This window comes from Babylonia areolata, chromosome 6 (genome assembly GCF_041734735.1).
Source record: "Babylonia areolata isolate BAREFJ2019XMU chromosome 6, ASM4173473v1, whole genome shotgun sequence".
In the NCBI taxonomy this organism is placed as follows: Eukaryota; Metazoa; Mollusca; class Gastropoda; order Neogastropoda; family Buccinidae; genus Babylonia; species Babylonia areolata.
Window position 1 is genome coordinate 48,460,320 of NC_134881.1, and position 72,089 is coordinate 48,532,408.

General features: G+C 40.7%; 2 protein-coding genes across 2 annotated transcripts in view; both read right to left on the reverse strand.

The window, feature by feature from the left end:
* Window positions 1–8,941: 8,941 nt before the first annotated feature.
* Window positions 8,942–48,584, reverse strand: LOC143283110 (splicing factor YJU2-like). The gene is made up of 7 exons (XM_076589222.1): window positions 48,453–48,584; window positions 45,613–45,713; window positions 35,091–35,235; window positions 27,967–28,098; window positions 25,889–26,070; window positions 18,286–18,421; window positions 8,942–9,807 (listed from the first exon to the last, which is right to left on the reverse strand). The coding sequence occupies exons 1-7, from the start codon at window positions 48,474–48,476 to the stop codon at window positions 9,409–9,411; spliced, it is 1,119 nt and encodes a 372-aa protein (XP_076445337.1). The 5' UTR covers window positions 48,477–48,584; the 3' UTR covers window positions 8,942–9,408.
* A 7,646-nt stretch (window positions 48,585–56,230) lies between these two features.
* LOC143283547 (uncharacterized) overlaps window positions 56,231–72,089 on the reverse strand; it is a 150,337-nt gene continuing 134,478 nt past the window's right edge. Inside the window, exons 20-21 of the mRNA XM_076589791.1 lie at window positions 71,443–71,503; window positions 56,231–69,863 (exon numbers count right to left, since the gene is read on the reverse strand). Of these exons, the coding sequence (XP_076445906.1) occupies window positions 69,819–69,863; window positions 71,443–71,503 (106 nt within the window). The 3' untranslated portion in view covers window positions 56,231–69,818. The remainder of the gene's footprint in view (window positions 69,864–71,442; window positions 71,504–72,089) is intronic.

Here is a 72,089-nt window from a genome sequence, read left to right on the forward strand (position 1 = left end):
TAATACAATGCAATTCTGTTTTTAGTGTACTTGATAATCAATGTCAGTGTGTGTGTGTGGGGGGGGGGGGGGGGACGTTTTCTTCAGTTCAACGTCTATTCGCTGTAAGTGTTATTAGACGGAAAGGAGAAAAGTAGTGGATAAAGGAAAGGGAATACATGTGTATATTAGTGTAAGAAAATGTTCATCTTATGTAGCAGAGAAAAAGTACATAATAAGAAATTAAAGGCAAAAGAGATTGTGGTGTGTAATGAATGAGGTGTCATAGGAAGGAGAATATATGTATGCATATCAATAAGTGTTAACTTACAACAATGTAAATATAAATAGCGACATTAATTAGAATACATCAAAGGAGGATACCAACTGGACTGGAGTTTTAAATTTCCGAAAACATTCTAAGCAATGAATAATCATTCAAAATCTTTTTCAGTGGCTGATGAAATATTGGTAAACAAGTCATCAACTACATCTTTTGGAATTAACTGTCTTATGCTAGGACAGTGAATGAGTAGATGGTTTACAGTTATTTGCTTACCGCACATACATGTTATATTTTTAGAAAATTTTGTACGAAAGGCATTCAAACGAATTCTATACATTAGACTTGTGATTTGTCTTTAATGTGCTCTTGGTGTCAAATTTAGAAAATGTTTGGGATTAGCTGCATTCTTTGTGTTTACACAATACTGGTAATATTGATTATTTGAATCGATAAGCAATTTTAAAAATCGATTTCTAGATATATTTCCTATACTACTAAAGCATGCATGTAGATCTAACTGGATGTCATGTTTTATTGCTCCTTCGAAATTACGCGCTGCCCTTCTGGCTGCTTGGTCTACCCACTCATTAGAAGATATTCCACAGTGCGAAGGTACCCGACAGAAAGTTATATTAATACCCTGTTTTGTCAATTGATGAATAATATGGTTTATTTCCATTGTCATCTCAATTCGCTTCTTTGAATTTGGAGATTCTATAGTTTGTAACACTGACTTCGAGTCTACACATAATAAAATCTCACATACAGTTTTTGGAATGTCTGAAATATAATTTAAGGCCATAAGTATGGCTATAAGTTCAGCTGTAAAAATGGAATATTGTCTACCAATATAGTATAATTTTTATATTCTAAATGAAGGAATTACAAAAGCCGCTCCTGAATTACCATCTTCCAGAACAGATCCATCAGTATATTTTTAGATAACTTGATTGATTTTCTATGTCATTTATGGGAGAGTACTTCAGGTTTTAACAGAAATGGTGACTGGTTCTTGGATAAATCTGTATAATCTATGTCAAAGGTAGCTTTACACTGCTCCCATTCAGGAACTGGTGAAAAAGTAGGTATTTTTGCAATTTTCTTGTCTTTTGTTTCCTTGGCACTAATGATATCTGATGCAAATGTATTAATGGATGTCATAGACTGTATCGTCTGAGCTCTTTTAGCAAAATCTTTTTGTGAACTCTTCTTCTTCTGCGTTCACTCGTATGCACACGAGTTGGCTTTTACGTGTATGACCGTTTTTACCCCGCCATGTAGGCAGCCATACTCCGTTTTCGGGGGTGTGCATGCTGGGTATGTTCTTGTTTCCATAACCCACCGAACGCTGACATGGATTACAGGATCTTTAACGTGCGTATTTGATCTTCTGCTTGCATATACACACGAAGGGGGTTCAGACACTAGCAGGTCTGCACATGTGTTGACCTGGGAGATCGTAAAAATTTCCACCCTTTACCCCCCAGGTGCCGTCACCGTGATTCGAACCCGGGACCCTCAGATCGAAAGTCCAACGCTTTAACCATTCGGCTATGGCGCCCGTCTTTTTGTGAACTCAAATTAGCTTCTTTAGAAAAGGTTTCATATGCGGAAGATTTGATAACCAATTTCGCGGCTGAAGCTTTCCTTTGTTCATCAAGAGATAAAACACCTGCTTCTCTGTAAGTTCCTAAATTTGATGAAAGAATGGGCACACCAAGAGCGAGTTTATACGCCTTACAACCAATGCTTTGCTGCTTCTTTAACAAATGCAGTGGAGCACTGAAAATTACTTCTTGAGCGTATGTCAAGCGTGAATGTACGAGGGAGGTAGCGAGAGATATTAACGCTTTGGTATCTTGCTCCCAGTACTGTTTACAAATTAGTTTAAGAAAATTTAGACCTTTCCTTGCCTTATTTAATATATAGTCAATATGGTAATTCCACGAAAGTTTTGAAGAAAGATAGACTCCCAAAATTTAGCGGACTGTGTATACCTAATGATAATACCATTTATTGTCAATACAAGGAGCTTTTCTGGGTCTGATCCTGTATTAAATAGCATTATATTTGTTTTTTTTCTAAGGACAATGGTAAGCCATTTTCTGTCATAATGTTGCTGATTTTATCAAGTTCCCGCTGGTATATTTTCTTTGTGTAATTCGGTGTCCTAGTAGGCGTTTTATTTTTCATTGTTACCTTCATCCATAAACAAATATCATCAGCAAATTGAGGGACGTGTGTGTGTGTGTGTGTGTGTTCTATGAAATGCATTTTGTTTTATCTAAGTCTTATTTACTTGACAGCTTTTATCATCTGATTAATCTCTGAATGTGTTTTTTGATTTATATGAACACACTGGAAGTTTTTCGTTGGCAAAGAGCTGTTGAAATGTTGTTGTTGTTTTTTTAGGCATGTTTACATTCAACTGGATGATGAAAGGCGCTTTGAGTAGCACAGATACTGGATATTGCGCCATAGAAAAATTATGTTTTATTATTGTCCTCTGGTGAAATATAGAAGAAATCCACTCTGACATGTATACAAATATAATTATATGCATGCACTCAATTACAAAACACGTTGGGTTATGCTGCTGGTCAAGCATCTGCCTGGCTGATGTGGTGTAGCACATATGGATTTTTCTGAAAGAAGTGATGCCTCCTGGAGAAACTGAAATTGAAACTCTTTCATGTTCTCAAATATTCCCTTAAACCATGTCGGCTCGAAGAAGGCAATCGGCCTATTTGTAGAAGCTCCATTTGTAACATTTATGTGAAAAAAAGCACATTTTCATAAAGTCACAGGAGGTATTATAATGCGTGATGCAAAAACAACATAAAAAAACACAAACTAACTGAATGTGTTTCAGAATTTACACACCCAATGGAGATAGCAGAATTCTATATGGTTTCATCTCTAAGTGCAAAGAATACACACATTGCAATTTTCCTTGTTAAAGACTGCACAAACTATTATTGTTGTGACTAACTGAGGCTGTTTACGCTTGAAGATTTTTCTGGGTTAAGCTTGGATTTGGTTCGGGACTGCACATTTACACTTCAGTGCCGGACCCGCTTATGCACTCACTGGTTCAGTGTTTCTCTATGCTTGCAAAACGTGGATTCTAACTGCCGACCTCCAGAAGAAGATTCAAATCATGGAAATGAAATGCTTCCGAAACCTACTAGGCATCTCCCATGCTGAGCACGTCACGAACACAGGTCCGACAGAACATCACCCGAACAATTTCAGAGCGCAGTGAACTCAACAAATCTCAAATAAGAAGCAATAACGTTTAAAGCACACACACACACACACACACACACACACAAACGGGTTTGTTGCAAGTACAAGTCCCGCATGCACTTACAGTTATTTTGTTTGAAAACAGAATTAGTTTCGGGGTTACTGGTCTAAAATCCAATGCACTTTTGTTCATTTTTTCCTTTATGTATCGGGACAGTTATGTTTTGTTTTTGCTTGTGTTTTGTATTTCATCTTCTGAACATTCAGTTACTGCTCTGCTTTGACCAAAGGGTATTTTAATTTTGTTCAAAATTGCCTGTAAATTAGAATTGTTAAATTAAACCATCATTTCCTGGAGAGAGTGCGTGTGTGTGTGTGTGCGCGCACATTCGTGCGTGCGTGCTTGTGCGTGTGTGTGTGCGGTGTAATATTGATGTACCTCTTTTTTTCTTTTTCTTCAGTTGTTTCTTTTCTTGCTCTTTGACTTTTTAGTGGAGACCTCTGCCTCAACACCATCGTGTTCTTTCTCGTTCGTCTCGATCCTTTCTTTCTTTTCCTTTCCTTACAATTTTACATAACCTATAAAATCATTCAAGTTTTATTTATCCTTTCACTCATATTAGAGCATGAAGGACCACTATCAAGTGATAATTCCACGCCCAAAATAAGACATTCAAATACGCAATGCTATAACTACCACTAATCAAATGATAATTCCACGCCCAGAATAAGACATTCAAATACCCAATGCTATAACTACCAATAATCAAATGATAATTCCACGCCCAGAATAAGACATTCAAATACCCAATGCTATAACTACCACTAATCAAATGATAATTCCACGCCCAGAATAAGACATTCAAATACTCAATGCTATAACTGATGGAGCCTCCCGTCGGACCGACGGATGAGTAAGCAGGCAGGTGTGTGTCCTCATATGGGAAAAGAGGCCGATTCTGGATGCGCAACACTTCCCACAGTTGTTGCAAGGGAAAACGTCTCCAGAAGTTGGGCCCTGCTTCCTTCGCTCACGCTTCTCCTTAATGGCCAGCGTTTTCTTGTTTTCAAACGTCTTTATGTCACTAGAGCACAGCATCCTCCAGCGAGAGCGGTCAAGGGCATCAGTTTCCCAGGAAGCGATATCTATGTCACAGGCTTTGAAGTTTGTCTTCAAGGTGTCCTTCAAGCGCTTGCAGGGTCTTCTAAGTTCACGGTGGCTTTCCTTCAGCTGGCTATACAAAAGCATCTTCGGGATCCTGCGGTCTGTCATGCGGACAACGTGTCCTGTCCAGCGTAACTGGCACTGGATCAGCAGGCTTTCGATGCTGGGCAGGCCGCTCCTCTCTAGGACCTGGAGGTTGGAGATCCTGTCTTGCCACTTTATGCCGAGGATCTTTCGTAGGCATCTCTGGCGAAACTGCTCAAGTTGTTGAATGTGACGGCGATACGTCGTCCATGTTTCACAGCAGTACAACAAGGTGGTCAGCACAACACCTCTGTAGGTTTTGATTTTAGTGCTGAGTCTGATGCCTTTGTTGTTCCACAGCCTGTTGTTAAGTCTGCCAAAGGCAGAGCTGGCCTTGGCGACGCGCAGCGTCACTTCTGCATCAAGGGCTGCGTTGCTGCATAGGGTGCTGCCCAGGAGGCAAAACTTGTCGACTGACTTGATCTCTGTGTCATCGATCTTGATTGCAGGTGGGGGGGAGGCACTGGCGTTCTGTGAGCTAGCTGGTTGGTACATGGACTCGGTCTTGCTGAGGCTGATGGCGAGTCCAAAGCGCCTGCAGGAGGTTGAGAACCTGTCCATAATGAACTGCATGTCCTCATGGGTGTGTGCAGCAAGTGCGCAGTCATCAGCGAAAAGGAATTCTCTCAACAGTGCCTCAAACACCCTGGACCTGGCATGGAGTCACCATGGAGTTTGCCATCTGTGTGAAGCTGAATGTAGATTCCCCAGTCACAGTCTTGGAAGGCGTCAATCAGCATGGCAGAGAAGAGAATGGAGAACAGTGTGGGTGCCAGGACGCAGCCCTGCTTCACTCCATTTACCACGGAACGGATCCGACATGTCAGTATTTTCCTGTACTCTCGCTTGCATGCCATCGTGGAATGACGCAATCAGCTGGATTAGGCTCTCTGGGCAGCCGAACTTTTAAGAGGATCTTCCACAGACCACGGCGGTTCACCGTGTCGAAGGCCTTAATCAGATCTATAAAGACCATGTGGAGCTCCTTGTTCTGCTCACGGCTCTTCTCTTGCATCTGGCGTACAGCAAACACCATGTCACATGTTCCCCTGCCTGAGCGGAAGCTGCACTGTGCTTCAGGGATGACTGTGTTGGAGACATGGTCAACCAGTCTGTTCAGTATGATGCGGGCGAAGATCTTGCCGGCGATGCAGAGGAGAGAGATTCCACGGTGGTTATCGCAGGATGTTTTGTCTCCCTTCCGTTTGTAAATGTGGACAATTGAAGCATCCTTGAAATCCTGGGGGACCTCCCCTCTCTCCCAGATAGACTGGAACAGGGCGGTCAGCTTGTCTGTCAGCACCTCGCCTCCATACTTGTAGATGTCAGCCTGGATTCCATCCGCTCCTGGAGCTTTTCCTGACGTTGTCACCTTCAGGGCCTTCCAGGTCTCGGCCTTCGTTCCGACATTAGCCTGGTTGCCTGACCAGCACAGGTAATTTTTTTTTTTTTTTTTTTTTTTTTTAGTGAGGAGTTGTGCAGTCCCTTCCCCACTCTCTCGCCTACCGACGCTCACAGGTGCAGATACTGCCACGTGTATGACGGCCTCGGCAGGTGCAGGCTTTTTTTCTTCGGAGCTCCGTCTCCTAGAAGGACTTCCAGCCAAGGATAAGAGCTCCCCCTGCCCTTTGGTCATCCTCTTCCGCCTTCACAGCCGTTGGGAAAGGTTTCTTCCTCCACCTGGTCCGTCATTGGGAGACTTCACATGCGGCAGGTAGTACTGGGTTACATGGTACCAGTAGCAAGAGCTAAGCCAGCCTGACCTGACCCACCATAACTCACTATAACTACCACTGATCAAATGATAATTCCACACCCAGAATAAGACATTCAAATACTCAATGCTATAACTACCACTATGAAATAATTCCATGCCCAGAATAAGACATTCAAATACTGAATGCCATAACTGAACAGTAAGAAAGCACAAATATGTTCCAAACTACAATTAATATTTAAATAAATAACTTTTGCAAATTAAATAAACTTACTTATAGCTAACAAAGCTTTCCTGCTTCCTTTGAACACCCAAAAGAAGACCTTCAAATTCTCAGTACCATTACTAAACATCAAGAAAGCACGAATATGTTCCAAACTACAATCAATGTTTAAATTAACAACTTTTGCAAATAACCATATATATATATATATATATATATATTTTTTTTTTGCTGCCACGTCATTGCTCCTACGCCACTCATTCCGAGTCCCCCAAACACAGCTACACCCGGGTTCGTCTGTCACACTCCCAACGTCGGCAGTCCGCAGGTAACCATCAATGTTAGGTCGCCAGGAGGCCACACACGAGAGGAGACCCGGCACTGCTGTTGAGTCACTTAAGTGGTGTCCAGTGGTGCCTGTTCTGATTTAACGTACTTTGGACACCACCTACTTAGCCCCCTACTGACAAAAATAATGGCCGAGTCGCAGATCCAGACTGAGTGAGCATCCCTCCCAGAGTGGAGACCGCCTCCACGTCCCTCCAACAACAGCCCCTCATGAATCTTCCTACACTGAAGGCATTGACAGGACTCATCCCAAGCACGGAAGTGGAGGGGTATTGAAACTGAGGTCACAATGACAGCAGGGCATGAAAGGCCACAGACCTCCGGGACATTTAAAAAAAAATTTATATTGGTAATGATGGAGGAGGAGGATGACGATGATTATGACAATGTTGCTATGGAGGTCCATATTGGTTTGGGACTTCGTGACAAGGCTGCACTCTACGCTTCCTTTCATAATGATATCCCGGCGTCAACCAGGTCCGAGAGATACAACCACTTGCAGTGTTGGTCAGGTAATTAGAGCAATACACCCAAAGACGCATCCGTGAAGTGGATGACACTCGACTGTGTGGTCCCAGTCTCCCCACTTAAGCCCATTGCACACTCAATTCTGGGTAGAAGCCGGCCTCAGGCCGAAAAACCCACCTCCACTGGGATTCGAACCCGCGTCCTCCAAGCCGTCAGTCCGTGACACTAACCACTTCGCCACAGCAGCTGGTCAAAATATAATAAATTTACTTATAGCTAACAAAGCTTTTCTGCTTCCTTTGAACAAATTTAAAAAAATAAAAGAAAACTGACTTTGGAGATAAAAAGACATTTTCACTTTTAGGCACATACATTGTTTTATCATTTTCCCCGATTTTGAATAAAAGCCCGTTGTAGGGTAAATGTTGTGTCAAAAACCTAGTTGTAAATCTTGGCAATATTCACACCCTTCATATATCAATGCATTTGATTTTCTGAGAAAAAATGTGGGCGGGAATAAAATGGCCCTGAGGATATAAACTGGTCTCGGCCAAACTGTACCTTGGGTATAAAGTGGCCTAGGCTAGTTAAGCCCGGGGTATATTCTGGCCCTGGCCAGTTTATATAGAGGCATATTCTGGACTAGGCCAGTTTATACAGGGGTATACTCTGGAAAGGGAAGAGTCTGGCCTGTTACACAACGATGCAACTGAGCTGTGCTTGCCTCTCCTCCTTTGGTGATCCGAGCACCGCCCTATCTGCATTCCAGAATTTCCTGCCCTTGCCATGATCATGTTTATAAACTAACGTCTCAGTGGCACTGCATATGTCATGCCCTTACCGTCCTTCCTTTTCTTCTTGCGCGAAGCTCCACATGGTTAGAGAAAATGAGTGCAGAAAATATTCCATGTTGACTGTAGACCACAGAAGAAACAATTCTTTTGATCCAAGTTTGGTTTAAGACCACATTCGAGAAAGATTAAACAAAGAAATATTCTGTCTTTGCCCGTGTGTATATATGCATATGTGTCTACATGTAGCATGTGTGTGTGTGTGTGTGTGTGTGTGTATGCATGCATGCATGCATGCATGCTTGACTGTTTTGTGTTTTGTGTGAGAGAGACAGAGTGAGATATTTCTGTAATATTCATTCCATTTTATGAAACATTGACAGCCTTTTAGTTTTCCATGATTAACTGAAGAAAAATATGATTTTGTTCTGCGTATAGGTTGCCTTTTCTGGATTCAAGAAATAAAGAAATCTCAAAGTTCAATATCTTCCACTGTCGCTGCGTAACATATAGTCACACACACACAGAGACACACACACACACACACACACACATCCTCATTCGCAATGGCATACATACGTCATGTATGCAGACACATAAAGCATCACTCAGCGGATTTACACCACACAGGTTTAGACCATCAAATAGATTTTAATAGAAACTGATAACAACTGGGTCATGAATGGAGAAAATTTCTAAGAAAGATTTTAACCTTGCCATCATTCCTTTGAAATTTTATAGAAGTCAGTCTGTGGCTTTTGTCCATTTGAAAAAAACAACAAAACAAACAAAATATCAGGGATTTTATTTTTTGGTAGATATTTATAATCACAGGAAAAACCTTTCTTTATACCTTCATGAAAGAGTTCACAATTCTTTTTGCCAAACAGAATCAAGTCTTTTTAAAATCTACAAAAGCGCAAAATTTGTTTTCTTTTTCATACATTTGATGAGAAACTTTAAATTGAACATATATGATCCAAAGTAAACTGTGACAAAATCATGCCTTTAGTTCTGATAGTAAGTCATCTGATTCAAGATAATCATGGAACACACATACACACACACACACACACAGGTCAAACACAGTGTTTCAATCTAGTTTGAGTCATCACTGCTAGAGTAATCCTCTAATAGACCAAGAGCAGAACTGTGTGTACCAATGGAGCCACTAGCTGCCGAGGATACAACAGAGAAATCGGTTTCACTGCTTGTTTTCTTCTGTTCATCCTTCAGTCCACTGACTAAAGAAGTCTTGCCATGAAGCAGATCTGAAGAGCTATGGCCATATTCCTCTGTCAAACTAACAGATGCTGAAGGTGTGGCAGGCAATGAAGTTCCATTTGATGAGGAACTTACTGAACATGTTTTGCTGGCAGGTTTCTTCTTTACAAGGCTGGCTAAACTCTTCTTGAAAGACAGTGTTCCCACACTCTTCTGCCAGGGTTCTAAATCTGTCTGCTCTTTCTTGCTGTTCTGGGCTGCATCTTCTACACCCTGTAAAACAGAACAAAATTAACAATAAAACTACCAAGTACAGAATAAAAAATACATCACACCATGCATCCCCCACCCCCCCCCCCCCACCCTGCCCCCCATCCCCAATAATAGAATGGAGAATGCAGTCCAATCCAACAATCACTGGATCATAATTTTGCTAAAAGAACTGGACTTGTCTGTGGTGATTATATTACGTCACAGTTTTATAAACAGAACGGACCGAACGAATGGCCATGCAGCTATGGCCAAGTGGCCACCATGTCTGTTCTTCCATGCTGTGTGTGCTGACAGTACAGCAAATGTATGCGTGTGTGCGTGCACGTGTGTGTCAGTGTGTGTGTGTTTGTGTGTGTGTATTGTTCCTGTGGAGGTGCACAGGTGAACTCAACAAAGGGTTGTCCACCACATAACAGGCTGAAGATATTTTTAACCATGGCGGCATTGAAACCTCTGTGCATGTGCGTGCATGTATGTAAACGCGCGCGCATGTTTGTATGTCTTTGTATATGTGTGTGATAATGCGGCGTGTGTGAATGTCTGTGCGCATGCGTGCATGTGCATGTCTGTGCGCATGTGGGCGTGTGTGTGTGTGTGTGTGTGTGTGTGTGTGTGTGTGTGTGTTCTTCCTGCAGACGTGCAGAGGTGAAGTTTAAAACAAAGGGCTGTCCACCACAGAACAGCTGAGGCCAAAGATGTTTCAGTGACTTCCCTTATCTCAGTTTTTGACCAAGGCAGTGCTAAAGCCTCTGTGTGCATGTGTACGTGTGCATGCGTGTGTGCGTGTGTGTGTGCAGATGCAGATGTGAAGGGCTGTCCACCACATAACAGACTGAAAGTGTTTTCAGTGTCTCTTTGACAATGAAACTTTGTCTCTTCCCAGAGCAACTGGAGGTCTTACAAACAGATCACTCCCATCATCAAGGACTGAGATAAGGAACAGTCATAAGACCATCAACCAGCAGCCTAACTGCACCATCTTTGAAGAACACAGGATTTATTGTGGTGTTGTTCATGCAGTTATCCTTGCGAACAACTGCATATTACCCAAGACTGAAACACATTCAATGAATGTACCACTAGTAAAGCAATAAATAACAAGAGAGGCAAGGCCTTCAAGACTCGCTTGTGATACACTTTAAAAAAAATCTAATCGTTAAAATATGTTTTGTATTTGTTATTATAAAGCTTCGCGTTAAAAAAAGAAAAAAGAAAAAAGTCCTAACCAGATTCGAATTAAGTCCCCTAGCATTAATTGCAGAGTAATTTCCCTTTTTTACTATCTGCACCAAAACGTTTGCAAAATAAATAAAACTTCCATGCTTAGCAAAAGAAGTTCCTGTTTGCACAAAAAATGATATTAATGACTGCTCTTGTTGTTGGGTCAGAATATCAGATCAAAGTGCCAAGTTTAGAGAATACAAAAAAACATAAATATAACAGTAAATGCAGTTTGCATATAATTAGGCTTCATTTTTTATTTTTTTATGCCCATCCCAGAGGTGCAATATTGTTTTAAACAAGATGACTGGAAAGAACTGAATTTTTTCTATTTTTATGCCTAATTTGGTGTCAACTGACAAAGTATTTGCAGAGAAAATGTCAATGTTAAAGTTTACCATGGACACACAAACACACAGACACAGACACACACACACACAGACAACCGAACACCGGGTTAAAACATAGACTCATTTTGTTTACACAAGTGAGTCAAAAATCAAACAATGAAAGCAAGGGGGCATGAGGGATGGATGGGAGGGGCTTCAGACAATTACATAATTACATGAAATCAGCTAAAAGACATAAACATATCAAAACTTGAAAGCACACACAAATATTTCCCAATATGACAACCTATAAAGTATAATACAACATTCATATATTAAACAGTAACTCTCTTTGTCCCTTGCCTCTTCCCCTTAACTAATAGATGTTTTTTGGGGTTTTTTTTTTGCTGTCCCATCATCTGCACCGTTTCAGTGGCATTACTCCCACGCCACTCATACACAGCCACACCTAGGCTCATTTGCTACAGTTTCAGTGCTGGCAGTCCACAGGGAACCATCGATGTTAGGTCGCCAGGAGGCCACACACCAGAAGAGACCCTGCACTACTTCTGAGTCGCTTCAGTGCTTGTTCAGATTTAACATACCCACTAAACCCCCTACTGACGACAATAATGGCTTAGTCCCAGAGCCAGACTCAATGAGCATCTCCCCCAGAGTAGAGACCACCACCACGTCCCTTCAACGACAGTCCCCAATGAATTCACCGACACTGAAGACGCCAACACTGAAGACCCCAACAAGACTCACCCCAAGCGCGTAAGTGGAGGGGTATTGAAATTGAGGTCACCATGAGAGTTGGGCATGAAAGGCCACATAATTTGGGGCTTATTTTTATATTTCATATAGATGATGAAGGAGGAGGATGAAGATGACAGTGTTGCTATGGAGGTCCATTTAGGTCTGGGACTACATGACAAGGCTGTACTCTGTGCTTCCTGTCATAATATCACTGCGTCAACCAGGTCCAAGAGATACCGACACTTGCAGTGTTGGTCAGGAAATTAGAGTAACACACCCAAAGACGCATCCGTGAAGTGGATGAAACTCCACTGTGTGGTCCCAGTCTTCCCGCTCAAGCCCATAGTGCACTCAGCTCTGGGTAGAAGCCCGACGTAGGCCAAAAAACCCACCTTCACTGGGATTCAAATCTGTGTTCTCCCAGCAGTCAGTCCATGACGCAAACCACTTCACCACAGCAGCTGGTAAATCGTGTGTTTTTTGTGGCTATCATTTACATATGTCATGTTCCCCTGCTTCAGAATACAATAAATACCGATTTCAAGAATTTTTGTTGAAAAAAAAACTTACCACTTTGCAAAGGTGGCTGCATAACTAATAAATGTTAAGAAAAAAAAAAGCACTACAAAAAGCTTTTCTTTTTGTTTGTATTTCAGTCGTTGGAAACAGACATTATAAAATTTGATGCAGCAAACACACATTGAAATTTCCCAAAGTAGACAGCACCTGCAGGGCTTGTTTACCCTGACTGGAGATGAATAACTGCTGTGAAAACGTCACTTCCGCCAAAATTCTCACAAAATAATTCTTCAAAAAAAAAGCTTGGTTGTGTGATTGGGGGCAGCAGATGAGAGTGGTGGCTTGCAAAAATGGACTTTTTTCCTTTTCAGATGCGGAAAATGCAATACATCTGCACTTAAAATGCAACGACATACTCAAAATTGTTACGTGAGTTAATTCGAGGACAGAACTAGATCACCTAAACATGGTGTTTCAGCATATTCATGATAGGCTTGGTAGGAAGAATTAATGGCAGATACAGGTTTGAATTATGTGGCAATCAACTTTTTAATTATTATCAACTTGGTGCTCCAAACTGATTTTTCAAATTTCAGATACATATGAACTGTTTACATCAGTTCTAGACCTTTTCATCCTGAATCCATTGGTGTAAATTTTATCAATATATGTTAAATGGTTCCGGAGATATGAATTTTTAAACATTTTATTTTGGGGCGAAAATTGGCGCCATGAGTATAGCATGAGTAATTAACCCGTTTTTTTTTTTTTTTTTTTTTTTTTTTTTTTTTTTTTTTTTACAGATTCAGAAATGAACATATAATGGCTGGCTCACATGGTTGAAATAAAAAAAGTCTTCAATTTCTAACTTTCACACATGTTACAATTATAAACATCATTTCAGATAATTTGACAGCGTTTTCAAAACTTGAAATCTCAGCTTCATTTAAACTACAGAAGTGGTTTTGGTGTCATTGGAATCAGAACAAGGAGATCTATTGTTTGATTTAGCTATCTATGTGCATTTCTCTGAAAATAAAATGTTGAACAATTTATAGCCTTTTTTTGAAAGTTACGCTTCAACCCTAAACAATCATAACAGCAAAGGTTTTGAAAGCTCTTGCAAAATGCTGTAGATTAAGTAAACCTTTTTTTGTGTGTAAACTGTTAACAATATGAAATGTTAATCCTGACATTAAGGTTCTGATAAGAACTGGATAGTAACTTTTTAGTTTTCAGTGTCTTCTTCCTTTGCACATCGCAATATCATGTCAACTTGCAAAATCAAAAGAAAAATGTAGCCTCAAATTCCTGTTTGGAGGTGTTGAGCTTGCTGTGCAGGAGGGTTATTGTTGAGTCTCTTCTGAAGGAAGAGGGCTGGTCTGCAGGACATGGGCAAGGGTCTGGTCCTTCACGCTATGGGGACAGGTTGGTGAAGGGCATCAGCTTCAACATCTTGAGGACAGTCCCAGTTTCTTGAGGGCAGATATTTTCTGAGTGCAGGACAATGGAAGTGGGAAGGCAACAACAGCACAGTTGATGACTGATTTCATTCCAAGGCTGCTACAGATAAAGTCATTCAGTAAAAATTCATGTCAGTTTGTGCTCAGCGTTTGATTGCTTCATTGGCATTTAATTGCACCATACTGCTCTTGAATATCATCAACTGAAGGCACAACTTCAAATCCCACTAGAAGGAAAAAAAAGCTTCAATATCCGCAACATTGTTCACAGCTGGGAACTTGAAATAATCTTTTCTGGCATTAGATTGTGACAGATACTGTACACATGCTAAGTGGGTATCCAATACATCAGTGACCTGGCCGATATAAATGTCTCATTAAAAAAAGACTGCAATCCACTGTCCTTGGGCAGTAAAACTGAAGGTTTGATCTTCACTGCTCTGCTCCTGGTCTCCATTTCCATCAGCAGTGTTTTGTCGTCTCCTTCATTTGGGTTGTGAGTCTTGTGGCTCATCTGAATCAGAGCTCGCAGACTGTAGAGCTCACACTTCTGCAGATCTTGAGCCTTCTTCATCAATCTCCACTACACTGCTCAGTCAAATGGAGTTATAGCTCACATCAGGGAAAAGGGTATGAAACCAAGTTGCCACCTGGAAAAATAAATTTGCACTGATATTAGCATGCGTGCATCTGGATAAAGAAATCTGCACTAATATTAGCATGCGTCAGTCTGTGTGTGTGTATGTGTATGTGTGTGTGTGTGTGTGTGTGTGTGTGTGTGCGTGTGTGTGTGTGTGAGTGGTGTGTGTGTATGTAGGCATGTGCATGTGTGTGTGTGTGTGTGAGTGGTGTGTGTGTATGTAGGCATGTGCATGTGTGTGTGTGTGTGTGTGTGTGTGTGACTGTGAGAGAGAAAGAGAGAGTGAGAATGAATTTTTAATTCTCCAGTATGCCCAATTTCAGACAATGACACAGAGAGAGAGAGAGAGAGAGAGCATGTTTTCTGTGTGTTTTTCCATGCATGTAAAAAAATGTTAACCAGTAAAGAATTTAACATCATATCAACATGTAATGAAAATAGTCCATCTTATTGCTAAATATACTGAATTACTCTGGATATAAATTCAACCAAATACTCTGGAAAACATCAGCTGAAACTAAAAACTGGCAAAAAGAAAGCTGAACCCTCACCCCCCATCCTCCTCACACACCCCCATCCCCCTCCCCCCCGCCAAAAAAAAACAAAACAAAAATGACACAACCCCCCCCCCCCCCCTCCCCTCCCCACAGTAAACTCAAAACTAAATATATTTTCTTTCTAAATTGTGTGGAAAGCAGTGTTTCTTTCAACAAAAGATTGCTGCACATTCTGATGACAACTGCCATGAACTTAGGACAATTCACACCCATACTCCTAAAATCTCTCCATATGATAATTTTTTTGGTGGGGGAAAAATCGGTTGGGTTTTTCTCCTTACTTCTTCCTTGCAGCTATTACCAGAACAAAAAAAAAATTTTGTTTTTAAGTCATGTGTGTGTGTGTGCGCGTGTGCATGTGCGTGTGTGTGTGTGTGTGTGTGTGTGTGTGTGTGTGTGTGTGTGTGTGTGTGTGTGTGTGTGTGTGACCATTATTTCATACTGTTATACATTTGAACATTCTATCATTTAATAAACTACAATTAAAATTGAGAGCCAAAGGAATTAGACAAATTTAAAGGATTTTTTTTTTTTATCAGTTCATTTTTTCTTCTTTTTTTTTCTTTTTTTCTTTTTTAACTGAAGTGTTTGTGTGTGTGTGAGTGTGTGTGTGCCTGCATGCTTGTGACCCTTATTCTACACTGTGATTCATTTAGATTTTTTTTTTTATTGTATACAAAAACAGAAAATTAAGAACCAACTTGGCTACTTTAACTCACTAGGGACGACAAGTTTCCTCCCTTGCTTTTCCCCACAGACGGCCCATTTGTAAGGGTTTGGAAAAAAATTACAAAAAATACAAAATACTGTGTAAAAAAATGAAACTTTCAGAACTGGTTTATTACGTGTTGAGCTATTACATATAAAAAAAAATCAAATTTCTCATCTTATTTTTACAGTTTTGCCATATGTAGAAAATACTGCCAATTTTTCACCCAGAATCACCATACCCATGCTCGCTTTCTGCATTAAATTCGCTTTCTTCTTCGTCATCATCCACCTCTCTTCAGTTTGTAGCATTTCAAGTACTTCGGCAACCCTAAAACATTGCCGTCACTGCCTTGTTCGCTTCACAACATTCTGAGAAGAGGCCGCTTTGCTAACAGGCTGGCACGCGAGCAGACGACCGGTCAGTGACTTTGTCAGCGTGTGTATGAGACAGGCCACACATCCCAGACTAACCAATCATACTATTCGATTGTGGAGTGACCCAGAACAGCGCACTCTGCTTGGCTAATCACAAAATCACGTGTACGGCGCATGATGGAATTTTACTTTCGGAGAATGCTATTCCATTCCTTCGTCCGAAACCGAATACGTTTTGTGTAGGAATGCGTGAGCATTCCTTCGTCCGGAAAGAGTTAATGGGCTTATTCATTCACTCAATTGTTTCTTTATTTGTTATTCTGTCTATTGATCTATCTGTTTATTTACTGATGAATAACTGAACAACAACTGAACATGCTGAGTGTGAGAGCTAAGCATGTAACTGCCAACTGAAAGAACGAAAGTAGAAAATTCACAGGTCACATGATTATAAAAACGTTGAAAATTCACAGGTCTGTGACTGTAAAATGCTGAAATTTAGTCTGAAATATTAAATCAACATGTATGAAACTTCACATACTTTTCTTTTGGTCATTTCTGAAGTGGTAACTGGGATCAAAACCATCTGTCTACGCTCAATAAAATTCAATAAATTTTTTCCACCCTTCTCTAAAGCTGCCCATAGTAACACTTCTGTTTTGTTTATTGTTTAACACATCGGTGTTGTCTTTGAACAATTTTTGAAGTATTATCGGTTTTACAGCAAAAAAAAAAAAAATTCATAAATAACCATTAATGAATATACTTACCAACAAGTGGAATCAATGACACTGATGATGAGTCTGAAGTTGTGAAAACATCAACACTTTCACTCGCCGAACTACGTTGTGCAGCGTCGGCGTCAGCCATTTTACTCCAGTACTAGTCGAAGTCGCGGCGCCACCGACTCAACTCTAACGGTTTTCACTTTGCGTCCTGAGGCTTATAATTGTAGTGATTTTGTTACTAAAGGATCGATCTACAAACTGACTGGTTGCACGCTTGATACGTTAAACCGAAGAGGTTTAAAATCATCTTCAACCATTTCACTTGATCTTTACACATAGTAAAAATAGCACGACCACAGGCAAATAGGTGTCAAAACGAGGCTAATTTTGTCTTCTTTCATCTCATTGGATAATATTTTGGGAAATGACCACCCACGATAAGCAACAGAGCAATATATCAAGCTGGTGTGATGCAGACGACATGAAGGAGATGGCATGACATTATGCGATCACGGCTCTGGTGGAGTAGTTCACAATAAAATGATCAAAGTAATTCGGTAAAACAGATGAAAATTAACTAACTGATCAAACAACAGAAAGTCAAACTTTATTCCATAGTTGTTTTTATTTCATTCTAGTTCATGTGATGTAAGATATTGGCAAATAAAAAATTTCATAATTCAGTCACGGTCGCCGATTTTCTAGCTTTTGACTTCAGTTTGGAGTACCTATATCAACTAAAACCATTGTAATAATGAACTTTGTATTTGCACCCTATAAGACATCGGAATTTTAAAGTCAATGTGAATGATACTGACTGTGCGATCTTTTTTTTATTTTTTATTTTTGTCCCTGTGTGCAAACTGTGACCAGCAGGAAATGAGAATGAAGTCCCTTCTTTGGAAAATCTTACAACTGCAAACACAAATCTAAAATGAATCGAAGTTCAAAAATCAAAGTTGTTCAAAATATGTTCATTGTACCTTTCTTGTATAAACTTTCACTGTATAGAAAATAAATATTAAATCTCTAGAACTGTGCATGCAGCATAGCTTCAAATCTCAAATTTGTCTCAGAAGTGGAATTCTGTGAAACCTGCCATAAGACTCTTTTTGACAATACACACGAGACAAAAAAAACACAACATTAGCCAAGTGACATCTGACTAAAGCATACCATCAGATGATCAGAAGCCACCTTCACAGATCCTGGAGTAGATCTTTTTGTCTTGGGTTTTCCATCATCAGATTCTTCGCTGTCAGAGTCAGCCAGTCGCTTGATTATCTGTCTCTGTTTAGTGCCAAATATAGACCTGAAAATACATGCATCAACCTGTTTATACTGTTTACAGAGAGCGTGTGTAAGTGTAGGTGTAAGTATGTGTGTGTGTGTGTGTGTGTGCGCGCGCATGTGTTATTTCAGCTTCTAAAAGCAAGAAATGTCTTTGAGCATGAATATCCCTTACAAATCGTGTCCTCAAAGATTGTCTTCAAGGACCTAAATATTAATCTCAGTTTGGACAAATTTTATGAGGACATGGAAAACCTTAACTCACAACTTGGTGTCATAACATTAACCCTTTTGCTGCCAGGAAAATAAGATTTAAGTGAAATCTATTTGCCAGGTTGTTGTTTTTTTCACCACAAAAAACGGGTATATATTTTCAAAAAAAATCTGTGTTCTTTGTTATTGGAAAAAGATCCATAAAAGTATATGTTTTCTGAAAGATAAATGAATAAAGAATACGAAACACACAATGTTTTCCCATTTTATATATTTTCAGTGACATGCTGTTGATTTGAAATCAGTGTTTTGTTTTTTTGTCACATTTTCAACTTGTTCATTACAAACATTAGTCAGGTAATTTGCACTAAAATATTATATATTTCTGGACAAATAGATAATACCTGCACACACAAATTATACTAGAACAACCACAATGAAAAAAAAAATTATACTAGAACAACCACAATAAAAAAAAAATTAAAGAGAGAGAGAGAGATAACGATAACGATTTTTTATTCAGATAAAGACCAAAGCCCCTTACTGAAGGGGGTGACATTAAAGAAAGATAAATAAGATTTTACATGACACACTATGCATCTTCAACACAAACCAACCAAAAAATATCTAACACAGATTTTCAACAACATTCACGTTGTAACTATTCTCAATCTCTTCAATGCCTCATATATATAAATGGCCAAGTTACACAGAGTAGACTCATGTCTTGACGACGAGCAAATTAAATCTAAAGTTTGATGGATCTTTATAATACTTTGGTTGGATAAGTTTTTGTCTGAGGTCACTCAAGGCAGGGCAACATAACACAAAATGTAGCTCGTCTTCCTTACCCAGATTACATAAACGACAAGTAAACACCGATTCCCTTAAATTTCCGTATCTAAAACAATGAGTAGCAATATCAGAAACACCAAATCTAAATTTTGTCAATGCACATTTTATAAATCTGTTCAATACCAACGCCATGCAATGTCTCGAAGAGTTTAAACTGTGCAAATCTATCACTGTTTTGTATATGATCATGCCAGTCTTGCCACCTGCAATCAATAATTCGTTGCCTAAAGCACTTTAAACAAGAGAGGCAAGGCCTTCAAGACTCACTTGTGATACACTGAAAAAAAAAATCCAAGCTTTTTATGCATTGTGTATAATTTCAAAATGTAATGTTTAAGATGAGAAAGATCAGTTTAAAGTGAATTAAATCCCCTAGCATTAATTACAGAGTAATTTCCCTTTTTTACTATCTGCACCAAAACGTTTGCAAAATAAATAAAACTTCCATGCTTAGCAAAAGAATTTCCTGTTTGAACAAAAAATGATAATAATGACTGCTCTTGTTGTTGGGTCAGAATATCAGATCAAAGTGCCAAGTTTAGAGAATACAAAAAATATAAATATAACAGTAAATGCAGTTTGCATATAATTAGGCTTCTTTTTTCTTTCTTTTTTTTTTGTGTGTGTGTGTGTGCCCATCCCAGAGGTGCAATATTGTTTTAAACAAGATGACTGGAAAGAACTGAATTTTCCCTATTTTTATGCCTAATTTGGTGTCAACTGACAAAGTATTTGCAGAGAAAATGTCAATGTTAAAGTTTACCACGGACACACACACACACAGACACACACACAGACAACCGAACACCGGGTTAAAACATAGACTCACTTTGTTTACACAAGTGAGTCAAAAACCGGCAATATCTTCAACCCCCTGATTGTCCCACACAAATGCAAAACCATAAGAATTCAAACACTGTCTAACACTCGTTGCCCACGTCTTTTTGCCATTATTATCTAAAGAATATAACATATTATAAGCTTTAAATGGAAATCTGTTTTCATCCATTCTAGTCAATTTCAGCCAATATTTGATACATTTAATATATGAATTCAAATAAATCGGACATCTCCCCAGCTTACCATAAACAAGATCATTTGGAGTTCGACTGTCTACATTGAGAAACCGTTTCATTGCAAATAAATGCATTTTTTCTGTTGCTACATTATTTTCCAGTCTCCAAATTTCTGCTCCATACTGCAATATTGGCTGAACTTGAGAATCAAACAACCTACCAAATACACTAAATGAGCTACAATCTATTTTATACAAAATATGAAGTATTACAATAACTGCTTTCTTTGCTTTGTTAGCTATAACCTGACATGCGAAATTGAAACTGCGTCTAGTTGAAAAATAAATTCCAAGACACTTATATGCATTGACAACATCAATTCTTTCATTACCATATGACCATCTTTCATTTCTTGCCAAATACCCTCCCTTGCGAAAAACAACAATACTCGTTTTGTCCATGTTTACTTTTAAGTGCAAATTACTGGCAGCAGTATATAAATTGTTCAATTGTCGCTGTAAACCAACTGTTGTTATAGATAACAAAATCATATCGTCAGCAAACAGTAAAACAAACAATTCAATCAAATCAAAAGTAACGCTGTGCTGACCATTCTGCATAATTTCTAAAGCAAGTTCGTTGATAAAAAGTGAAAACAAAACAGGGCTACAAACATCCCCTTGTTTAACCCCACGAATGCAGTGGACACACTCCGATAGTTTTGCCCCTGATCTCACTCTTGCTTTCACTTCTTCATACATACTTTTCACACGACACAACTTTCCACTAATACCATTTTTCAACATAACAGGCCATAAAAGTTTTCTAGAGACAGAATCAAAAGCTTTTTCAAAATCCACAAAAGCAACATATAATTTTCTGTTATTTGCAAATTATTTCTGTACTGCTGCCATTAAAGTAAATATATGGTCAATTGTTGAATAGCCTTTTTTAAATCCTGCTTGATATTCTCCAATTATATCATTCTGAGTTATCCATTCTTGCAACCTGTTATTAATGATGGAACTGTATAATTTGCTACTTACATCACATAAAGAAATGCCTCTATAATTATTTACATTATTAATGTCACCTTTCTTAAATAATGGCAGGATTATAGATTCTGTCCAATTGTTTGGATAAATACCACTATCAAACAAAAAATTAAACATTTTCACCAGAAAATCAACAGTCACTTCTACTGAATGTTTAAAAAATTCACCAATCAGTCCATCTGGACCAGCTGATTTGCCATTTTTCAATTTTCTAATAGCAAGCAGTACTTCTTCTTGAGATATAGGCCTATCTTGTGTAAAGTTATCATTGTCATTATCTACACACATGTCTGCAGCTACTTCCTCCTCATCACAGTCATTTTCATACACATCTTTAAAATGTTGGAACCACTCTTGGGTAGAAATATCACTTACAGGTTGTACTTTCTTTTTTGTTATCTTGTGTACTGTGTCCCAAAATTCCTTTTGACTTTTAACAGAATGCAGAAGATCATTTACTAATGAGTTATTATAATCTTTCTTTTTTCTCTTATTTAAGTTTTTATATTCACGTCTAGCGATACAAAACAAAACACGGTCGTCTTTATCTAATGTTTTTCTATATTTCCTCAATAATCTACGTACCCTGCATTTCTCTATTTTACATTCATGATCAAACCATTTATTTTCTGCTATTTGTTTGTTACAAAATACCTGTTTTTTCATATGTTCTGCTTGTTCTTTAATAGTCTGATTAAACATATCTAAAGCTCTATTGACATCAACATGAATAAGATCTTCTGCTACTTTGAACTTTACTTGTACTTCTTGTGCCTTCATAGACAAAGAGAAACGTTCAGCATAAATATCATTCCAACAGTACTTAATAATGGGCTGATTCACAATAAGATTAGAATTTTTATCACACTGCCTTACAAAGTGTTCTTTAATATATAATGCAAGGGGTAAGTGGTCAGATTCAATTCTCTCTACTATCTGCAATGATACCCTCTGATATACAGATTCAAAAAAATTTACAGATGCTATAAAGTAATCATTAACACTTGATCCTTGATCAGAAATGTATGTGAAACGACCTGCAAGGTCACACGAGAGAGAGACAGAGACAGAGACAGAGACACAATGCATTATGACTTTTCCAAGTGATAATATGGATGTGAGGCCACGCCCCCTCGGTCTCCACCCCTCTCCTTTTCACCCCTCTCACACAGTCACTTCATCCAGTTTTCATCAGACCGCGTTGGCTAAGTGCCAAGAAAATCGCTCACGCTGTGTCCTGCTAACAATTCAGTCACTTTCTGTCAACTGCTACAGTTGTACAGTCAGCATCACTCACTGATAGACATATCTTGACCAGTGTCTTCATTGCTCCCTTTATTTTCTATCAAATTGACCAATAAAAGTTCATCACTGTCACCTCCTTCGAATTTATGCTTCAATTCTTTCGGAGCATCAACTAAAGAAAGTAATCTTGGTTGATTTAGTGCACTACAATCGCATGTCTTGAGCACGGTGTCTGACAGTTTGTTGAGTGAGCAAGAAGAGGAGCCAGGCAAACACTGCGGCCAGTAACCCATCCAAAACATTCACATAAAGGACTGCCTCATGACGTAGATGGGGTTTCTAGCTATGAATTGAATCTAGAAAGATTCCCCAATCTAAAGTTACCTGTATTTTTTGTCAACGAACTCAATGCAAACCAGGGAAAAGTCAGAATGTTTCGATAACAAGTTATCTTGTCATTGTGGCAGCGAAGCGTACATGCTTGCACTGACGAGTTATCTTGTCATATAGACAGCCTAAGGGTTAAGATTAAGCAGTCTCATTTTGAAAACTGCAGATCTTGCAATCGCAAAGATGAAACCCTTCCATTGCCTATAAGACATCAGCTGACGTCCTTCTCAAAGTGTTGGTAAAGTGCCTATAAGACATCCACTGATGTCCTGCATCTATTTTGATTTTCCTTTCATCAGTTTGGCACAATTAACATAAACAGACTCTGAATGGTTAGTTTGATGTGTCTGGATTATAAACATACTATCTAAATAAAAAAATTTTGGTGGAAGGCCCCTTTCTTCTCAATAATGATTTGCTGACTAGACCACTTTTAGCACGAGAGGAAAGAGGGTTTCCCACACATGCCAAAAAGGATGTTGGACACTTTGTCAAGTCAAGACAATGGTCCCACTCAGCAAATTTACATAACTTTGCAAGCTCAGCAGATGATTATGTATGCGGGGGATGCTCTTATGAATAAGAAAAGCTTGACAGCTCACTTTCTGAGAACATGACTGACTTTTCATCTTGACTAAACCAGTGTTTGTCATTACTTGGACAGTTATTCACTTGCAGGACAACAAGAATTGTGATTATTGTCATAAACTTATAAGCCATTTCATTTTCTTCTACAAATATTATCTGACAATGAGCATGCTATTTCCAACAGTATCTTCACGATTTTATTTTTCTTTCTGGGTGTCATTCTGGAGGTAGAAATAGACTTTTTTTTAATGCATAAATATTATTATCTTCACTCTGAAATTCCTGAATAATTATCTATATTCAAAATAAGTTGGACAAAAGTCTGGATTTAGAATCCTAATTTAACTTCCTCCAAAAAAAATGCTTTTACCTACTTCCGGGAGGTTATCAGCCGTAGCTGCTTCTGTTTTCTCCGCATAGGCGGATAGTAGTTTGCACAGGACAGGAATGTCAGACCCCTGCCGGAGTCTGCACTAGTGGGTCACTTTTAAGTATGTGTAATTAAATGCTTACTTTCCTTTTGGATCTCCTTCAGTTTTTGTGCTAGAATTTTTTAAAGTTTATTACCCCTGAATGCTCAAAATTCCTTGGCAAGGGGAGAGCACCTCTTTATATACAAAATTCTCTGGCGCTGAATAGGTTAAAGTTTACCATGGACACACACACATACACACACACTGATGCACAGACAACTGAAACACAGGGTTATTACATAGACTCACATTGTGTGCAAACACACATATGAAACAAAAATGGGAATGCATACACATCTGTATACACATGCACACCAAAGACACATGGCGCATAAATTCATACAGTTCCACCCTCCACACACACACAAACAACAACATGCACATTATGTGCACCCACAGACACAACAGACCTCACTCAACGAACTTGCACACACAAAAATATTATGCAAATCGCACATACAAATAGAAAACTTGCATATACTGGTGCAGCACACTCTGACCAAGGTCCCACCCACCCACACCAATTTTGTCAACGTTAACACAAATGCATCCACCCATCACCTGTTGGTCACGAGCACATCCAGCATGTTTTTTTCAGTCTATTGTTTTGGGGAAGACCCAGAGTCTCCTCCAATTTGAAGTCAGCACACAGGTGGTTTTGGATATAATGCCAAATATTTGATTGATTAATGATGGCTATTTACTTCCTTTCAAGTTAAAATTATTTTTATTTCCTGCTGCTTCATCTCTTCATTCTTTTTGACTCACTTGTGCAAACAAAGTGAGTCCATGTTATAACCCGGTGTTCGGTTGTCTGTGTGCACGTGTATGTGTGTCTGTGGTAAACTTTAACATTACCGTTTTCTCTGGAAATACTTTGTCTGCTGACAACAAATCTGGCTTAAACATTGTAGGAAAAAAATCTTCAGTCATACCAGTAACAGGTTGTAAATCTCTTGAATTAAGCTGTATTTCCTGATCATTAATGGTTAATTCTGTCCAGCTTATTCCGGAATCCCAGAACACCATATTACCGCTTGTAATACAAATTCTGGACAGAACAAATACAGTGACACTAATACACCACTGCCGTGCTTACTGCATATGAATATTCTAATGTGGACACTGAATTAACTAGAATGAACATAAAAGCAAAATTGAATCAACCGTTTCCCTGAGTTTGGGTCAGCCTTGTCCAGGCTGGTCTGTGCAGATCTTGTTTTTGTTTGTTCGCAATTAAAAGAAAAGAAATACAAATTCTGGACAGAACTCATACAGTGACACTAACTACATCATCACATGTTTACTGCATGAGAATACTTTAAAGTGGATAGCGATACTGATGTAACTTGAAAGTACATAAAAACCAAACTGAATGGACCATGTCGTAGTTTCTGAGCGTAAGCCTGTTGAACACGGATCTCTGCAGATCTAAAGAAAACGGCTACATGTTGCTTTGTGCTTGTGGCAATGGCAACGTCCTTTTCAGCAGACTTTAAAAAAAGAATTTCTTATATGACCGATATATACCGAAATAACATGATTTAAACGGCATTATCACCTTGAATACTGTAACCGATTTATCATGCTAAAAAACAACAAATTGCAGTTAAAGGTGATCTGATTAACACCTACACAACTGTTAAATACTTACTCAACAATTTGATCCTCCTCTTCTTGTTGCAGTCGTTGCAAATGTTCTTCATAAAGTTTTTCTTTTTCTAGTAGTGTACTGGTATCCACTAAGGCATGTCTGGCATTGATTTCTCGCAGTTCTTCCAGTTCATCAATCTGGGCCATTTCTTTGTGGCTGGCTTTGGTACGGTTTTCCAAAACCTGAAAAAAAACCCAACATATTTTGGACATTATTTGGTATCATTTGAAATGAGAGGGGATATGCCTTTAACAGTCACATGTGATAACCACTTTAATCCAAAACAACAACTAAAGAATATAATTAGAAAATGAAAAGGACTGTACCCTGCAAGCAGATTATCTTCAACAGGACAATAATCTTACAGTGTTTTGACCTTGATCTTTGACCTCAAAAGTTGACTTTTCAAAGGGCTAATGTTTGGGCCATAACCAACCATTGTACCAGGTTTGATACCCTCCCCCTCCTGATCATGCCATGTTGTGTCCCTAAACCACTGACTTTTGATTTTCAATAGTTTTATTGTTCTAAGATCACACACTATGCTAAGCTTGATGAAGATTGAATGCAAAATCATATCTCTCTGGCAACTACAAACATTTACTATCATTGTATCAATATACCATTCTGAGACCTTGACCTTGAATTTCAATACTTTTACAATCAATATGCTATGTTGTGACTTTGACCTTGTATTTCAATAGTTTTTGCTATCAATTTGATGACTCCCTTTGTTGTGAGTTGACACTAATAAGTGCCATCTTAACCCATACATAGGAATATAATGCAGTGTATCAGAACACAATAATACTTTTCTTATAAACCAAACATTATGGTACAATATTTGTATTCCTCCTATCTTGCTGTACCTTCACTTCTCTTATGCACAGGCAAAGGACTCTTCTCTTATGCACAGGCAAAGGACCCTGTGCATTGGATCAGGCTTGCTGTCAATTTCATCCATATGAAAATCTTCTAAAGCATACTGAGCATTCAGTGGAGTAGTGTTCTACCCACTGTTCCATCTGCTTAGCTGGTCCTTCATCATCCTTCCAGTGGCTGACTTCAGAGGGACTACCTTATTCTGGCCTGTTTGACACCTTCGTACATGCCCTTGATATTACTAGTGTCTGCAGATATTTGGATATGTGAGCAGAGGCAAGACCTATAGCCTGGCCAACTTTTGAACTCAAATTCAGGCAGTCAGAAGTGACAGCATCCCTTGTATGCAGCCTGAACATCTGACTTCTCTTCTATGATGAAAAGTATTTTTTGATATAGAGCTGTGTGGCAACAGAGTGTGAGCAGATAATGCTCATTCCCAGTTTCTCATCCACTCCAAACCGAATCAGTAACTATAGCCTTGAACTTGCTGAAGTAACCAGGAATGAACAATGACTCTAATTTAAACCTGTTGGTGGACTTCACTGAAAACACTGCCGATTTCACCATAAAACTTGGTTTTGTTTCTGGTGAGGCAGTCAGTGTTGATGTGTATGTTCCTATGAGGCTGACCAATCCTGCCAATGTCTGCAATTGTATTTGGAGAATTCTTTCAGTTCCCTCTGACAATGGAGCCAAGTAAGTTGTTCCTGACAATGAAACCCACACCATGTTTTCTGGTCTCTTCAGTCACACACACACACAGACACACACACACACACAGACAGACAGGCAAGAGAGAGAGATCGAAAACAGTGTACATACATATAATGATATATTGATAGAAAATATCAAAAGACCTTCTGAAAACAGAAAAATTAACCTGAGGATCAAAGCAAAGTACAACTCTTACTTTTATTGAAACTGAGTTTTATTTTAAACTTTAATTAAGTCGAACTTGTTCAGTAAAATTTCACAACTGACAGAATGGAAGTTTGTTGAAATGTCAATGAAACTCCACAGACTTCACTTTAGTGCATTAAAGTGGATTAAAAAAAAACATCTTCAGTTCTGTTCATAAACAGCTAACTGAAGGAAAGCATTAAAAACTAAAATCCACACATTTATTATCCAATCAGCTCATGATTTACATCTAGTCTTTAGTACACAGAAAAGTGTCACAGGAATTTACTCACTTTCATGGGATTTAGTTCCTCAGCCTCTTTTTCCAGGCGTTCTTGTTCGGCCATTTGCTGGGCCAACTTTTCTGCTTCGAACAGCCGTGTTGCCCCTGCTTCCAGAGTGTAGTCTGTGTTCTTTAAGTCAGTCTATAAAAAGACACAATTCAACAGTATTTTAACATTTTAAGATGGTTTAATGATGGTTTATATCTCATCTACATATGACTGAAGGTCAAGTAATGTACATGCAACTGATTCAAATATGGGTTGCTCTCTAGAAATGAATCCAAACATGGGTCAAGCATTTTAATAAATCAAAACACCAATGTCTTCCATACCTGAGTTCCCATTTTGTGCAGGTTTTTTTTCTTGGAAATATAGAAATACAAGAGAGAAAGACTCTGTGGCTCACATGTGATTTCTGTTAAAAACTGCTTTTTAAACCACCACCACCACCACCAAAAAATTGTGGAGTAATAAGAGGTTTGGAGGTGTTTGTTTGTCAAACCATACATTGTGTGCTTGTAATGGAAATATTCCACCTTAAAGAGCAGCATGCATCAATCAGCATCTTGCTGTTTTACATGAATATTTTCCTTATCATCAGTCAAACTTTCCCGTCTTTATCACAATTTTCCAGTGCAACAGTTTGAACAAATCATAAAAAAATCAAATGCAGTAATCTCATAGTTTCAAGGTTGCTGAGGCAGACAACAGTTTTGCATAATGTAATCAAACAACAGTGGATTATCAACTGAAATGGTTCAGCTGAGGTTGTTACATGGAGTTTTTCCCACAAACAACATTTTTGTTAAGAAGAATAGTGGATTCTGCTGAGTGTGATATGTCATAACAGTGAACAGACAATAAATCACTTGATGTGGAAATGTGCACATGTAACTATTTTGGGGGGAGACTAGAGGAATTAAAAAATAAAACAAATGCACACGCACCACAAATGTAAACTTTTCATATGAGCTGGTTTTGTTTGATCAATTGATGTCAAAGAAGAAACACACTCAGACATATAGGTTGGCTACATAATACTATCAGCTAAATGCAATGTATACACATGCAAATCGAATAATGTGATACCAATGGTCCAAGTGTTTCAAAAATACTTAAAGATCTAATCTGAAAAAACAACAACAAAAAAACATAGTATTTTAACTAAATATGTACAATCTTTTGAAAGTCTGTGGTATCATTATCTTGAATTGACAAATTAACCATTTTGCATAATACTGAGTGATAACATCATGTCATCAGAAGTTGGCATTGTGAATTTGAGAGAGAGAGAGAGAGAGAGAGAGAGAGAGAAACGTGTGTGTGTGTAAATTTAATGATATGGTGAACTCTGTGGTTCCTCCCCCATCTTCTCTTCCTTCTTTCCATCCTCACTCTCCCCCTTTTTGACTCACTTGTGTAAACAAAGTGAGTCTATGTTTTAACCCGGTGTTCGGTTGTTTGTGTGTGTGTGTGTGTGTGTGTGTGTGTGTGTCCGTGGTAAACTTTAACATTGACATTTTCTCTGCAAATACTTTGTCAGTTGACACCAAATTAGGCGTAAAAATAGGAAAAATTCAGTTCTTTCCAGTCATCTTGTTTAAAACAATACTGCACCTCTGGGATGGGCACACACAAAAAAATAATGAAGCCTAATTATATGCAAACTGCATTTACTGTTATATTTATGTTTTTTGTATTCTCTAAACTTTGCACTTTGATCTGGTATTCTGACACAACAACAAGAGCAGTCATTATTATCATTTTTTGTTCAAACAGGAACTTCTTTTGCTAAGCATGGAAGTTTTATTTATTTTGCAAACGTTTTGGTGCAGATAGTAAAGAAGGGAAATTACTCTGTAATTATGCTAGGGGACTTAATTTGCTTTAAACTGATCTTTCTCACCTTAAACATTACATTTTGAAACTATACTCAATACATAAAAAGCTTGTGTGTTTTACTCTCAGTCACAAGTAAGTCTTGAAGGCCTTGCCTCTCTTGTTCTTGTATGTCTCTCTCACTGTGTGTGTGCACGTTTGTGAGTGTGAACTGTGATCGTTAAATGTTAAAAGATGAACCTGTCTGTCTCTCTCATTGTGTTTGTGTGCAGTGGTCAGTGGGATTGTTGAATGTTAAAAGATGAACCTGTCTGTCTCTCTCGTTGCATTTGTGTACAATGGCAAGCAGGACTGTTAAATGTTTTAAAAGACGAACCTGTCTTTCTCATTGTGTAAGTGTGCATTGGCAAGACAAGAGAGATTGTTAAATGTTATATAACAAACAGGAGGAGTTTGTATTATACTCCATGTTTGGTGTTAAATATACTTACCATGTCAAACTCATGCGAACTAGGCCTATTGGTTTGCTCTGCTTGGCCAAATTTCGCGCGGCTAACAGTGAAAAGACGGGCCCACCCGCTCTCAGCCAATCAAACGCCTCTAAAAACTATAAGCGCTTAATCATTCCGTGGCCATGAAAAAAATGCCCCATGAGAACCACGGCGGAGACGCGGGGACGGACGGGCGGGCATTCGAGTTTGACATGGTAAGTATATTTAACACCAAACATGGAGTATAATACAAACTCCTCCTTTTGGTGTCATATACTGTACCATGTCAAACTGATGCAGAATTTAAAGCAAATGGAGGAGGGCAACGCCTACTGGTTCATATGGGGAGCCCTTGTAACTGAGACGGCAGTATTAGCCGCGACAAAGGAAATCCCCTTGGAACCGTCAGCCCTGGTCATACGGAAATTCCTGAGGTAGAAGTTGATGAAGGGATTCTCAGACCGCCAGAAGGCTGCCTCCAAGACATGCTGCGTTGGCACTGAGTGCTGGAAAGCAGCCGAAGTAGCTATGGCCCGCACTTCGTGTGCCCTGGGATGAAGACAGCTGATATCCCTGTGTGCATGAGAGTAGGCTCTACGAATGACTTGGGAAACCTGGCGGGAAATGGTGCCTGCAGCGATGTCTTTCTTGTAATTCTCATTGAGGGAGATGAGCAGACACCTCTGAGAAGAACGCCTATGGCGAGACCTATCCCAATAATATTTGAGACACCGAACAGGACAGGTGCCTATCCTCATCATCTTGGGCAAGAATATCAGACAAAGGTCTGACCCTCGGAGAGGGGGAAGGAACCTCAGGGTCTTGGTTCTTAGCCAGAAACTCTGGAAGGAAACGAATAGTGATGGAACCATCCCTGTGGAAGGCCAGATCTTGTGGCATTCCACTAAGCCCCTGCAGCTCACTTCTACGACTGCCTGTGGCCAGCCACTGAAGGAAAGTGGTCTTGAGGGTGAGGATGTCAAAAGGAATAGTCCCCAATGGTAGGAAGGGCTGTTTTCGAATGAAATCCAGCACCAGGAACAAGTCCCAGAGGGGCACTCTTCTGGGGTCTCTAGCTTCCTTCAGAGGGGCACCCCTAGCCACCTCTCTGAGCAGGCAATCCGCTTTAAAGGCGGAACCACCTAGCTGTTTGCATTGTGGTACAGAAGGCAGACCTGTACCCTCGCACAGAACTAGCAGACAGGATGAACCAAGGAGCAGAGAGCCAGAAAGTTGGCCAGCTGCATGCTCGTAAGGTTCGTAGGGGTAATGCCCTGAGCTGTACACCACCACAACCATTTCTTCCAGCGAAAGTCATACAAAGTCTCCGTTCCCTGCCTCCTTGCTCTGGTGACTATGGAGAGGAGGTCAGAGGAGGCACACCCCTGGGTCAGCAGAGCCGACACAGAGGCCGACCGAGGGGTCGAGGACTTCAATGGTGATGCTGACAGTTCCGACCGCCCAGCAGCCATGCGTGCTGGTGGAGCAGTTGAGGATTGGAATGCGGAGTGCCCGAGCGAGGCTGCCTCAGCAGATGAGATTTGGTTTCAAGTTCCAGGGGTGGGAACATGTGTCAGGGACTGAAGGTCCGGAAACCAGGTCTGGGCTGGCCATTTCGGCGCAATGAGGATCGGCTGCGGGTGTTCCAATCTGTCTTTCCGTATCACCTTGGACAGAATTGGAAAGGGAGGAAACGCGGAGGCAATCAGACTGCTCCAATCTAGAGAGAGAGCATCCACTGCCCACGCTTCTGGGTCGGCAACCGAAGAGACGGAAGTGGGAAGTCTCTTGTTGAACAAGGTCCACCATCGGCCGAAACCACTGTTCCCACACCCCCTGAAGGCTGTCCTTGTCCAGGGTGCACTCTGTGCATATGACACTCTTGGACGTGCTAAGAGCATCTGCCAAGAAGTTGGTTTTTCCTGCTCAGTGTCTCGCTGAAAGTGCAATGCCCTTGCTGTGGCACCAACGGAGGAGAGCCTCAGTCCACAAGGAGAGGTCTGCCGAGTGCGCTCCCCCCATTTATTCACATAACATGCGACCGTCGTCTTGTCCGTGAACAAGCGGATGGTCTTGCCAGTGGCCTCCCCCATGAAGTGCAGGAGAGTCCTGCGAACTGCCTCCAGTTCCAGAACATTGATGTGGCATAGGCGCTCCTCCGGGGACCAAGTCCCTGCTGCATAGAGTGAGTCCATGTGGGCTCCCCAGCCCAGGGAGGAGGCGTCTGTGAAGAGTGCCACCTGAAGGGTAGGTGGGGCTAAGGGCACCCCCTGTGTCCGAAGGGGGGTGATTAACCACTCTGATGTCACCTCGAGGAACCACTCGCCCAGACATATCTGGGTATCCCATGGCTGAGTGCTCTGGGACCGGCGTAACCTCAGTGCCCTCTGGAGAGGGCGCTTGAGAACCCTGTCCAGGGGAATGAGAGGTGCCGTGGACTCCATCATGCCCAAGAGGGAAGAAAGTGTCTGCGCTGTATCTTGGGAGGAGTGGCGCCAGTGGCTGAGGAGGCCTGCCAGACGGTCCCAGTGATCTGGCGCCAGAGAGACTATCATAGACCGCGTGTCGAATCTCATCCCTAAGAAGTCGAAGGACTGACGTGGGGACAGATCGCATATCTGCTGGTCCATGAGGAAGCCCAGAAGCCTAGAAGTCTGGCCGTATGACTCAGGCACAGGGCCTGCGACTGGGCCAGGATAAGCAAGTCGTCCAGGTACACACAGAGACAAATGGATTCCGAGCAGACGATGGACACCAATTCCCGCCCCACCTTGGTAGACAGGAAAGGGGCAAGGGACAGACCAAATGGGAGGGCCGGGAACTGGAACTCCTTGTCCCTCCACACGAACCTCAGGTACCGACGGGATGCCGAATGGATGAGTATATGAAAATAAGCATCTTCCAGATCGATAGAGGTAGGCCAATCACCTTGTTGGATGGTCTCCCGAATCTGTGCCTGTGTGTCCATCTTGAATTTGATTTTGGGAGGAATTTGTTGAGGGGGGACAAGTCCAAAACTGGTCTCCACCCTCCCGAGACCTTTGGAATCACCAACAACCAGCCATAAAAACCGGGGCCCGGGTCCGAGAGTTGAGATATAGCCCCATGAGGAGTGGGTGCGATATCTCTTTTTCTAGGACGCTCTCCTGCTCCGTCGAGCTGGGCACCTAAGGAGGAGGAGTGGATCTTAGAGGGGGGAGGTCCTCCACCCAAGACAGCATGTACCCCGACTCTAGCACCGACATAATCCCGTCGTTGAGTCCCAGAGCACACCACTGATGTGCTTGCCGGGACAAGTTTCCTACTTGGAGGGGCTGAACGACTGGCGGTGCTGAATCGGGGCCCAGTCATTGGGGGTGCTGCCTTCTGGCCTTGGGCATGGCCGGTCGGCTTGGACGGACATAAGGTGGTTTATTCCTCTGCCACTGATTCAGCACACGCTGCCTTGACAGGCGGCGTGGTATATGGAGGGGCCCTGGTGGCCAGTCTCTTCAATGGCATAGAACCCTGGAGCCCATGAGAGGTGTGGGCCAAATATGAGGCCACCTCCCTGTTTGTCTCTGCCCTGTGGCTGACCAAATGGGGCGGGAACTGGCCGAAGAGGGAGTGCTGCTGTGCTGGGATGGACCGCAGGGCAGCCCTCTCCTCCACAGGAATGTTAGAGAGGCTGAAAATGGCATCACGCCGCGCTAGCACAGTATTGAAGTGAAGGCTGGTAGCTGTGTCTGCAGCTGCCGTGAGACCAGATGCTACCCTATTGCCAAAAGCGTGTAACCTCTGGTCGGTGAAGAGGCCCGGCGGGACAGAGGAAGGAGACCCCTTGTCCTGATTAACTGAACACTGTTCCCACAGCTCATTGGCCCTGTGAAGGAACGTGTCAAAGGTGTACGCCGTGGAAACCTCGAGGGGGCAGCGGCGGGCCAATTTGTCCCACTCTGCTAACGCAGATTTTCAACAGCAGAGTTGTCAGAATATATCTTATGACAGGAGTTTCCTCCGTGCCTCTGCAGTCATTCATGTACAGTGTAAACAGGACTGGGGACAGCAATGTGCCTTGAGGCGCGCCAATAGAAGAAAAGTTTTGAGAAGAATGGACAGACTGAAACCAAACGGACTGGTATCTATTGAGAAGAAAGCTTACTATCCAAAGAATGAGCTTAGGTTCAACACCTAAGCCCAACAGTTTGAGGGCAAGGAGATGAGGTTGTATTGTGTTATAAGCAGACGAGAAGTCAACAAAAAGAACACAAACAAAGGATCCTGTGTTATTTAAATGAAGGAAAGCACTGTGAAGGAGAGTTCTTCTTCTTCTTCTTCTGTGTTCGTGGGCTGCAACTCCCACGTTCACTCGCATGTACACGAGTGGGCTTTTACGGTGAAGGAGAGTTAAAATGGCATCGTCAATACTTCTGTTTGGTTTGTACGCAAACTGAAGAGGGTCAAGGTTTTGGGTAGTGAAAGATAATAGATGATGGAGAACAATTAAAAAAAAAAAAATTTCATGACTACTGAAGTAAGTCACAACTATCTTTTGATATCTAGTTCATTGTTCAGTTCGCAGGCAGTTTAGGTAACTGAGTGAAAAAGGTCAAAATCAGCAAACTGAGCCATGCGTTGCATGTTTCCAGTACCTATAAACATGTGTATCTATATATTCTAACTGTATCTTTGTGTATGTCTTTTTCAATTTGTCTGCAATTTCTGAATCCCTACTGTCTTTATTGTCTTGATTGTATATGATTTTCTTTTTTTGTGTGACCCCAGTACACTAAGTAATAAAGACATATTCAGTTCTATTCATACCTTAAATGCGATTTCAGCCACACATTTTGGACAGCGAATGTAGAAACGGAAAATTCTCAGTCCAAGGTAATCCTCATCATCAACATTTTCTTTGCGGGAGTTGAACTTTTTCCCCTTGTAAATGTATTCTCCACAAACATTGCATCTGCACAAAAATCATAAATAATGTATTTAAGTATTTAAGTTAGCAAAGAAAACAAACAAACAACAACAACAACACAAAAAAACAGCCGCCTTGGCATGTGGTTAGCATCACAAACTGATGACTGGGTTCAAGCTCCATCAGAGGCAAGATTTTTCAACCTGTGGCCTGCTCCAATCCAAAATTTAGTGTGTTATGGATTCAAAAGGGAAGACTGGTACCATAAAATCAAGGGTCATCTACTTCACAGATCTGTCTTTGGGAGTTTTGCTCAAACTTCCTGACCAAAGGCGTCTGTATCTCTCAGGCCTGGTTTACACCAGAATATAGTAAGAAAGGAAACATTGAGTACAGTCTTGCCATGCAGTTCCAAAACCAAATGGGCCTCCGAATCAGCACTGTAATCATTATTCATCAAAATATAAAATCCCCCCCCCCCTTCCCCCAAAATAGATAATGTGGCTTTTCATGCCCTTTCTCATGGTGGGCTCTGTTTTGATTTCTCCTCCACTTCCATGCTTGTGCTCAGTTCCTGTCAAAGTGTTCACTGTTGGCATGGAGTCTTTCATTTGAGAGACTTAGTGGAGGTTTCCCATTAAAAAGATGCTTACTTCGTCTGACTCCACCCCGTTTTTTTCAATGGTAGATGTGGTGTAGCATATGGATCAGTCAGCACACTTTGACACCACCTTGAAACTAAAACTAAAAAAACTAAACTACTCATAACTTAAAAAGAGTTACATCAACAAGTTTATTTTGTTCACATATGTGACCCTCTACCACTAAATGAGTCACTTTGCATCAGTGCTCGATTTTTAGTTATTGATATAAATCTGCATTAAAAGGGCTTTCTAGCAACAACAACAACAAAAATGTAAATCGGATGATTTTGTGAGAAGTTACTGTGATTTGAAGTTCTGAAGTTGTGAAAGTCACAAACTGACAAATCAAGGCCGAAAAATTTTGGAACATGTCCAAAGCAACCACATACTTCTAATTAAGATATGTTCATGAAATCTGGCACACACATACTTTTTGGCAATATTCACAATCAATTGCACGAAGTTTGAAAGAAAAATACCGAGTGTGCTTCATTTTATTCAAACAAGAATTTTATTTCTTTTTTTGAAAAGAATTGCAACTGAGGGGTGAATACATTTACTTTTTAATCAACTCAACATGAGTAAAAATGGACCAATTTGGAGATTAGTTTTGTTGTGGTGGTGTTTGTGATCCAACTGCTATGAAACTTTAGTACTGTTTAGTATGTATACTAAAATCTATACCAGATGAAAGGGTAAAAACGCTAAATCATGATGCTGAATTATGTAACTGTTGTAATTAAATGTGCTCACTGGGTTACTGTGCTTGTGATATTAACATAATCCAGACAACAAGTACAACACAATAACAAAAAGATCCATACAACAAAAACAAGTTGCTCACACAAAAGGTATAAGTTTAAAAGGAGGAGTTTGTATTATACTCCATGTTTGGTGATACATATACTTACCATGTCAAAATGATGCAAACTAGGCCTATCGGTTTGCTCTGCTTGGCCAAATTTCGCACGGCTAACAGTGAAAAGATGACCCGTCTTGCCCGGTCCACTCTTAGCCAATCAAACACCTCTAAAAGCTATAAGCGCTGAATCATTCTGTGGCCATCGAGAAAAATGCCCCATGAGAACCACAGCAGAGACGCGGGGACGGACGGGCGGGCATTCGAGTTTGACATGGTAAGTATATGTATCACCAAACATGGAGTATAATACAAACTCCTCCTTTTGGTGTCATATACTGTACCATGTCAAACTGATGCAGAATTTAAAGCAAATAGAGGAGGGCAACGCCTACTGGTTTGTATGAGGAGCCCTTGTAACCGAGACGGCAGTGTTAGCCGCAACAAAGGAAATCCGCTTGGAACCGTCAGCCCTAGTCATACGGAAATCCCTGAGGTAGAAGTTGATGAAGGGATTCTCAGACCGCCAGAAGGCTGCCTCCAAGACATGCTGCAGTGGCACTGAGTGCTGGAAAGCAGCCGAAGTGGCTATGGTCTGCACTTCGTGAGCTCTGGGATTAAGACAGCTGATATCCCTGTGAGAATGAGCGTAGGCTCTACGAATGACTTGGGAAACCTGGCGGGAAATGGTGCCTGCAGCGATGTCTTTCTTGTAATTCTCATTGAGGGAGATGAGAAGACGCCTCTGAGAAGAACACCTATGGCGAGACCTATCCCAACAGTATTTGAGACACCGAACAGGGCAGAGATGCCTATCCTCATCATCTTGGGCAAGAATATCAGACAAAGGTCTGACCCTCAGAGAGGGGGAAGGGACCTCAGGGTCTTGGTTCTTAGCCAGAAACTCTGGAAGGAAACGAAGAGTGATGGAACCATCTCTGTGGAAGGCCAGATCTTGTGGCATTCCATTAAGACCATGAATCTCGCTTCTACGACGGCCTGTGGCCAGCAACAGAAGGAAAGTGGTCTTGAGGGTGAGTAAGTTGAAAGGAATAGTCCCCAGTGGCTCGAAGGGTTGTTTTCGAATGAAATCCAGCACCAGGAACAAGTCCCAGAGGGGCACTCTTCTGGGGTTTCTAGCTTCCTTCAGAGAGGCACCCCTAGCCACCTCTCTGAGCAGGAAATCCACCTCAAAGGCGGGACCACCTAGCTGTTTGATTGTGGAACAGATGGCAGACCTGTACCCTCGCACAGAACTAGCAGACAGGTTGAGAACCAAGGAGTAGTGAGCCAGAAAATTGGCCAGCTGCATGGTCGTAGGGTTAGTAGGGGGAACGTCCTGAGCCATACACCACCGCAACCATTTCTTCCAGGGAAGTCATACGAAGTCTCAGTTCCCTCCCTCCTTGCTTTGGTGACTATGGAGAGGAGGTCAGAGGAGGCACCCCCCTGGGTCAGCGCAGCCGACACAGAGGCCGACCGAGGGGTCGAAGACTTCAATGGTGATGCTGACAGTTCCGAACGCACAGCAGCCACGCCTGCAGGTGGAGCAGTTGAGGATTGGAATGAGGAATGCCCGAACAAGGCTGCCTCAGCAGATGAGGTTTGGTTTCGAGTTTCAGGGGTGGAACATGTGTCAGGGAATGAAGGTCCGGAAACCAGTGCTAGGCTGGCCATTTCGGCGCAATGAGAATCAGCTGCGGGCCTTGCAATCCGGCTTTCTGTATCACCTTGGACAGAATTGGAAAGGGAGGAAACGCATAGGCAATCAGACTGCTCCAGTCTAAAGAGAGAGCATCCACTGCCTACGCTTCCGAGTCGGCGACCGGAGAGACATAAGTGGGAAGTCTCTTGTTGAACTTTGTGGCAAAGAGATCCACCATCGGCCGAAACCACAGTTCCCACACCTCCTGAAGGGTGTCCTTGTCCAGGGTCCACTCTGTGTGGATGACACTCTTGGACCTGCTGAGAGCATCTGCTAAAATGTTGACTTTGCCTGCTATGTGTCTCGCTGAAAGTGCAATGCCCTTGCTGTGGCACCAATGGAGGAGAGCCTCGGTCCACAGGGAGAGGTCTGCCGAGTATGCACCCCCCCCACCCCCCCTTTGTTCACGTAACATGCGACCGTCGTATTGTCTGTGAACAAGTGGATGGTCTTGCCAGTGGCCTCCCCCATGAAGTGCAGGAGAGCCCTGTGAACTGCCTCCAGTTCCAGAACATTGATGTGGCATAGGCGCTCCTCCGGGGACCAAGTCACTGCTGCATGGAGTGAGCCCATGTGGGCTCCCCAGCCCAGGGAGGAGGCATCTGTGAAGAGTGCCACCTGAAGAGTAGGTGGGGCTATGGGCACCCCCTATGTCCGAAGATGGGTGGTTAGCCACTCTGATGTCACCTCCAGGAACCACTCGCCCAGACATATCTGGGTATCCCATGGCTGAGTGCTCTTGGACCACCGTAGCCTCAGTGCCCTCTGAAGAGGGCGCTTGAGAACCCTGCCCAGGGGAATGAGAGGTGCCATGGACTCCATCATGCCCAGGAGGGAAGAAAGTGTCCGCGCTGTTGCTTGGGAGGAATGGCGCAAGTGGCTGAGGAGGCCTGCCAGACAGTCCCAGCGATCTGGCGTCAGACTATCATGGACTGCGTGTCGAATCTCATCCCTTAAGAAGTCAAAGGACTGACTTGGGGACAGATCGCATTTCTCCTGGTTCGTGTGGAAGCCCAGTTGGGAGCAAAGGTCTAGAAGTCTGGCCGTATGACTCTGGCACAGGGCCTGCGACTGGGCCAGGATAAGCCAGCCGTCCAGTTACACACAGAGACGAATGGATTCTGACCGACGATGGACACCAATTCCCGCACCACCTTGGTAAACAGGAAAGGGGCAAGGGACAGACCAAATGGGAGGGCCGAGAACTGGAACACCTTGTCCCTCCACACGAACCTCAGGTACCGACGGGATGCTGGATGGATGAGGATATGAAAATAAGCATCTTTCAGATCGATAGAGGTAGCCCAATCACCCTGTTGAATGGTCTCCCGAATCTGTGCCTGTGTGTCCATCTTGAATTTGATTTTGGGGAGGAATTTGTTGAGGGGGGACAAGTCCAAGACTGGTCTCCACCTTCCTGAGACCTTTGGAATCACAAACAACCAGCCGCAAAAACCGGGACCCGGGTCCGAGGGTTGAGATATCGCCCCTATGAGGAGTAGGTGCGATATCTCTTTCTCTAAGACGCTCTCCTGCTCCACCGAGCTGGGCACATAAGGAGGAGGAGTGGATCTTAGAGGGGGGCGGTCCTCCGCCCAAGGCAGCATGTATCCCGACTCTAGCACCGATACAATCCAGTCGTTGAGTCCCAGAGCACGCCACTGATATGCATGCTGGGGCAACTTTCCTACTTGGAGGCGCTGAACGACTGGTGGTGCTGAATCGGGGCCCAGTCATTGGGGGTGCTGCCTTCTGGCCTTGGGCATGACCAGTCGGCTTGGACGGACATGAGGTGGTTTATTCCTCTGCCGCTGATTCTGCGCATGCCGCTTTGACTTAGGTGGTGTGGTATATGGAGGGGCCCTGGTGGCCGGTCTCTTCAATGGCATAGAACCCTGGCACCCCTGGGAGGTGTGGGCTAAATAGGAGGCCACCTCCCTGTTTGTCTCTTCCCTGTGGCTGACAAAATGGGGCGCATACTGGCCGAAGAGGGAGTGCTGCTGTGCTGGGATGGACCGCAGGGCAGCCCTCTCCTCTACTGGAATGTTAGAGAGGCGGAGAACGGCATCACGCTGAGCTAGCACAGTATTGTAGTGAAGGCTGGTAGCTGTGTCTGCAGCTGCTGTGAGACCAGATGCTACCCTATTGCCAAAAGTGTTTAACCTCTGGTCAGTGAAGAGGCCCGGCAGGACAGAGGAAGGAGACCCCATGTCCTGATTAACCGGACGCTGTTCCCACAGCTCATTGGCCCTGTGGAGGAACGCGTCGAAAAAGGTATAAGCTGTGGAAGCCTCGAGGAGGCAGCGGCGGGCCAACGTTTTAAAAGATAGAGTAGCTGAAGTGGGGAAGGTGGTGCACTGTGAGACCAACATCCTGTCCTGCGCGGAGGGCTCCACTTCCCTGTAGGCAGGGTGGTCCTGTGTGGGCGGCCTCCCCTTGGGAGTTTGCACCTAGGCACGAGTCCCCACCGCCAAGAGAGGACTTGCCACCCCCCCCCCCCCCCCTTTCCCTGCCTCGTGCTTGAACACCTCAGGAGGCAATGCTCGTACCCCTTTCCCCCTGGTCCCCTTCATGACCGTTTTACTGGTACGGGTGCACGCGTATGGGCAAGCGTGTCCCCTAGTGGTCCACCTTCCTCCCTACACCAGGGGAGGGCATCCCTACACGCCTCGGTCGCCATTGGATCCGAGACGGTCGAGGCATGCCGTGTGGGGGGTCGCGTGATCCGATGTCACGGCCGCCACCACAGACGCATCGCACATAGGGTCCAGTCTAACGTGCGGATCCAAAACAAGCTGCCTTTTTTTTTTTCTTTTTTTTTTTGGTGTTGTTTCCCCAAAGGGATTGTGGCACATTCCATTGGTGCAACTGTGGGTATAGGTAAAGAGAGGAGATCGACTCGTACACACTGCCGACTGGCAGGGCCGAGAAATGCGGATCGCGTCGAATGCGTTCACGGATCGAGAAAAATGACATTAAAGGTAACGCTGACCTGAGTGTGTGACAACAAACCTCTAGAAGTCACCAGAGGAGGTGTAGGAGGTCTGGAGTCGACCGGAGGGAGCGGAGGGAGCGGAGGAAGTGGAGAAGGCGGCGGGTTGGCGTTGTTGAGAGGGCCAGGAGTAGAGGGCCCAGAGTGTCAGCGAATCGATTGCGATCGCGCCTTAATTTTAGCACGATTCCCCAATTGAGCTACATGATTATGTGACCTGGTTGGAGACATAATTTGACAACAAACAAGAAGGCCAGAGAATCGACAGACAGGCAGAAAATACGAAAAAAATAGCCGTGTGAAGAGCACAGGAACAGGAGTCATGATGGCTGCCGGAAAAAGAGGGCGCTAGCCAGCGGGACAAAGGGGAGGTTACCTACTTCCGGGAGGTTATCGGCCGTAGTTTCATTTTCTCTGCATAGGCGGATAGTAGTTTGCACAGGACAGGAATGTCAGACCCCTGCCGGAGTCTGCACTAGTTGGGTCACGGTTAAGATGTCAACTCACATTTAATGTAAACTCCATGGATGAAAACGTTACAAAAGGTTGTTCTTTTTACATTCTAGTCATCCAAGTTCGGACCTCGTAGCTACTATAAAGTTCGGACTATTAAGCGCACTGGTATATAAGCCGCATCCACTAAATTTTGGAAAAAATTGAACTTTATACATACATAAGCCGCACTGGCTTATAAGCCGCACTTATTTCTGTTACCAGAACACATACTGATACTACAGAAAAGCTGTCAATACTGTAGGTTATGAAATAAACACAAGCGGGAACAACACAAAGAAAAGCAAGCGAAAATACTGCTAGTGCCACAAAAAAATAATGAATAAACACAACGAAAATAAGATCCATAATTTAGGGATAGTCACATTTATTCAACGTCATCCTGCTCACTGAATCCACTGAAATCTTCATCTTCAGTGTCCGAGTTGAAGAGAACCAGCACAGCTTCCTCCGGCATCTTGTCACTGACTTCAGCCTCGCTTTCACTTCATGAACATGAAGGTGGAGGTCGCTGCTGGTTCATCGCTTGCACTGTCTTCTGCTACGTCAATCCCCTTCAATTTGAAGGCTGCATCATAGGCATAACGTCGTATTTTCGGCATGATGAGGGTGTACGCTTGAGCAGAGTAGAACTGAATGCTGATCTGAAGGCTTTAATGTGTGCGGATTTGATTTATAAAACATGAACAGTTAGCACACTATCCTGAAGCTCATCTAAAAATTCATGGACAGAAATCATGATTTTGGTGAGTTGAAGGGCAGCTAAGAATAGACAAGAACGTGACACTCCCGGGATTGTTAAAATCCTCAAATAAGCCACATCATTTTATAAGACGCAGAAATTGAAGCTGGAGTAAAAAGTCGCGGCGTATAGACCAAACTTTACGGTAATTGTTGCATTATCTTTCTGTGAATCACATTTATTTCTTTAGTGCAATAAGAAAGTAAATTCAAGACCAAAATTAGCTTTCATGCGCATTATTGTTTACTTGCTAGTCACTTCAGACATATATATTTTTTATTCTCAAGTTGAGGTTGGGTTGATCTGGAGGAAAGCAACTGTTGTATGAATGCATGGAAATGTTTTATTCATCCAGTTTTTCTCCCCTTTAAAATATATAAAAATATGTAACCCACCTGAGGGACAACAGCTTGTGTCCATTTCTGAAATAATTATGAGGAAGAGCCATTATAAGCCCTGCTGAAGTCTCAATGTCCCTCTGATAAATAGCCCTCTCCTTTAGCTCCATTCAAACACTGTCGTGAATGGAATTTTCGTGAACATTTTGTGTTGCAGCTGTTTGAGACATTCATCAAATGAAATGATGTTGTCCTGCTGAGGTCTTGAGTTCAGAAGTCGCTCTGAGGACCATGCCCCGTCAAACCCCAACCTGAGGTGCCCTCCAACCAACTGCCACCTGGATGAGTTGACTGTGTCTTAGGGGGAGAGGGTTGAGGGAACATAAATGACTTCGTAGGGGCATAGTTTGTTCTGTTTGTTTCTTTGTTTGTTTGTTTGGTTTTTTTCCTAAATTTATTCGTCACCTATCACCCTTTTGTCTTTGTGAATTTTTTTTTCCCCTGGGTAGAAGTATAGATTGGGGTGGATGGCTGGGTGTAGCACTCTTTCCTATCTGCAAGCTAGCTAGTATATATTATTTTGTCCCGTTCTCTTTCTGCCTCTTCTTTCTGACATCGTGTGAATGTGTGAATAAAAGTTGTAAAATATATTTCATTTTTAATGGTCTGCTGTTTGTGTGCGAAGGAGGTCGACTTGAGCGAATCCTGGGTAAAATAATTATGCAACGCGACAGAGTGTGTGTGTGTGTGTGTGTGTGTGTGTGTGTGTGTGTGTGCATGCATGCTTGTAACTCGTATTCTACACTGCTATTGATTTAGATTTTTTATTCTATACGAAAACACAAAATTAAGAACCAACTTCGTTACTTTAATGGGTTTATTCATTCAATCATTTCTTTATTTTTTATTCTATCATTGATATGTCTATTTATCTACTAAGGAATGACAGCAATTGAACTTGCTGAGTGTGAGAACTAAGCAATTAAGTGCCGACTGAAAGAACGAAGGTGGAAAATTCACAGGTCACGTGACTGTAAAACGCTGAAATTTAGTCTGAAATAATAAATCTACATGTATGAAACTTCACATACTTTTGGTCATTTCTAAAGTGGCAACTAGACATCAAAACAATCTGTCTACGCTCATTAAAATTCAATAGATTTTTTTTCCACCCTACCCTAAAGCTGCCCACAGTAACACTGTCGTTTTGTTTATTGTTTAACACATCAGTGTTGTCTTTGAGCAATCTTTCAACTACTATCGGTTTTACTGCAAAAACTTTTTTTTAAATGACCATTAATAAATATACTTACCAACATGAAGGAGACGGCATGATGTTACGCGATCGCGGCTCTGGTGGGGTAGTTCACAATCGAACGATCAAAGTAAATCGGTCAAACAGATGAAAATTAACTTATAGATCAAACAACAGAAAGTCAAACTTAATTCCACAGTTGTTTTTATTTCATTCTAGTTCATATTATACAGTTTCAGTTTCACTTTCACAAGGAGGCGTCACTGCGTTCGGACAAATCCATACACGCTACACCACATCTGTTGAGCAGATGCCTGACCAGCAGCATAACCCAACGCGCTTAGTCAGGCCTTGAGTGCATGCTTACATATTTGTGTACCTATGAAAGTGGATTTCATTTTACGTAATTTCGCCAGAGGACAACACTCTCGTTGCCATGGGTTCTTTTTCAGTGCGCCAAGTGCGTGCTGCACACGGGACCTCGGTTTATCGTCTCATCCGAAAGACTAGACGCTCAGTTTGATTTTCCAGTCAAACTTAGGAGAAAGGGCGAGAGTGGGATTCGAACCCACACCCTCACGGACTCTCTGTATTGGCAGCTGAGCGTCTTAACCATTCTGCCACCTTCCTCGGCTATATTATACAAAACATTGGCAAATAAAAAAAACTTCATAATTCGGTCACAGTCACTGATTTTCTGGCTTTCAACATCAGTTTGGAGTACCTAATATATGCGCGCACACACACACACACACATATATATCCCAGTAATTTATGTGAAATTAATGATTATTAAATGGGGGCTGCATGTCAGCCATTCAAGAGCATCAGAATTTTGGCCTGATTACCCAAACTAGCTAGATTGTCTTGCGTCCTGTAGGTAGGCATGTGTCACATGCAACAATAAAGTCAATAAAACATGAAAGGAAGAAAATAGGGTTAGGAAAGCAAGATGTCTGCCGGAAAGAGAGGGCACTGTATTTGTAAACAGAAGGGAGGCAATATACTCGGGTTACAAGCCATACCTAATTTTGATTTCTCCGTTTGGGTGGACTATTAGTTTGCACAAGCCAGGAATCAAGACCCCAGCTGGAGTCTGCACCAGTGGGCATATAGTATCATTAGTATGTATAATTAAATTGTTTTTTTTCAATCCATAATAAATTATTTAAACATCTTTGTTTCTTAAAAGATGTCTGTGTTAAGTACCACATTGTAATTCTAATATATTCTTATGTTACTATACAACTAGTCTGTCATAATTCTAATATATTCTTATGTTACTATACAACTAGTCTGTCAATGTCATTCACAAAAAAAACTTCATCATGACTGAGAAGATTCACTCAATGAATAATCTTCATGAAATATTACCTCATGTTGAATGGTGCCATAATTCGGATACTGAAGACTTTGTTCTTCGGTTCTCGAAGCTTTGGTATTTTTGAAGGATCAAAGCCTGGTGGATAGTATTTCTGAAAAAGAAATAAAAACAAACTAAGGAATTATACTATAGTTGGTTCAAATACCTAGAAAAAAGAAGAAGCCTTTCACTTCCAAAAGTGGATAAATCCATGTTTTAGGGGTGACTGCATTATTAACAGTCTAGTCAGTCACCCGATTATGGTTTCTTCCTTGCAAATGGTGACCGGCTTGATGCGTGTCTGAAGCAAGTTTTGTGTGTTGCTAAGTGAAGAGTTGTTAGGTGTGCCAACACAGCTGCCAGGACCTTCGTACAGAAGGTGGTTAAAATCTTGTTTGATTATCCACACAACATCGACAATATCAAGTACAAAAACATGATTGAAAACGAAAGCAATGTTGCTGATGATCAACTGAAGAAATTCTGGTTACCCTCTTCTCTTTGTCAGGTCTCCACACTCAGCTCTATCAAGTCTGGCCATAAAACCCACCGCTTCCCAAAATAGCCTCCCTTCCCTCCCTCTTCCTTGTCTTCAGTTTTTCCGGTTTTAGAGTTACGGATGCGTGTGAATGACTAGTGCGAAAGCGCTTTGATTCATCTCTGCACAAGATTCAGCGCTATATTGATATAATAATTATCATGATTAATAATATGCAACAAAGTACACTGACAGGTAGGGGGTAGGGCCATCTTGGAAGTGGATTTAGAAAAAAACCCAGTATTTTAACTTGAAATGAAATGATAAAAACTTCAAAGCAGAAATATGGTTAACAATGAGCTTTGTTTTGCGATATTGTGTGATAGTATTTGTGTGTGTGTGGGTGGGAAGGATGTGTATGTGTATGATTTTTCTTCTCTCTTTTCTTTTTTTTCAAAATATTTTGTGTACCTTCTGAAGAAAATCTTGGTTATCTTCCCCTAATTGGAAGTTATCTCATCCTGTCAACACTGAACATATGATAATTATATTCTCCATTCATTTCCCTTCAAGAATATCTACACGTTTACATACTTCTGAACATTATAGATCAGGAAGGGTGGAGGTGGGGAGGGGGGTCTGGGAGTGGGGGGAATGGGGGGTGGGGATGACTGCTAGGTGCTTTTGATTGGGTGATGCCTCTGGCAAGGGATAAAGGGAAGACCAATAGAATGAAAATGAAAAGAATAGTGTATAAAATAAAATAAAAATAGTGTGAATGGCAATCGGGGTACATTCATGGGCAGGGCCCTGTTAGGGACTCAGGGGGGCAGCTGAAGCTGAATGAAAAATATCAATGGTAAAAAGGCTTTTGGAAGCCTCTCCCATTACAATCAAAAGCTAATATAAAATTTCTTTTCTTAATAGGAGTATGAAGAATTACTGAATAAAAAATTAAAGTGAGAACAGTGAAGCTAAACTTGTAACACGGAAATCTGAGAGTGAGCATGTGACACCTTTCCTCAAAATTATATTCCACCAGCATTCAGTACAACACTGGTATACCACATTTTTGATGGCACAGGCTCCCGCAGTATATCTCTTCTTCACTCACAACTTATCAGTCTTCCCAGTCACTTCGCTCTGCAGCTGAAACACTACTTCAGGTGCCGAACGCTAATCTAAAAACCTTCAGTCAATGATCATTTAGTTTCTCTCTGAGCCCCAATACAACTGTCTGGAACTCACTGCCTGGTGACATGCAAAAGACCCCTTCCCAGTACCAATCCGCTTTCTAGTTCAAAATGGAAATGTATCTTTTTTATTTTGCAAATAGTTCCTGAATTCAAACGATTAAATAGAAAAGATTTCAAATGCAAATAGAGTAGCTTCAAACATTACATAATTAAACTGCTTAAATTGCATGTTCCTGTTTTCTCTCTGATATAGATATCTAAACTGTTTGTAAAGCAAAATCAAACACAATTCAGAAAAAATCACATTACTAGTTTTCAGCTACTGTTTTTCCTACATCAGAAGAATGTTAACTTTGAACACACTCAAGTATACACACTTACACATTTTTTACACACACACACACACACACACACACAACGCCCTTACACATTTTATAAACACACACACACACACACACAAAGCCCCAAGTGAAGTGATCAAAATCACTGGAGGTTACAACTATACAAGTAGAGCTCTTAAACAACATTAGATTATCACTGATTTCAGAATAATACAGCATAATTCCAGAATAGAATACACACACACACATAATATATACATATATCACTCGTGTGTGTGTGTGTGTGTGTGTGAATCACTCAATGAGAAATAATTTGTTAAATAAACATTTGCTAACACAAAAACAGTAAAAGTTGTCTGATTGCTGTCTGTCGTTAATTAGAAAGACCAAATTAAAATAATAACACATGAACACTGACGGTGTCGTCATTAAACAAGTACTGCTATTGAAATGAAATGCTATTGGGAATTAGCTATAAAAATAGTAGTGATGTCGACACGCTACTGTGCGTAGTTGATTGGGATGTTGTGCCATTGGCACGTTGCTCCGATGTCATGAAGGTTGTGAATGAGAAATTTCAATGGAACGAAGCGCATGTAAAGCTCATGACACGTGGCGCAAATAAAACACAGCTCTATCGACACACACCCGGTTACATCAGTGCATAGTGGACCAAAAAATGAACCCTGTGTATATTGTGAATATTGTAAGTATCAAGTGCTTTCATTTTCACTGCGCTATCCGTATGGCGGCCATCTTAAGTATCTGGATTGTAAACTGAAGATTCGGAACTCCTTATTCTGTCTGATCAAAGAGATAGAACATTGTAAACTTACATTCAAGACTTTTCTTTCTGACATACTGAACTGCCTTTCACAGTCTCTACAAGAATGAAAGTCAATAAAGAACCTAATGCCAGACTCCAAAAATGCGTCTGTTTTTACTGTCTTTAGCTCGGTTGATACCGGAAGTTTGATTTGTCTAATAGCCCAAATGGCACCAAAAGAAAACAAAAAGAGACAAAAAGAAAAGAAAAAAAGAAGAAGGACAGACTGCAAGCGGGTGGGGTTTGCGAGGATCACATTTTGTTTATTTGTTTCTTTGTTCTTCCCTTTTTGTGTATGTTTTTGTGTGATCCTCCAACCGCAGGATTTCAAGCTTGTGTTTCCCTGCTTTTCAGTATGGAAATGCCAGTTGTTGACAAGAAATTTCTTTTGTGTGTTTGTGTGTGTGTTTGTGTGTGTGTGTGTGTGTGTGTGTGTGTGTGTGTGTGTGTGTGTGTGTGTGTGTGTGTGTTGCGCGGCTACTTTCGCTTGGAGGGATGCTGTATTTTTCCCTTGTGGGGGTTCGGGGGCCCGGGGACTAGCTCAACCTAGAATATTTTGCCTTAGCTGTTATGGGAGTAGCTGTACACCAAGTTATCCGCAACGGTTCCTGTCTTCCTGGTAAAATAGGACCCTGCCATGCCGGCCCTGAACACAGCGGCCTAATGCTGTGTCAGGCCCACAAATCACCACTCCAACAGAAGAAAAAGACTGTTGGGTAGGCATGGATGAGAAGTGATCTCCACGCCTGACAGCAGGATGCTGTCAAGAGTGATGCTGATGGAGGCTGCTTCATCCATGTTGGGGGTGTTCCAGTCCTTGATGATGCACAGGAAAAAGAAGTGCCGGTAGTCTGTCCTGCATTGGATTCGCCTGAACTGCTCGTGGGCCATGTCCTCTTCAGCACTGTATATATGACAAGTGCAGACAGACCAATACATTTTGAGAATTTCACAGTCTTTCAAAGGAATGAAGGAAGAGGAGTAGCAATCATACTGAACAAAAACCTAAAAAACAAAGTTTCCACCATAAATCTAGAGAAATGGTGTAGCAACTCATGTGAACTAGTGGGGGTGCGTCTCGAAAAACCTGACGGAATTCACAAAAGCATCGTGCTCATCAATGCCTATGTTCACCCAGGAACCTGCACAACAAAAGAGGATTGGGCTTTTTTAGAGGAAATAGAGAACGAACTTGGAGACTCAGTCATTATCTGTGGAGACCTCAATGCAAGATCCAAGCTATGGGACCAGCGGAACACCAACCTACAAGTACTCGCACTTGAAGGAATGATAGGGGAAATTCTTCTTAGCCCATTAACAACCACATCCCCAACTCGCCTTGGAACAAGACAAGGGGACAGTGACAGTGTGATCGACATTGCTCTAACATCTCCAAAATTCAGAGCAGAAATGAATGCAGAGACGCTTCCACACCAAGGCAGTGACCACCTCCCGGTAGTTTTCAGTCTACAGAAACTGTCAGATAAACGCTGCATGAAACCGCGTGATCCATTTCAGTATGAAACCAAAGAGACAGCCGTCATCGAAAAATTAAGACGCAGAAGAAACAAAAGAACGGCACTGAACAGGATGCAAACTATTCAGCCCCCATGGTGGAATACCGCCACAGAGAGAGCCTGGATAGAAAAACATGCGGCTATCAAACTTTGGCAAAAAGAAAGAACAAAACCATCTCCAGACAAAGATATTGAAACAAAAATGAAAGAAAAAACTAAACAGTTTGAAACCATTGCTCAAGAGGCCAAAAATGACAAGTGGAAACAGTTTTGCGAGGCACTCAGTTATGACTCAACATTGACAGAGTTCTGGCAATTTTATCGTCGCATGGAAGGGAAAACGTGCACAACAACAACCCCAGACATGGTAGACACTGACGGAACCAAGCTTAAGACAAACGAAGAAAAAGGATCCGCCCTGCTCAAACGTTTCATACAACAGAGCGATCAAAGAAACTTAGATGAGAAAAAGAAATATGTTGAGGAGTTAAACCAAACCCTTATGCAGACTGGACCTGATGATGACTTGACAATAGATGATCTAAATGAAGCAATAGCTAAATGCAAGAAAGAATCTGCCCCTGGCCCAGACAAAGTTCGCTACTCGGACATCAAGGAACTATCTGAAGAAGACAGAAGCAAACTTTTCAATCTATATCAAAACAGTTTCCACAATGGACATGTGCCGGAGGACTGGACACACAGCTTCTTAAAACCCATACCAAAACCAGGAAAGGACCATCATCAGGTAAGCGGCTACCGGATCCTAACCATGCAAAACATCGCTGGAAAGCTCATGGAACGCATGACAGCCAGAAAACTTGCAAGGGATCTTGAACACAGGCACATTCTCCCTTCAAATCAAGGTGGTTACAGAACAGGCAAGTCCACATGGGAAAATGCAGCTGCTTTTGCATATGAGGTGTATGAAGGATTTCAAAGGAAAGAAGAAACACTAGCAGTAGCAATCGACCTTGAAGATGCCTACAATAAAGTCCAGTTTGCACACCTCATACTAAGGTATGGAGTAAGTTTGACACTGACAAGATGGATAGCAGCAGCGCTTCAGGAAAGAACCGTCGTCCTACGCCTCGGATATTGGATGTCTGCACCTTCTAAACTATCCATGGGACTGCCACAAGGGTCTCCGCTCTCTCCTGTCCTCTACAATGTCTACACGAAGGGCCTTGCTGACTTAAACAACAATGGAATAGCTCGGGTGCTTACTCTTGCGGATGATGGCCTGGTCTTCAAAACTTCGAAAGATGCTCAGGAAAGAACCAAAGCCGTCCAGAAACAACTAAACAATATTGCTCAATGGTGCAAAGACACAGGATCTTCCATCAATCCAGCGAAAGCCCAAACGTTGCTGTGCACCCTGAACAACAGAACCGCGAGCAAAGCACCACCTTCTGTGTCATTCGATGGGATTCAGATCGAGAAAACTGAATGCCTACGCTACCTAGGAATACACTTCGACAGGATGCTGACCTTCAGAAAACATACGGAAAATACTGTTCTCAAATGCAAAAAAGGCCTTTCAGTCTTAAAGGCAATGGCAACCAAAGGTATTGAACAACGCCACCTCTTCCTGCTATACCAATCACTCGTCCTCAGTGTGATCGACTACGGACTTGGGCTAACAACACCGTCTCAAAGCAACCTCCTAAAATTAGAAAGAGTACAAAATGAAGCTATGAGGCTGATCCTTGGAACAACAAAAGACACGCCCACAGAAACCATGCGATACCTGCTTGACCTTCCTTCAGTGCAGGCCAGAAACAAGTTAGAACAGGTCAAGACCTACTTCAAAGCATTAGAAAACCCTCAAAACCCACTGCATGACGCAGTCAAAGAACCAAAAGGCAGCCGTCTAGGGCGAGGAAGATCATGGATGGGGCAAGCAGAAGACACAATCCAGCTAGTATGCCGACTACAAGACCTGAAAGAAACAAAAGAATGGGAGAAAAACCCCGAAAACCTCAACCATCTATTCAACACGGCCATTTCACCCACTCTAGGAAGACATTGGCGGGAATGGCCAGAGGACAAAACTGATGCGGAAGTGAAACTACTCATAGAAGAAAACAGTAAAGAAGAGGACATCATCATATACACAGATGGCTCAGTCACCAAAGACCAGTCCGGTTGGGGATTCACTGCGAAACAAAATGGAAAAACAGTCAGGGAACAGAATGCTGCCTACAAAGTCACAACCTCCAGCCTAACGATGGAAGTTGAAGCTGTGACACATGCCCTCCAGTGGCTATCGTCCATCCATACGCCCGGAAACCAACATGCCATGATTCTAACAGACTCAATGAACCTCATACAGAAAATTGAAAACTGAATGGGAAGCCCAGAGTGGCATAAGGCAATGCGCAACTTTCAGATTAAAAAACTCACATGGTCATACTGCCCGAGACATGCAGGTGTTAAGGGAAATGAGCGAGCCGACAGACTTGCTGGTAACGCAACACCAACGAGCGGCCTACATCTAGGAAAATCGGAAATCCTCAGAAAAGTCAAAGAATATCAAAAAGAACAGGTACAAGGCCATCACACCATCGATCGCCTCAAAGAAATAAAAGCAGAGAGCGGGAGCGGCCGTAAGTCTAACATGAAAGGTAGAGCACGATGCTTTGCAAATCAAACAAATATCGGCATCATTTCCAAACCAACATTGCGCAAATTTCTTCAAAACGGAACAGAGTCTCTGTGGGCTTTTCCAAATACAGTAGACTGAGCAACACACTAGACGCCACATTCTTGGCATCAGAGATCTTTTCCCATCCCTCTTGCGGCCAATCAGTGGCAGCCTCTGTGCGTGTGTGTATGTGTGTGTTTGTGTGGGTCTGTATTTTTGAGTGCGTTTGTGCATGCGTGAGAGTGTAAGTGTACACAAGTGTTAGGAGAGTTCTGTGCATGTGTGTGTGTGTGTGTGTGTGTGTTGTGTGTGTGTGTGTGTGTGTGTGAGGGGGAGGTGGGGGTGCAGGGAGGAGGTGAGATAGAGGATGAGGTAGGTGAGTGTATGCATGCCTACACTGTGGGAGCATCAGGATATTGGAACGTATATATTATATATATATATATCTTTGTATATAAAACTATGTGTGTGGGGTTGGGGGTGGGAGATATGGGCGTGTGTGTGTGTGCTTGTACAAGTAAGTGTTCATCTGTGTGTGTGAGTGTGTGTGTGTGTGTGGGTGTGTGTGTGTGCCGTGGAAGCTGCGATACATAGACTAGAAACTCCGAGTGTGTGGAGGAGGGGGTAGAGGAGGTGCAGGGAAATTTGTGGTGTGTGTGTGTGTGTGTGTGTGTGTGTGCGTGCGTTGGAGCTCATGTACGTTTATATGTATTTGACTGTGCTTTCATATCTATGAAACTGCGTTTTTGGGGCATATCTGTTATGCATGTGTGGGTGTATGTGTGAATGTGTGTCTTCATGTTTTATATTTATTTGCTTATTTATCATCATTGTTGTCTTATTTATTTAATTATTTATTTATTATTATTATTATTTTATCATTATTTTCATTACTACTACCTTTTTTTCATAATTATTATTTATTTATTTATGTATGTACGCTTATATATATATATATATATTCCCCCCCCCCCCCTCAAGGCCTGACTAAGCGCGTTGGGTTACGCTGCTGGTCAGGCATCTGCTTGGCAGATGTGGTGTAGCGTATATGGATTTGTCCGAACGCAGTGACGCCTCCTTGAGCTACTGATACTGATACTGGTGCCCCAACCCTTGGAGCCGTTAGATCTATTTTTAGATCAGTGAGGGGTCTCCAACATCAAACAGTGCTTCAGCTGGGAATTCCCGCCACAAAGTCAAACATTTTGCTCCATCGAGTGGAAGATAAGTTTAGCAACTACATTCCTGTGGAATTCGGGTCAATAATAAACACATGCTGTGACGAAGATGTTGGAGTTTTTTTGTTGTTTTTCTTTCACAGTGAGTTCGCAAACGGATGTCAGTTATCTTTTTTCGCGCATGAGCAATGTGACTTGATGTAACTGACAGTACAACAGCGCAATAAAATCGGAATTGTTGCTTTTTTTTGTGTTCGGGGATATTTATGCAGTGAGTTTTTTTCTTTTTTCTTTTTAGGCCTGTTTTGTTTTCACTCTGAATAAGATTTAGCAGCCTTCTTTGCCTTCTGTCAATAGTGTTTTCGGAAATTATTGGTTGAATAGACAATCGAAAGTTAAGAATCCAAAATGGCTACCTCCGTGTGTGTCTTGTCTTCACAGTCTTGTCTTGTCTGTAATCCCTATACAAGACAACAATCCACAACAGGGGGGTGCACTCTAGGAGACTGACGTCTGTGTGCGACCGTTAAGCCCCCTAGTTCGGCCAGGGGAACCCAGGCCCCACTCAGCATCAGTCCAAAAACAAAAAGAAAACAACAATCCTGTCCTGTAACTACACTGACCCTGAAGCTTGCAGCCAGGCCTCAGTCCTAGTCTTGAAAGACTGAGGGGAAATGGCTGAGATGATATGGCCTGGAACCCGGTTCCACAGGCGGTCGCTTAAGGGAAGGAGTGCCTGTGGGAGTCAGTGCAGGAATAGGGGACCTGTTGTTTCTCTGGGTGGCCTCAGAGTAGAGCACCAGAGTACCTTCCTGGGGTGCCACCTCAACCAAACCACCCATGATGTTGTACATCATGGTGGCCTTGGCTGCAGTGCGGCGCAGTTTGAGGGGGTTGAGGGGGTCGAGTTTCAGCCAGGAAACAAGCTCGGTTGCACTGGTGGTGGGGCGGAAGTCATGCATAATTCTCTGTGCTGATCTGCATTGCACCATCTCCAGGTTGGTTGTGAGATACTGTTGCATGGGGTCCCAGACTGGTGCAGCATACTCCAGGATGGTCCTCACAAGCCTCTTGTAACATGTTGTCTGGGTGGTGTAGGGGCATCCTCTCAGGTTTCTATACATAAAGGCACTGGTCTTGTCTGCCTTTGCTGTTATGGCCTGAATGTGTGCTCCCCAGTGAAGGTCTTTTGTCAACTCTACACCCAGGTATTTGGCTTCCTCCACCTTCCTCATTATGCAGACAGTAGGTGGTTGGGAAGGGCTTTTTCTTTGTTGTCACTGAGAGGACATGACAATTGCTGGCATTGAAATATGAATGACAAATGCCAGGTCTTCTCCCAGTGCTCAAGTACAAGCGTACAAGTTTAGTTATGTTCATTGTTGATCAGCATCTTCTTTATAAAATATTTGTATGCAATAAAGACATTGATGGTGTAGTTAGCATCATTCTGTGTTCTCTGTCCATGATTTGTATATTTCTAATTGCGAATGAGCCAAAACAAATTATTGGGTTCAATCGCAGGTGCACATCATGATCAACTTGTGTATGATCTCCTATTTTCCAAAAAAGACTACTTGGGCGAGAGTAAACAGTGTGCAACCTTCACAATGACTATGAAACACAACAGCCTTTTTATGCCCAGAGTAATATTTTAAGATGTGATCTTTTAGATGAGTGACATCTGTTTTAAGAAAATGATGTCCCATATACTAATGATTATTATTAATTCTAACGTACGTTCCTTTACCAAGTGAATCTGAGAGATTTGTGTGTCATTTTAACTTCCATACTGAGCAAAATAAGTTCCTAATTATAAAAACAAAAAATTTAAAAAAAATATAAAAAAATGACTGCTTTTAATCAGCATGTCACATAAAAGTGCTTAGTTTTGTGAATAAAAAATAAAAGAAAAATGTAACAGTAAATCTATTGTGCAAATATTTTGGCTTCTTTAAAAAAAACAATTTTCAGCTCATCCCAGAGAATCATTCATTATAAACAGAATGAGCAGAAAGACCTGAATTTTTCCTATTTTTATGCCAAATTTGGTGTCTATTGACAAAGTATTTCCAGAGAAAATGACAATGTTAAAGTTTACAATGGACACACAGACATACATACAGACACATACACAGACAACCAAACACTGGGTTATCACACAGACTTACTTTGTTTACACAAGTGAGTCGAGTCTGGTGTCTATTGAGAGAGTGTTTCCAGAGAAAATGACAATGTTAAAGTTTACCATGGACACACAGACATACATACACACAGACACACACAGACAATTGAACACCGGGTCATTGCATACAATGCATAGACTTTGTTTAAACAAGCGAGTCAAAAATGGTCTGACAACACTGAAGAATGGACAGGGCTAACATTTGCTGAGACAAAATCACTCACACATGATAAGCCAAAATGGAGAAGGTTTAGGCAAGAGTCAACATTGTGGTGCCCTTACGGTTTCTCACAGAGCTAAGGGACCTAGGGAAGGCAAGGCAAGGCAAGACTTAATGCACAGAGAGACAACAGTCATGTCAACTCGGTATCACAGAGACTGAAAGAAACAGAAAAAGACATGACTCTCATAAAACATAAAAAAGCAGACCATAGCATCAGCATTCAGAAATACTAAAGCAATGGACTTGTCAAACAGAATGAGAGAAAGCCAGAGAGAGAGAGAGATAGATTGGTGGAGGGGAGGAAGAGAGTGACAAAGAGAGGCAGATAAACAAAGGAGGACTGAAGTTGTGAGAAGCAGAAAATCACAAATGAGAAAAAAATAACTACTCTAGAGGCATGAACATATTCATCTTTTATTGAATTTCAGTTAAAGTAAATGAAAAGAAGTGTTTTAACAGCGGTAAACAAACCATGTTCATACGTTTACATATATATAAGCAATATGGTAAGAAAAGCAAAACAGTGGATTTGGTCCACAGAATTTTGCAAGAGGATAACACTTATGTTTCAGGGACATGGGATCTCAATTTATCTACTCATCAAAATGACCAGACTCTCAGTTCCATTTTCCAGTCAAACTTGGGACAAAGGGTGAGACTGAGATTCAACCCAGACCCTGATGGGACACTGTATTGACAGATAAGCTCCTTAGCCATTCTGCCATCTTCCTCCTTATCCATACAAACAATAAAACATTAAAATACATTTTTAAACAAGAGCCTTCAAGACTCAATTGTGCTTCCTGCTTTATCCAAAGGAATCATGAGGAGAAAAAAAAATCGTTAAAAAGTATTCTGTATTAAATATGAGATATAAAAATAAGCTTGGGAGAAAAAAAAAAGAAAATAAAAGATAGGCATGCGAGCGGCACTGGACCATGCATGTTTAGGTCTAAAGCAAGCAGACTATTTCCCACTGCTGTGGCGCATCTAACGTCATTTGACTAAATTTACTATTTATTTTAAAGCAACATTGTTGTTTTCTTCTTTGTGCGATAAATAGACCTGATTGTATTGGATGTAATAACACCATTTCAATCATGTTTTTTGTGTGTTTTATTATATATCTCAATTATTGTTCATTTCGGCGGTAAAGGAGACGTTGCCATTGCTTCAAGCACATCGCAACACATACTAGATCTCCAGATCTGCACGAACCAGTCTACAACGGGCTGAAAGAAATGATCGATTCAATTTTTCTTTTATGTTCATTCCAGTTATTTCAGTGCCCACTTTAGAATTTTTATATGCAGTAAACACACAGTATGAGTTCTGTGCAGAATTTGTATTTCTTTCCTTTTAATTGTGAACAAGAAAAATGAGGTCATGTCATCTACAACCTACCTTTTAGCAACTCCGTGGCAAGTGGTTTTTAGAATTTTCAGATTTCAGAACGAATCTCAACGAAATAAACTGTTAATAATCTGGAAATATGGCTTAATTCAGGAGACTTACAACCTATTATTCATACAACTGTGAAGATTTTTTTTCATGCTATGTTCAAGCCAAATTTGGAATTGGCAGACAAAGTATTTCCACAGAATATGGATATGTTAAAGTTTACCACGGACACAAAGACACACACACACACGCACACACACAACCAAACACTGGGTTATAACATAGGCTCATTTTGTTTACACAAGTGAGTCAAAAATGGGCTGAGGTTCCCAGTTTTGCCAAACACAAGAAGAAAAATAAATATCTACTGTAGGGTATTCCACAAATCAGTACTGGCTATCACCTCTGTCTCAGTCATTTCAGCCAGCTCACAGAAATGGAACACACTCTAGTTTGCAGGGTACCAGTTTATTTTCTTTCCATGGGCAAAGATGATTTAGTGAAGTTTTACACAGGAATACACATTCAAACTACTCTGATAAATCAAAGTGTAAATAAGAAATGTTGAAATTAAAAGAATGACTAAAAGAAATAAAGAACCATTAACAATACACCCTCATCTTCATGTAAAATGGACGGATTGAGTAAGTAGAAATTTGAAGATATTCATTATAGATTACAACAGAATTCCATGACAAACTATAAGGGAATACAAGTGAGTGTTTACATGTTTTTTAAATTTATATTTCACACATGTGTGTCATATAATTAAAAAGAAACAGAAAAAAACTGCATAATAATAATAATAATAATGGATACTTAATAGCACACTATCCAGAAATCTGCTCTAGGTGATTTACAAAAACGCTTTTGTTAACATAAAACATTACATCTATGTTACATACACACACACACACACACACACACTGCATACGTATATTTTAACATACATGTGTATCTAACAGCTACCCTAACACATATGCACAAATAGGCAGGCACAAACTTACATAAACACACGCACACACAATACACATTCATATACATGCATGTAGTTATGTACACATACATATGTATACATAGTCAAATCAAGCACAGCTAACGCAAAGGAAGTGGACCTGCCACAGTTGAACTTATTGCTGAGGGAAAAGGTGAGTTTTGAGACGAGATTTAAAAGATGCTAGGGAATCAGAATGACGGAGGTTATCAGGGAGATTGTTCCACGTCTTTGGCGATTGAAAAGAAAACGATCTGTGTCCATAGGTCTTACTTCTGATGTGAGGTATCCTGAGAAGTCAAGTATCAGAGGAAGAACGGAGCTGGCGAGACGGGGTATAGATATGGAGGAGTTCAGAAAGATACTTGGGGCCAGATCCGTTGACTGCAGAAAAGGTCAGAGTGGATAGCTTATTCGATCAGAAACAGGCAACCAGTGGAGAGACTGAAGGAGAGGAGAAACATGGTCAAATTTAGAAGCTCTGCAAATGAGTCTGGCAGCGTTATTCTGAATTCGTTGGAGTCTGTCTAACAGATATTTGGAAAGGCCGGCCAAAAGAGAGTTGCAGTAATCCAATCTTGAGAGAACCAGAGAGCATACAAGTGTCTTGGTTGCATTGGTTGAGAGACAGTGGCGGATAGAGCTGATTCTACGCAGTTCCAAATAGGCAACTTTACAGATATTCGAAATGTGCTGTTGGAAGGAAAGAGACTGGTCTAGGATTACACCAAGACTGTGAACAGAAGGAGAAAGTGAATACAACTAAAGGCATACTTTACTCCCATCACAGCAAATCCTGACAGTCTACTTAAGAACACACAGTATTTTTGATAAAAACACAGATTATTTATGTTTGATTACCACTAAAAAAAAAGACATGCGCGAAACAAAGCCCCTAAAATGTGCATGGTCAAATACATTCACCCTGTCTACTGTAACATCACTTCAAAGGATAACCGAACACGTTTTACTGGAATCTATTGCAAAACCAGGTTGGGCATCTGTGTGATTAATATCTCCAAAGAAAACTGTTGTCAAATTTAAATCTTAACTTTCAACAATTCCTGATTTTCCTGAATGGGGTTGAGGTCAACAATTCTTACTATACAACCCACATAAGTGGTGTTTTCTCCAAAGATGATACCTTTGGTGTCTGGTCTGTCATTGCACACTGTAATCACATGTTCAAATTTCCATCGGCTGATTTTGGTTCTTGTGGCGTTGTCTGAGCTAGTTATACAATGTTTATACATTCTGCCACATATTGATAATCAAGAGATTGGGTAATCAAGATTAGTTATGTGAATTTTGTTGTTGTTGATGTGGACTGCAAGCCTTACTATAAAGCACTCAACACACACACACCACAAAGTGAAAGTTAACTTTTTGACACCAGAAAAGTCTGCTTTGTGACGTCAACTGAAAAGCATTGCTTTCCGCTTTGTGGTGTCTTTGTTGTCTGTCAAACAGGAAAATAACTTACTTCTTGTTCCACCTGTATCAGAGAAAGATATGCTCCGTGTGTTGAAAAAGTCCACTCCAAAAACATGTGACTCTGACACCATTACTGTAGGAGTATTTAGATATTGTTTGCCTGTGCCAACAAAAATCATAACTCATTCTTTAATTTCTGGTGTCTTCCCTGATGTATTCAAAACTGCACTTGTTAAGCCCCTGCTAAAGAAAGCTACTCTGGATCACAAAGACCAAAAACTTTTGTCTGTTGGTGATGTCAAACTGTTTGTGTTAAGCTTACTCAATATGTGGGCTGCATTTCACACAACAGACCACAGTATACTCCTTTCCAGACTTGAACATGTATTTGGGATTCATTCAAGAGTTCTGAAATGGTTTTCTTCCTACCTACCCTGCCACTTCCAGATCGTCGCTGTTAGCAACTTTTAAGTCTGATCCAACCCTGATCTTGTATCATGGTATGGTGTGCCACAAGGCTCTGTCCTGGGCCCCATTGCGTTTGTTCTGTGCACTGCTCCTCTTTCTGATGTCATTTCTGGTCATTCTGTTCCTCACCACTCTTTTGCTGATGATGCTCAGCTACAAAAGTCTGCAGAACCTAACCAAATAGTCTGATTCAGTCAACGCAAGTTTGCATTTTTGATGACATTCGACATTCGTTAAATGATGACAAAACTGAAGCTATAATTATTTCCTCTACAAAGTATAAGAATGTCCACATCTGTTTCTTTCCCTGCCTCTGTTCTGGTTGGTGATGCCACAGTTCAGTTTTCTAAATCAACACAGAATCTTGAGTCATTTTTCTGTCAAACCTCAGTATGCATGCTCAGGTAGTCAATCTGATATGCACAGTCAACTGTGAACTTCATCAAATTAACTCTATCCATCAGTACCTTTCTGATGAAAGTACAAAGATCTTATTTATGCTTTTGTGCTGTCATGAATCAACTACTGTAATTCTCTTCTCACAGGCTGTCCACAAAATCTTCAGTGAATTCAAAAACTTCTAAACAATGCTGCCTGTCTGAGGCCCACATACTGACCACATTTCTCCCCACCTCCCCATTGAAACGAGAATTAAAATTTATACTAAGTTGCATGTCTCTCCTATTCTGCTTTCCATTCTGCAGGACCTTCCTATCTTTTTGACCTAATCAGTGCTTACACTCCCTCAAGAACTCTCCACTTATCATCCGGCTGTTACCTTCTGAAACTTCCTCATGTCAATACAAGAATCTATGATGAACGTTCTTTCCTCTTTGCTGCTGCTCATATCTGGAACAACCTTCCTCATCATATCAGTGCATCTGATTCTATCTCTGCCTTTAGCTCTTCACTAAAAACCTCATCTTTTTAAAACCTATAAAAAGTCTCAGCTTCCTTCTTCTCCAGCACCATCCTTGTCAGCTCACTTTGGATGCATGACAAATGAGAGAGGGAGAGCGGGGAAGGAGATGGGAGGGGTTTTGAGAAAGAGTGGTCATGAATGGTTCATGTAATTTGTAACCTTTTCTTTTATTCAAAGCTCCCTGAGCTCTTAGAGAGAAAGGGTGCTATATAAATGTGCATTACTATTATTATTATTATCATCATCATAACCAGTCATCAGCTTCAGCCTAGTCTATTTCAGCAACATAGAATGAAATTTAAGATACTGTGAAAGAAAATGGTTTAATTTGCAAGAAAACTGATGTTTGTCTTGTCTCACTACTCAGATCATCCATCCTTTTTTTTTTAATGTAAAATTTACGTGCTACAGTATTTTTGTATGCTTAACATTACTAAAAAAAATTTCCATAAATTCAGTAAATAACACAAAACAAATTGAAGTCAATAAGGAAATCCCAAGATACAACAAACTAATCTGATTAAATAAGTTATTCATAAAAAGCATATTTCTACACAAACTTTAATCACAAATTAAGACACTAACATGTTCATTTCTATCACCAACTGAAGAGGTTATGATTTTCTATCTTCTGCTACTGTTCCTTGCCAGTTTCAAAATTCCGTGGTGAAACACACATTCTTTCTCTTACTCATCAACAAAGAATTCTAGAATGCTCATGAAAATATATGGAAAGCAGAGAAAGAGGCAGAGTATATAAGAAAATGGAAACATAATGATGTTCAGAATATGCTGCAAACAGTGATACTCTTGAACATTATAAAAATGAAGTTTTAACCATGTTTGTCAAATGTCTTAATAATGCTGGAAGTGGCAAGGTTGCAGAACCAACACTCAGAATGGTTTGATGATGAATTTAAAGAAGCATAGGAATGTACCAGTAGGAAATTAAATATTTTTCAAATATGAAAGGGTGATGATGATAAGAAAGATTATGTTCAAGCACTAAAGTTGTATTTATAAACATCTGATGCTGAAGAAATGTAGTTTCAAAAGAGACTGGGCTGCTTTTCTCAACTCAAATTCCTTGGATCCAAAAGTATTTGGCAAGAAATAATAAGTACGGGATATAGAAAAAAATAGAAAAAACAAAAACAAACTTGCAACCGTAAAATAAATGCGGTATGACCATTTTAAGAATTTTTTTTTGAAACAACACAGATGACTCCAGTCATGACGTTCCAGTGGCTGATCAATTTGAAGAGCCAGAAAAGATTTTAGAGCAAGAACACAAGAGGATGTAAAATCCCCCCCCCCCCCCCAACCCCCTCCCCCCCCTTTTTTTTTTTTTTTAAAGGCAAAGCATGTATTGATGTTTAAGTGCAGAAATGTTGAAAGTAAATGGGAAAGAAATTATTTCCTTTTTGACAAAACTATTCAATACTATTCTCAATGAATATGAGTATCCACAGGAATGGTTTGAGGCTATTGTTATACTGTTCCATAAAAAAAAGGTGACATAGAAGATGTAGATAATTACAGAGGGGTGTCACTCCTAAGTATAATATCTAAATGTTACACAGCCGAGCTGAATTCTAACTTATCTTTGTGGTCAGAAGACAATAAGCTCATATCTGAATGTCAAGCAATTCTTAAAAAATGGAACACTACTGTTGATCATATATTCACTCTCTATGCTATAGTCCAGATTTGTCTAAAACAAAAAGGTCAAAAACTTAACACTGGTTTTATGGATTTTAAGAATGCATTTGCTTCTGTTTGACAAGAAAGATTGTTAGAATGTATCAAAATCAATGAAATAACAGGAATGTTTTTATGTTCATTTAAGGCTGTGTATAATTCTCTATGACCAGGTGGAGGAGGAAAACTTTCCCAATGGCTAAGAAGGCGGAAGAGGATGACCAAAGGGCAGGGGGGGGCTCTTATCCTTGGTTGTAAGTCCTCCTAGGAGACGGAAATCCGAAGAAAAAACCTGCACCTGCCGAGACCGTTCTACACGTAGCAGTATCTGCACCTGTGGGACTGTGAGCATCGGTAGGCGAGAGAGTGGGGAAGGGACTGCACAATTCCTCTTCACTAAAAAAGTCACCTGTGCTGGTCAGGCAACCAGGCTAATGTTGGAACAACAAGCTAGCCCTTCAAACACCCTGGGAAACTGATGCCCTTGATCGCTCTCGCTGGAGGATGCTGTGCTCTAGTGGCATAAAGATGTTTGAAAACAAGAAAACACTGGCCATTAAGGAGAAGTGTGAGCAAAGGAAGCAGGACTCAACTTCTGGTGACGTTTTCCCTTGCAACACCTGTGGGAAGTGCTGCACATCCAGAATCGGCCTTTTCTCCCTATGAGGACACACACCGACAGATAAGCCTGCCTGTCTACTCATCCGTCTGTCCGACGGGAGACTCCATCATCATAATTCTCTATTGTCATGTGTAATGGTGAACTATCATCTCAGACTATTTTGCTTGTCCTGTTGGTGTTCATGAAGGGTGCCCTACATTACTCTACTGTTGATCATATATTCACTCTCAATGATATAATCCAGATTTGTCTTAACAGAAAAGGTAAAAAACTATATGATGCTTTTGTGGATATCAAGAAAGCATTTGTAAGACTGGAACAATGCTGTACATGATGATGGCCAAATGGCAATGAAATGAAATGTCAGACTTGCATTACAAACATTTTGTTCTCATGTGATTGTTAAAAATGTTTGTTCAACCCTGGTGTATTTGCCAGTTTAACAGATAATGACACACATGATCATTCCCTATGACATTTCATCTGTTTATCTTATTTTGTTGGTATTTGCCAGCCCCCTTTTTCATACTGTGATAAAGTTCATGCTGTTGATATGCTTATCCAGATTTTACCCACTTTTTGTGAGCACGAAAACAGTTGTTAGAATTTAAAGGTCTTCTGCATATTTCTGTCTCAAAATTATCATCTCCATCTACTTCTTCCATATCACATTTCCTCACTACATTAATGGCAAAGTCAAAGTAGTGCCTGTTTAATGTGTGAATGTAAACACATAATCAAAACAACGAATATTAATTTTAAAAAAAATCAAAATGATGAGTAATACTCTCTGTGAAATGAGCATACTTTGTCAAAAAAACCCCCAGAAGGAACGGGAACACTGATAATGGTAATCACATTGCTGCTTTCTGTGTTCTTCTTTGCAGGCAGTCAACATCCCATTATCTGCTGATGTGACAGTCATGACAAAGATATGTCAGCTGTTGAGGATCTATAGTTAAAAAGTCAATTTCTGAAACATGACAGCTTAAAAGTAACAATGTAAAGGGAAAAAGGAAGAAAATTGGAAACCAAAAGACAGAGGTAGGGAAGGGATTATTACACCCAAAGAAAGAACAATAAAAAGTTTTTTTTCTTTAAATTCAAATAATCTGTTTACTATAAGTGATACTGGCTATATGTACACAGATAACAACCAGCAGTTTATTCATGCACACATGCAGGATGTAGTATATGTGCACACACACACACACACAACAAGAGAGATAAAAAGAGAGAACAGAAGAACTGAAAAAATAATGCTGAGAAGAAGACAAAAGCGTCAGTTGAATGTATAGATGATAATCCCAGATGCCTTGCTGCAATATCAAAACATCATGTTTCTCCATGACAAACCTATCTCCTGTGTTCTTTCACTGCACTCTGTTTCTGAAGAAAAAAAACTGTCATGTAAATTCAAAGCTGGGAGCAACTGGAAAATTTTCTCTCATATACATTAAAACAATCTGCACATCAGTATGTCTGAATGCACAAATCAGAGTCTTACAAACTGTAAAAATAAAACCACAAGCTTTCAACACATATAAAACAGATCTCTCCTCCTCCACTTAAAACAGCATACAAATTTTTTTATTAAAAGATGGGGTGTAGTTACAATACACAGAGAAAGCATATTCCACCAAGAGAAAGCTGGGAAGCAAGAAAGACAGAAAAGAACCCCACAGTATCATTAACCTTCATCCAAAGTCACATTGTACAACACAAACTCCATGGCATCAGTCAATGATGATTCACATTTCTAAAGAGTCTTTATCCTGTCTGTCCTTATTTGGGCAATTATTTTCTCATGACCCTCAGTCCCAGAGAACCCATGAATGATGAAGGATGTTAAGAGTGATTTGATGATTTGTTAACATTTTATACTGCAAGAGCCTAAAATTAAAGCTATTTAGGCAGTAAAAAGAGTGAGGCAGAAGTAAAAACTGCAAGGCTGTGTCCACAGAAAGATGATATAAAACGCCTTCCAGACTCATATGTGATACCCACTGAATCCAACAAAAGAATCATGAAAAAAAAAACAAAATGACATATACAGTGATGTGACCTTGTGACATCTAAATTTACAAAGCAGTCATGTTCTGGCAAAAACAAAAACAATACCATGTTTAATGAAAATTGAATTAAAAACAAAACAAAACAACGATTTTAGTTTGAAATTCTATGAATATTGTGCATAAGACCTCTCTCTTGCACGGAGAATGTGTTCATATAAACATTATATGCCATATACCTTGACCATTAACCTCTGTTTTTGAACTGCTATATGAAATCATGCTGTACCCATGACAAACAAAAAGACCAATTTTGATTTCAGGTACAGTCTATAACAAACTTTTGCTACTTTGATGAATAACAAACTTGACCTCTGAACTCTCACCCAGCTTGTTATATCATCATAAAGAGGATGATTTCACTGATATTGACCTACGACCCTACTAAGTTTGTCCCCATGCCAATTGTAGTAGTTGAGAAAATGCCAGTTTTAAACTTTACCACACAAACACACACACACACATGATGATTACAGACTCACTCAGTTTACACAAGTGAGTCATTTAAAAGACTGGAAGACACACACACAAACAAGCTGGGTCATTAAACACACACACACACACACACACACACAGAGAGGATGATTGCAGACTCACTTTCTTTACACATGGTCAACAAAAGAACTATGGAGGACACACACACACACATATGCAGAATCTTTACATGGACTAACTTTGTTCATATCAAAACATATTTTGTCATTAACTTATACATGTTTGTTGTTTTTTTCCTTTCTTTGAACAATGTATTCAGACATTGAATATTTTGTTTTAACAAATAATCTTTATACTGTTGGTCACATCATTTCATAGCACACGGGGCTATAATGACAAAACCAATGTTGCTAGAATGTGGAAAACAATGCATCTTAGCATTTGAGATAAAAAATGAATCAAACAATCCAATCAATACACTGTCCAGTCATATTAACCCTTTTGCTGCCAGGGAAATACGATTTAAATGAAATTTATTCCGGTTCCCTACCCCACAAAAAGATATATTTAACCTTCGCTGGCTATCGTGGGTCGTACATGACCCAGAAGGGTAGAAAAACGCAAATATCTCAGCCAATTCTTAATATTTTTCTACGAAATTTCAGAAATGCTTCCTGCACCTAAAAGGCCAACTTTTGCCCCAAAATGAAAAAAATTCATTAATTAGTTAATGAGTAATTAAAGGTGGTGTTTTAACTACACACGGATGCTTGTGTGGGTCGTGTATGACCCATGCTTTTTAAAGAGGAAAAAACGTGGTCACCCCTCAAAAGCTCGTGTGGGTCATGCACGACCCATACCTTTTTAATTGTGATTTCAGAAGGTTTAAACTGCAATTAGTGAAGGAAAATAAAGAAGTTTTACTTTCAATAGCCTCACTACCCCACTACTCTCCCACTACCCACCCCCCTTCCCACCCCATCCCTTTCGCCTGTCTTCAGCTATAACCCTCTTCCATCCCTTTCTCTAACAGCATGTACCTGTGTGACTGAATATCTTTGATTGTGCCTGTATAGGATGCTATGAGTCATCTCTCTCTCTCTCTCTTTCTCTCTGTCTCGCTGTCTGTCTCTCTCTCCCTGTCTCAGTCTTTCTCTCTCTCTGTGTCTCAGTCTCTCTCCCTCTCTATCTATATATGTGTGCATAAGTAGGGGTTGTATGAATGTGCATGTGGTGTTACGTGTTTGTGTGTGTGATCAGTTGTGTGTGCGTGTGTGTGAGTGTGTGTATGTGCGTGTGTGTGTAATCAGTTGTTACGATATGTTTTCCTTTTCTATATTTTGTTATAAGCTTTGGAGGATTATACAGGTTTTTGTCTCTTTACAAAGTATGGGTCATGCACGATCCACACAGGCTTTCGAGGAATATACAGGTTTTTGTCTCTTTAAAGGTATGGGTCGTGGACGACCCACATGAGCTTCCGTGTGTAGTCAAAAGCAACAGCCAGCGAAGGATATATATATATATATATTTTTTTTAATTCTGTGCGCTTTGTACTAGAGACAGATCCATAAAAGTATATATAATTTCTGAAAGGTAAATGAATGAAGAATACAAAACACATGATGTTTTCCAATTTTGTGTATTTTCAATGGCATGCAATTATTTTGGAATCAGTGTTTTGATTTCTGTCACATTTTCAACTTATTACAAATATCACTCAGGTAATCTGCATAATAATATACATTTTTCTGGACAAATGGATAATAAAAATTATACAAGAACAACTACAATAAAAAGAGACATATACAGAATTTATTGTGACTACTCTAAGTGATAATGTATACAGATGTGAGGCCATGCCCCCTCAGCCTTCACCCCCCTCCTCTTCCACCCCTCTGACCCAGTACACTTTATCCAGTTCTCCTCAGTCTGCATTGGCTCAGTGCCAAGAATGTTGCTCACAATGTGTACTGTTAATAATTCAATCACATTTAATGTTGTCTGCTCTGTACAGCCAGTATCACTCACTCACTGTCATATCTTGGCCAGTCTCTTTATTGCTCCCTTTATTTTCTATTGAATCATCCAATAAAAGTTCAACACTGTTATCTTCGAATTGACACTTCAATTTTTTCTGAGCATCAGCTAAAGAAAGCAATCTTGGTTGATTTTGTGCACCACGATTGCATAGCTTGAGCATGGTGTCCGACATTTTGCTGAGCAGGCAAAACACTGTGGCAGTAACCCAACCAAAGCATTCAAATAAAGGGACTGCCTCATGATGTAGAAGGGGTTTCTAGCTATCAACAGAATCTAGAAAAATTCCCCAAGCTAAAGCTACCAGTATTTTTGTCAAAAAAATGAATACAAACCAGGGAAAAGTCAGAATATTTCGCTGGCGAGTTATCTCATCATATAGGCAGCCTTGGGGTCAACAGTTCATTTCTAAAACATATTTCAACCCAAGTTTTCAACATTTTCTTGCGAACAGTCAAGTATTATTCATTGAGTAGGTACTGGGCAAAACCATTTTGAAGAACATATCACATGGCATCATATTTTTATTATAATTTTATTCATACGCAAAGTTTGTGTAACTGCTGGAAAAATTAGGTAAGGTCAAAGTTCAGGACAAACAGCGATGATCATCCTACTGAAAATCAAAGTGAGCTTTTTCAATTTGCAAGCACAACAGCACCTTGCAATGCATTGTTGTAGATTGTACAGGTTTCTGCACACAAGTTGTGTGAAATCAGAGAGAATTTTCAGCTGAATAGCAGTGCGCTATAAATTCTTCAGTACTTCCCTACTGATGTGTCACAAAAATTCAAGGTAAACCAATGCTTCCAATCATGTTTAGATCAACTTTTTCAGCCAATTCCACATTTCCAATGAAAAAACACATTATCAAGTGAAAGTTTATTCATTCCTGGACTGAAGGAAACCATTCATTTTCATGTTTATTACTTCTGTATAACCACAGACAATTTTTAATTTGACAACCTGGGCAGATGTCAACGTTCAACGCCATTTCTGATTTCAGAACATATGTGACTGTGCATGTATATGCACTTTTTGATATTTCTTGGCAAGTCTCATTCAGTTTTTTGTTGTTGTTGTTGTTGTTGTTGACATTTCACTTCAAGTTCTGGTTAATAACCATATTAAAAAGAAGAAAAAAAAAAAGCCCTTGCACCACCTTCCTTCCTTGCCCTTCCCTCTTCCCCTTATGAATAACTATTCTATTCAGAAATTTAAAATCTAAAAGGAAGCTGTTGAGACAAAAGAGTAAAACGGCAATATGCAAATACGGAATATATTCTATCACAGACCATCTGGGTTGATACATTCTCTGACAAAACCAATAGAACAGGTCAAGCATAGAAGTAAACTGTTACATTTATTTTTGTGAACACACTGTTACATTTATTTTTGTGAACACTGTCCTCTTGATGTCATAGTCTTGCTTACTGCATACCTCAGCTGTCTGTGACAATATGTAGCTTCAGTCAACATGAGTCAACAGACATGGTGCAATTAAGAGTGGATGAGGTCAGTTCTGGCGGTTACACAATTATGCTCTGGACAGCATTTCCTGCCTCTGATTGCAGGTGAACACCTAAAAGAATAAGTGAAACATTATACACAAACAGAAAATTGGTATTGAGAGATCTGTGGCATTAATATCACAGCTTTGTATAAGATACCTTCATCTGTCACAATACTGAATATAATTCAGACAAAACCTTGAAGTACAAGTCAATTTGAACATTTGTTGAGAAAAAAAAAGCCCAACAAAACTGGCTGTACATGTCATTTCAAAAAATAATGTATACACATAAATACTGTCAATCAACTGCCAAAAATCAACTGCCAACAAGTACACATTTTTTACTTCAGCAGAAAGCAAGTTATGCACATACTAACAAAAAATAATTCCTTGTGTCTTGTGAGTGTGGGTGAATACAGAGTGTGTGGTGCATGCCATGTCATGGTGGCTGTGCAATTCATACAGTGTGCATGCATGTATGTGGTGTGCATGCATGCAAGCAGTGTGCAGAATGTGTGCTGTGTGAGTGTATGTGGTGCGAGTGTGTATATGTGCGTGTGTTTGTGTCTGTGGTGCATATATGTATGTTTCTGGTTAACTGTAGATGCTGTGCAGTGCCATCCAGCAAAAAATGTGGAAAATACCTGAAATATGTTACATCTAAAACATATAATCCTTTGTAAGAAAAAGTTAGGACAGACTGGAACATGTTTTCATTACAAGATTTTGTTCAAGTTTAAAATTGGAAATTGAACCGTGCTTTTTCCAAAGTCAGGATACATTCAAAATTCTGACAGCCTTTAATCTACTTCAAAACTGATTCACCAAAATATTAGAACAAATCTTGCTAAATTTGGTTCATTCGTAAACATCAGTTGTCATTTACACCAATATTGTACTACTACTAAAAAAAAAAATAAAAAAAATAAAAAAGAGTCTGAAATATATCTTTTATATCCATTCAAATATATATCCTGATTTTATTGAAATTTATTTGTATGTTCACTTTTATGTCTTGAAAGTTGGAATGAGAGCTAACATTTACATGTCTCCTCATCTACAGAAATGCATTTATAATCAGATACACATACACTTCTGATACAATCTGAATCATTCCCTTTTATTTCAAAACCAGATGTAATCAAGATACTGCCAGCAGCAGATATCACAAGACAAACCCAGCTGCTCATCACATCTGGCCCACAGACTACTGCTCTGCTGTCAGTGGCACTTACATAGTACATGCATACTTGTGCAGATGGTATCTTTGGACTGTGTTACTTCTTCATTTATTTACTTCTTTGATTTAATCACTTATTCCTGATTTAACAATTGTTTTGTTACTTTTCCCCCACATGCATACAGGATAATGCAGATTCAAATTTGAAACAGCTTCATTCAAAGGACAAACAAACCCACTATTTCTAATAAAACTGCAGTCCTCGACTGACTATCACTGTGTTGATCTCAAGCAACAGCCTTGTTACTAATTGTTCCTGGAGGAAGACTGACCAGCAGCAGTCACTTGTGTGACTGTCTGCAGTAAAATGCTGACACAAAAACATCCATGTGGTAGGTGGATGCAGGCTCAGCCTTCCCTAATGCGGATCTCATTGTTCTCATCCAGCTCCAGCCTTGGAGCACTGACCTTAGTTGTTGATGACAAAGGGTTGGAAACCCGAGGACCAGACAGGGCACCCACACTGAGTCTGAAACAATGTTAAGGAAAGAACAAACAGCAATAAAAACAAAACCCTAACAGGATATCAATCATCCTCTAGTCTGGCATGTTTTCTTATTATCTCTGGCCCTGTTGTGAGGTGATTTAAACAAAATCCATGACTGAAGGACAGGGAAACATAACAAATCACCTCTCACATGATGTGTGCCAGCAGTCAGAGATGGTGAGTGTTCACTTTTGTACGGCACAGTCCTGTTAACAGATTGAATTCCTGGCTACTCTAACTTGGGATTGTGTGTCACCATGATGTGGTCTCTGTGTATTTCTTCACCTATCAAAGTGGATCTTTTTTCTTTCTTTTTTTTTTAAAGAGTTTTCCCAGAGACTACTTTTTTTGTAGCACTGTTGCTGTTGTTGTTTTTTTATTTATTTTTTTTTTTATATCTCAGATGACACATGGTTTGAAACCAATTTTTATAAGCATGTAGTCCATGTGTTCTTTTCCTAACATGGCAAGACTTATTCTATGCTATATGATGGTCATGGGTGTTATATAGTTTTCTGTTTCAAAGACTTTTTAAAAAAATGATAAAAGCCGATTGTATTTTTCAGTG

Coding starts and splice junctions, on each gene's coding strand:
- LOC143283110 (XM_076589222.1), bottom strand. CDS start 48,476: ATGTCAGAAAGAAAAGTCTTGAAT. Junction 26,071..27,966: donor AGGAACTAAATCCCATGAAA/GTGAGTAAATTC, acceptor GTTTTTTTTCAG/GTTTTGGAAAACCGTACCAA. Junction 9,808..18,285: donor TGGCTTCTGATCATCTGATG/GTATGCTTTAGT, acceptor TCTGTTTTACAG/GGTGTAGAAGATGCAGCCCA.